Source organism: Cherax quadricarinatus, chromosome 23 (assembly GCF_038502225.1).
Source record: "Cherax quadricarinatus isolate ZL_2023a chromosome 23, ASM3850222v1, whole genome shotgun sequence".
Classification (NCBI taxonomy): domain Eukaryota; kingdom Metazoa; phylum Arthropoda; class Malacostraca; order Decapoda; family Parastacidae; genus Cherax; species Cherax quadricarinatus.
In genome coordinates, this window is record NC_091314.1 from 41,887,730 (window position 1) to 41,959,818 (window position 72,089).

At 42.7% G+C, this 72,089-nt stretch overlaps 1 long non-coding RNA gene across 1 annotated transcript; it reads left to right on the forward strand.

Moving 5' to 3' along the window:
* Positions 1 to 21,262: 21,262 nt before the first annotated feature.
* LOC128685677 (uncharacterized) lies at positions 21,263 to 31,651 on the forward strand. Its single transcript, XR_008406538.2, has 3 exons — positions 21,263 to 21,396; positions 23,989 to 24,032; positions 31,101 to 31,651. It is a non-coding gene; the product is annotated as an uncharacterized lncRNA (long non-coding RNA).
* The last annotated feature ends 40,438 nt before the right edge of the window (positions 31,652 to 72,089 follow it).

Consider the following 72,089-nt stretch of genomic DNA (forward strand, 5'->3'; position numbering starts at 1 on the left):
AATATAATTAGGTATGTAAAATTACTTATATCATAGAGGACTTTGAATGCATTTTTTTATATTTTCCATGTTACTTTCGTTTAGGCTATCACAATACCAGTGCTTGTGGGATTTTTCTAATACTATAATATTCAGCATTTCTGGCTCTGGGTACTGGTATGCCTGGGGGCACTTCCTGTTCCTCTCTCTCTCTCTCTCTCTCTCTCTCTCTCTCTCTCTCTCTCACTCCAGTGAAGACGTCTTTTGGGATCATATTTGCTAGCACATGCTCCTCTTTTCTGCAACTTTGCAAGCTCCTGATGTGCTGATTGCAACACAAAAGGCCTATAGGTATCATTCTACTCCCCTGTGGTTGTTTTGCATCCTGGATATTATATATGTAAATGTATGAGTGTGTGTGCATGTGTGCTCACCTAGTTGTGGTTGTGGGGGTCGATTCACAGCTCCTGGCCCCGTCTCTTCAACTGGCCACTACCTGGTGTGTGTGTGTGTGTGTGTGTGTGTACTCACCTATTTGTACTCACCTATTTGTGGTTGCAGGGGTCGAGTCCTAGCTCCTGGCCCCGCCTCTTCACCGGTTGCTACTAGGCCCTCTCTCTCCCCGCTCCATGAGCTTTATCAAACCTCGTCTTAAAACTGTGTATGGTTCCTGCCTCCACTACGTCATTTTCTAGGCTATTCCACTGCCTTACAACTCTATGACTGAAGAAATACTTCCTACTATCTCTCTGACTCATTTGTGTCTTCAACTTCCAATTGTGGCCTCTTGTTTCTGTGTCCCCTCGTGTGTGTGTGTGTGTGTACTCGCCTGTTTGTGCTCACCTATTTGTGGTTGCAGGGGTCGAGTCATAGCTCCTGGCCTTTTCTCTTCACTGATTGCTACTGGGTCCTCTCTCTCGCTGCTCCATGAGCTTTATCAAACCTCGTCTTAAAACTATGTATGGTTCCCGCCTCCACTACGTCACTTTCTAGGCTATTCCACTGCCTGACAACTCTATGACTGAAGAAATACTTTCTAACAACCTTTTGACTCATCTGAGTCTTCAACTTCCAATTGTGACCCCTTGCTTCTGTGTCCCATCTCTGGAACATCCCGTCTTTGTCCACCTTATCTATTCCGCTCAGTATTTTATATGTCGCTATCATGTCTCCCCTGACCCTCCTGTCCTCCAGTGTCGTCAGGCCAATTTCCCTTAACCTGTCTTCGTAGGCAAATCCCCTTAGCTCTGGGACTAGTCTTGTTGCAAACACCTTTGCACTTTCTCTAATTTCTTGACGTGCTTGACTAGGTGTGGATTCCAAACTGGTGCTGCATATTCCAGTATGGGCCTGACGTAAATGGTGCACAGAGTCTTGAACGATTCATTACCAAGGTATCGGAATGCTATCCTTTGGTTAGCCAGACGCCCGTACGCTGCAGCAGTTATCTGATTGATGTGCGTCTCAGGAGATGTGCTCGGTATTATGCTCACACCAAGATCTTTGTTCTTGAGTGAAGTTCGCAGTCTTTGGCCTCTTTGACTATACTGTGACTGCGGTCTTCTTTGTCCTTTCCCGATCTTCATGACTTTGCATTTGGCAGGGTTAAATTCAAGGAGCCAATTGCTGGACCAGGCTTGCAGCCTGTCCAGGTCTCTCTGTAGTCCTGCCTGATCCTCGACCGATTTGATTCTCATTAACTTCACATCATCTGCAAACAAGGACACTTCTTAGTCTATCCCTTCCTTTATGTCATTCACATATACCAGAAACAGCATAGGTCCTAGGACTGACCCCTGTGGAACTCCGCTTGTCACAGGCGCCCAATCTGACACCTCGTCACATACCATGACTCGTTGTTGCCTCCCTGTCAGGTATTCTCTGATCCATTGTAGTGACTTTCCTGTTATGTTTGCCTGATCTAGCTTTTGCAGTAACCTCTTGTGAGGAACTGTGTCGAAGGCCTTCTTGCAGTCCAAGACAATGCACTCTATCCACCACTCTCTCTCTGTCTTACTTCTGTCACCTTGTCATAAAACTCCAGTAGTTTTGTGACACAGGATTTTCCTTACTTGAAACCGTGCTGGTTGTCGATTGTACACTTATTTCTTTCCAGGTGCTCCACCACTCTCCTCCTGATGTTCTCCATGACTTTGCACACTATACACGTTAGTGACACAGGTTTGTAGTTTAACGCCTCATGTCTGTCTCCTTTTTTAAAAAATGGGGCTACATTTGCTGTCTTCCATACCTCAGGGAGTTGCCCAGTTTCAGTGGATGTGTTGAAGATCTTTGTTAGTGGCACACACAGCATCTCTGCTCCCTCTCTAAGAACCCACGGATAGATGCTGTCTGGTCCCACCGTCTCTGAGGTATCAAGTTCACAAAGCAGCTTCTTCATCTCCTCCTCGGTTATGTGTACCTCATCCAGCACTTGTTGGTGTACCTCCCTGTTCTGATTTCCTGGAGTCCTACCGGATTCCACTGTAAATACTTCTTTAAACCTCATGTTTAGCTCCTCACATACCTCTTGTTCATTTATTGTGAACTCCCCATCATCCTTCCTCAGTCTGATTACCTAGTCCTTGACTGTTGTTTTCCCCTTGATGTGGCTATACAACAGCTTTGGGTCAGACTTGACTTTCGATGCTATGTCATTTTCATATTGTCGCTGAGCCTCCCTTCTTATCTGTGCATATTCGTTTCTGGATCTTCGGCTGATCTCTATTTTCCTGGGTCCTTTGTCTTCTGTACCTTTTCCATTCTCTATTACACTTAGTTTTTGCCTCCCTACACCTTTGGGTGAACCAAGGACTCATTCTGGTCTTCCCATTTCTGTTTCCCTTGGGAACCTCTCCTCTGCCTCCTTGCATTTTGTCACATAGTCCATTTCTTTTACTGGCTTTCCTGCCAGTTCTCTCTTCCACTGAACGTCTTACATGAAGTTCCTCATGCCTGTGTAGTCTTCCCTTTTGTAGGTTAGTTTTTCCCATTCTATTCCTGCTACTCTCTCCACTTGTAGCTCAACTATATAGTCAAAGCACAGAACCACATGATCACCCAAAACAAGTAACTTTGCTCCCCCCATATGAGCTCTTCTGACCACCTCGGCTAGTGTGTCGACCATTGCTCTGTCGCTCTCATCATATTCTTCTCTTGGCCTCCTGCAGTTCTATGGTGGGTTGTACATTACTGCAATTACCACCTTATGGCCCACAGAATGGATTGTTCCTGCTAAGTAGTCTCTTTCACCAATGCTATCCATTCCTTCGATTTTCTCAAATCCCCACCTGTTTTTAATGAGCAGTGCAACTCCTCCTCCCCCTCTCCTCCCTCTATCTTTCCTGAGGATTTGATAACCGAGTGGAAAGATTGCATCTGTTATCCTGTGAGTTTTGTTTCTGTGAGTGCTATTATGTCTGGGGATGTCTCCTTGATTCTTTCATGCCACTCCTCACACTTATTTGTTATTCTCTCTGCATTTGTATACTACACCTTCAACTTTTCTAAAACTGTGGTCTAGGGGGTACAGGGTTGGGGAAGTGGGAGACCTGATAAGGAACTACGGGTGGTTGCTGTGGGGGTGGAGTTTGTAATGAAGTGGGTGGGGGCATTTGATATGGCATGCGTGTTTTGAGTTATAATGGTTGGTTGTACTGGGGTTGTCCTGGTTGGTCGGCTTCTGTAGGTGGTTGTGAGGGAGGCTGTATTTGATCCTCCTCCTGAGTCTGGGTTCTATCTCCATCTTCACCTCTCTTTCCCCCTTTCATCTTTGTACCATCTCTCTCAGTTTCTGCCTTCTTGTGTCCTGTCACGGTCGAGATACACCTTCTGGTATGCCGGTATGTCCCTTAGTCTTGCTTTCTCCTGCAGAATCCTGTTCCAAGTCGATTCTGCCTTGAAAGTCACTTTCACTGGCCAGGTTCTTCTTCTTGCAACCCTCCCTCCCTATTGTCCGAAAATTTGCCAGCTGGGTCATGTCATCTTCTATTGCTTTTATGATGCTTATGATCACATTTTTCTCCCCTGGTCTTCTTGCTTTGTAAGTTTCCCCTTCAACTTCCTGGAACCCATAAACAAAGACTGACCTCTCCCTTTCATTCTCCCACTGCATATCCCTATGTATCCACTGATTCAATTTAGTTTCCTCCATTGCAGCTTTCCTTTCTTCAGTTTCTTCACTATCTGTTGTTCTTGGGCTCAGTGGCCTGTCATTTTCCCTTCTCAGCTTCTCTGGGCTCTGCTGTGGTCTGTTAGGGCCTCCACATATAGCTTAGCTCTTTCATTTTCTACAGTCCCCTTGATAGCTCTTGATGTGATTCTCTCTCTCTCGGGCTCCACAATGGTCTGATAGGACTTCTGCATGCAGTTTCACTCTTATGAATGAAAGTGAGTGTGTGTGTGTTCGTGCACTCTAGTAAATAACCACGCGGGGAGTAGAATGATAGCTCTAGGTCTTTCGTATTGCAATCAACACAAGGGGAGCAACCCGACGAGCATAACATTAGGGGCAGGACAGTCATCAACAATAGTCAACTTCAATATGATGTAAAAGGTTTAACATTCTAAATATTGATATCTGGCAATTATCTAGGCATTTTTCCATGCATTAAAAAACGGGTCCTCCTCCGACTTATTTAAAGGAAACTCATTTAAAGTGGGAGACATATGTAGTTTATCTACAGCGTCGACGGCCATAGATTATCCAGTAAGTACTATAATTTAACCAAAAGGCCATAGTTTATGACCATAGTATAATTTTACCTAATTTATCCGAATTGCTCTTTATAACAACGGACCTTTGTGTAGTAGTAAGCCACTGATGTCAGGTAGGCTTGTATACCTTGTACATGTATGTGAGGGAAAAGTTCAATAGATAGGAGTAGCGATATAGTAACAATAGTTTCATTGCCGGCTACTAGTTAAGGTAGGGTAAGTCAAGCTCCCGTTTTTCCCGCCTTTTTTCCCCCTCACTGAAAGTGATAGTTTGACTGCCGGCTGCTTGTTAAGGTCGGGTCAGTCTAGCTCCCGCTATCCCTTCCCCTCCCTCTTCCCCCCCCCCCCGAAAGGTGACGTGTGGGGCTCTGGTCAAACAGTAAATCACTAGACTCACAGCTCCCAGCTCTACTGTAAGTACATGCCTGCCTTGTATTCTAGTGGATTTATTGGTTGAAAGCTTCACTTTTGATCAATAATAAAATTAGTCTTTTCAGCCTTGCTCTAAGCTAACTGTTGTAATAATCACATCTTTTAGGTATTGTACTTGCCATGGAGAGTGATTTTTAAGCACTGGGTAACCTGTCTATCTTTTCAGCTTGGATGACAGTGAGGGTCACCTGTCAATCAACGAGAAGAACAGGAGACGGACTAACGTCCTGGAGACGTCCCATTTTGGATTTAATTACCTGTGCACCTGTATGAAATTGCAGGACGTAACCCCTCATCATTGCAGCGGTAAAGAACCTGCTTTCCTGTCATCGGGAGAATACTCAAGGCCCTATCTACTGTGAAGAACTAGCCAGTGGGTCGTAACCAACACCTGCGACCTCCCCCCCATCTTCAGCAACGGCTACGATTTCAACAACACAGTGTCACCAACACCAGACACTCCTATATATATTAGCGTTGAATTAAGTTATTTATATTTTTCATTTTCTTTAATGTAGGATTAATATTTCATATTTAAGTGTTTTATATATGTTTTCTATATAATAAAGTGTTTATGTTTGTCTGTTATTATTTCTTTTTCTATTCACTAATTTTCCTGAGGAGGAGCCAGCCTGAGTAATACTGACTGAAGTTGTTACAGGGCTGAGTAAGCCTTCACAAGTGGCGACCTTGCCAGGATGCAACTCTACTGAATCAAGATTCAACTCCATCTCGAATCTACCACTGGAACTTCAACGCTGCATACCACAGACGGTTACCACCGGCCATGAGTAATCATTCTCTATGGTAGGACTACGGTACAGGTATTTAAAAGATTTGGTGATTGTTATGGTCTCAATTTATTATAAGTCAAGTCAGGCAGGATAATATTTAATTCTGCCACCATTCTTGTGAGCTTGAAACATTTTGGAGGATTAGATTCTAGGGACCCGAGATTTTCTAGTGACAATTTGTTTCACTGAGCTCTTTATTATATCAAGGGAACTGTCATAGGTCACTCTTGATTTGTTGGTGAGAAGATTGGATGGTCAAATGACCCCATTCTACTTACTGTTTGCTCGGAGCCGGCATAGAACCCTTCGTTTTCATTAATAAATATTGTTTAATTGAAGTAGGGATCGAGCCCTCTGATTTATTTACAGTTTGAGCGGAGCAGGAATTGAACCCTCCGTTTTCTTTAATACCCATTTCATTTCCCCTGATAGTTTAAGTTATTCTTGCAAGCATGGAGGAATACCAGTTTTGGATGAACGCTGGAAGCAAGTTAGGAATAACAGGGAAAAATTTAGAATCTTTCATTAGTGCTAAGATCCAGGAAAGACTTGAAAGAGAGAGAATTGAGAGAGAAGAAAGACAGCTAGAAAGGGAAAGAGAAGAGAATAAGGAGAGAGAATCGAAAGAAGAGAAAAAGGAGAAAGAGAACCTTGAAAGACAGGAGAAAAAAGAGAGAGAGAGAGAATTGAGAGAGAAATCCGAGAAAGACAGTTAGAAAGAGAGCGAGAAGACCAAAAAGAGTGTGACAGACTTGATCGTGAGGAAAGAGCTAGAGAACGTGAGGAACAAGCTAAGATACATGAAGAACAAGTTAAATTAAGAGAACTTGAGGAAAGAGAAAAGGATCGCGAGCTCGAAAAATCTCGCCTTGAATTAGAGAATAAAAAGTTAACTTTTACACAACAACAACTAGAGGAAGGAGTAATGGAACAACGTGCAGCTAGTACACATATTCCAACACCTAATTTACCTCCCTTCACAGAGGGGGAAGACATAACTTCTTACATTATCAGGTTTGAAAATACCGCTACCCTCTGTGAATGGCCTGCTGACATATGGGCTACCAGGTTAGGAATGTTATTTTCTGGTACAGCCTTGAATATCTATGCAACTTCGTCGCAGGATATCATATGTAATTATAACCTACTGAAGAAGGCAATCCTTAAAGCATACCAAAAAACCACTAATTCTTACAGGAAAGATTTCAGGTATGCCACCTTATAGCCTGGCCAGAACTTTCAACAGTTACAGGTAACACTCTTTCGTTTGTTCGACTTTTGGATAGAGAGTTCAGGAATTGATCACAGTTATGAAACTCTTCGAGACTTAATGGTTGCTGACCAGTTCCTGGCAGCTCTTCCCCATCAGATACGAACATTCATCAGAGAACGTAACCTGATTAAAGCTGAGGAAGTTGCTGAGGCTGCTGACCTGTATGCTGAGGTTCACAATTCCTATAAAGACCTAAAGGGATCGAACCCTAAGGGCAAGGGTTCATCAGACCTTAAGAAACCAAAGCCTCTAGTGGAAAGTAAAATGACTTCTTTTATTCCTGTTTGTCATTTGTGTGGTGTTAAGGGACACAAACGTCCAGATTGTCCTAAGAAGGTCCAAAAAGTTGGAAGATGTTTTAAAGACTGTAATGACCAAGCACCCTTCTGTTCAGGACTTAATGTATCTACCATTTTACGAGACACTGGATGCACATGTATAGTAATTTCTGATAAGCTGTTCCCTAATCTTAAAGAAACTCATTCCTCTGCTATTCTTTCAGACTACTTGGGCCGTACAGACACTTTTCCTACCATCCGTTGTTACATTAGGTCTAAATGGTTCACAGGTTGGTCTGAAGCCGTACTAGCTCCCATCACTTCTTGCTCCGTACTAATAGGTAATGTAAAAGGTGCCATTCTTCCTTCTGAGGTTGACCTTTCATCACCAAAGATGGACATAGGTGTTTCAGATCCTCTTCCTGTAGAGTCGGAGAAGCCCCTCGAAAGTTCAGATGAGACAATGTCTCGTGAGATTCATGTGGGATTAAAAACCAGTGATGCTACTCTCGAAAGCGAGGTAGTAGGATCACCGGTTCACTTGTTAGATGAAAGTGAAGATATCACCTCCGATACCATAAATGTCTTGACTAGGGCTCAGACCAAAGCCCATGCTTCCCCTACTGTCCATCCTTTGATTTTCCCTGACTTTAAGCCTTTAGACATATCGAAGGACTCCTTTGTCAATTTACAACGTAATTGCCCTTCTCTTCAGAATTGCCATAATGCTGCTAAACAAAATCAAGTTATCCAAAGGAAAAACTTTTCATATAAATTTGAATATATAAAAGGTATCTTGTACAAGTCAGTATTCAAATTAAATTCAGATGAGACAGACTATTCCATCTTAGTTGTTCCAAGTCAATGCAGAGAGACTGTTCTTAAAATGGCTCATGACCTGCCAGTGGCCGGACATTTCTCGAATCGTAAAACCTTAAATAAAATTAGGGAAACCTATTTTTGGCCAAAAATGTCCTCAGATGTAACTACCTATTGTAGATCGTGTAAAGTTTGCCAACTGTCATACTCCCGAGGTACCAGGCGAGTACCTATGGTCAAAATGCCTATCTTTACGGTACCGTTTGAAAGAGTAGCTATTGACATCATTGGTCCTTTATCTCCACTTTCATCTGGGGGACATATATATTAACATTAGTTGATTATGCTTCGAGTTTCCCTGAAGCCGTTCCCTTAAAGACCATAACAACTACAGAGGTGGCTGAAGTCCTTTTGTCCATCTTCTCCAGAGTGGGCATCCCTAGAGAAATTTTGTCTGACCGTGGGACACAATTCACATCTGACTTAATGCAACATCTCTACCAACTTCTGGGAGTGAAGCCTCTCTTCACCACACCCTATCATCCCAGCTGTAATGGGAGGATTGAGCGCCAGCATTCGATTCTCAAGTCCATTTTAAGGAAACTTTGCTTCCTTAAACCTAAGGAGTGGCATCGTTACCTACCCTGTGCTTTGTTTGCCATGAGGGAAGTTCCCAGTGACTCTTTGGGGTTTTCGCCTTTTGAACTTCTCTATGGTAGACAGGCCAGAGGTCCACTGTCCATCCTTCATGACTTATGGCCTAATGAGGTAAATGCTGAGGTTCAGTTTTCTTACCAGTTTTTCCTTGACCTTAGATCCAAACTTGAGGAGACCTCTGACATAGTTTCGAAAAACTTAAGTTTGTCAATGGACCAGTACAAAACCTATTTTGATTCCAAAAGTCAGAGAAGTTTTAAAGTAGGAGATGAAGTTCTGGTACTTTTGCCTATAAAGTCAAATAAATTATTAGTAGCATGGAAAGGTCCATATAAAGTATTAAAAATTTGTGGGAAAGTTGACTACCTCATAGAAGTCAAGGGGAAACCTAAACTTTATCATATCAACATCCTTAAGAAATATTACCGAAGAAATTCGGTTAACTGCCTTAATAACTTTGACTTAGTTTTTCCACACGAACTTGATAAAACAACTGAAGAATGTAAAGTGTGCGTAATTGACACCTCTAACTTAGACTATGATAAACTACATGTCTTGGTGACTCTGGACCACTCGGGCGCAACCAACATTAATATTAATGAATCTTTGGATGACCATAAAAGACATGAACTACTTCAATGTGTGAGTAACTTTTCAGACGTCTTTACTGATATTCCAGAAAGAGGATAATTCATATAGCCTTGCTATTGACTTCAGAGGCCTTAATGCTATAACTCGGTGGGATGCTGAGCCTATGCCCTTAATAGATAGCGATCTACACAAATTTTATGACTCTTCCTTCTTTTCAGAGATTGATATTGCACAGGCATATCATCAGGTAATGTTAGATCCTTCTTCTAAGCAGTACACCGCTTTTCCTACACACCAAGGACTGATGCAGTATAGAACTATGCCCTTCGGTTTGGTAACTGCCTGTGCTACCTACGTGAGACTGATGAGAAAGGTCTTGGGTAATATGCCAAATGTTTCAGTTTATTTTGATAACATTTACGTAATGACATCTACGTGGGGCGAACATATCCAAACATTAACATCAGTTTTGCGTAGGTTACGCTCACATGGCCTCACTGCCAAGCCGAGGAAATGCTTCCTTTGGTATAACAAGATTAGATATCTTGGACTGATACTTTCTAATAACACTCTGCAGCCTCTCCCCAGTAAGATCAAAGCTTTATTAGAATTTAAATTCCCCAAAACCAAGAAGCTCATGCGTAGCTTTCTTGGTTCTGTAAATTTTTATGCACGGTTTATCCCGAACCTTACTGATCTTACAGGCATCTTATCTGACTTCCTTAAAAAGTCTGTGAAGGAACCTCTTGAACTTTCCGACGTAGCTCGGGAAAAGTTTAATGAGATTAAAAGTATCTTTTCGAAAGACCCTATACTTAAGATTCCAGATATTAATAAAACATTTTGTTTGAGAACTGATGCCTCCAATACTGGCTTAGGTGTGGTGTTACTACAATACCCTGATGGTACTCCCTTCCCTGTATGCTTCCTAAGCAGGAAACTCATTCCCGCAGAAACGAGATACTCTACCATAGAAAAGGAATGTTTGGCCCTTGTGTGGGGTATCTCCAAACTTAAATTTTATTTGCTGGGAAAAGAATTCATTTTAGAAACGGACCACAAACCTTTGATATACCTAGAAACTTTTAAGGGAACCAACAGTCGCCTCTTGAGGTGGACATTGGCACTCCAGGCTTTTAAGTTCCATATTGTGTATATCAATGGTTTATCCAATTATTTCTCTGACTGGTTAAGTCGTGACAGTCAGTAGAAGATTTGTTGCCTTACGCGACTTCCACATGTTAGAACTTTTTCCTCGCCTATTCTTCTTACACTCCTTGACTATAAGTCTTGGTATGGGGGAGTGTGAGGGAAAAGTTCAATAGATAGGAGTAGTGATATAGTAACAATAGTTTCATTGCCGGCTACTAGTTAAGGTAGGGTAAGTCAAGCTCCCGTTTTTCCCACCTTTTTTCCCCCTCCCTGAAAGTGATAGTTTGACTGCCGGCTGGTTGTTAAGGTCGGGTCAGTCTAGCTCCCCCTATCCCTTCCCCTCCCTCTTCCCCCCCCCCGAAAGGTGACGTGTGGGGCTCTGGTCAAACAGTAAATCACTAGACTCACAGCTCCCAGCTCTACTGTAAGTACATGCCTGCCTTGTATTCTAGTGGATTTATTGGTTGAAAGCTTCACTTTTGATCAATAATAAAATTAGTCTTTTCAGCCTTGCTCTAAGCTAACTGTTGTAATAATCACCACATCTTTTAGGTATTGTACTTGCCATGGAGAGTGATTTTTAAGCAGTGGGTAACCTGTCTATCTTTTCAGCTTGGATGGCAGTGAGGGTCACCTGTCAATCAACGAGAAGAACAGGAGACGGACTAACGTCCTGGAGACGTCCCATTTTGGATTTAATTACCTGTGCCCCTGTATGAAATTGCAGGACGTAACCCCTCATCATTACAGCGGTAAAGAACCTGCTTTCCTGTCATCGGGAGAATACTCAAGGCCCTATCTACTGTGAAGAACTAGCCAGTGGGTCGTAACCAACACCTGCGACCCCCCCCCATCTTCAGCAACGGCTACGATTTCAACAACACAGTGTCACCAACACCAGACACTCCTATATATATTAGCATTGAATTAAGTTATTTATATTTTTCATTTTCTTTAATGTAGGATTAATATTTCATATTTAAGTGTTTTATATATGTTTTCTATATAATAAAGTGTTTATGTTTGTCTGTTATTATTTCTTTTTCTATTCACTAATTTTCCTGAGGAGGAGCCAGCCTTGGTAATACTGTCTGAAGTTGTTACAGGGCTGAGTAAGTCTTCACAATGTACTTGTAGAAATGATTATTATTAATATAGATGACACTTCGGTTCCTACAGAACCATTTGCAAGTCACAGCTGAATCAGCTGTGACTTGAAGATGTAACAAAGTTTGTTACTGTGAAACTGGAAGAAACCTTGAACTGACAATACAACATGTGTATTGCATTAAGACCATAAGAAAGAAGGAACACTGCAGCAGGCCTACTGACCCATGCGAAGCAGGTACATGTCCCCCCCGGATCAGCCCAATGACCCACCTAGTCAGGTCACTCCACTTAAGGAAGGAGCACGACATCAAACCTAGTAGCACAAGCTAGTCAGGTCCAACTCACACCCACCCACACCCACTCATGTATTTATCTAACCTATTTTTAAAACTACACAACGTTTTAGTCTCTATAACTGTACTCGGGAGCTTGTTCCACTCATCCACAACTCTATTACCAAACCAGTGCTTTCCTATATCCTTCCTGAATCTGAATTTTTCCAACTTGAAACCATTGCTGCGAGTCCTGTCTTGGCTGGAAATTTTCAGCACGTTATTTACATCCCCTTTATTTATTCCTGTTTTCCATTTATACACCTCGATCATATCCACCCTAATTCTGTGTCTTTCGAGAGAGTGCAGATTCAGGGCCCTCAGTCTATCCTCATAGGGAAGATTTCTGATACATGGGATCATCTTTGTCATCCTTCTCTGTACGTTTTCCAGTGCATTTATATCCATTCTGTAATACGGTGACAAGAACTGAGCAGCATAGTCTAAATGAGGCCTAACCAAGGATATATAGAGTTGAAGAACAACCTGAGGACTTCTATTATTTATACATCTAGATTGTTAGTTTTATTGCGAACACTTATGCACTGTTGTCTTAGTTTTAGATTACTACTAACCAGAACTCCTAAATCCTTTTCGCAATCCGTAATATTAAGATCTACATTACTTAGTTTATATGTCGCATGGTTATTTACCTGTCCAACATTTAGAACTTTGCATTTGTCTACATTAGAAATGTACAAGAATCTAATGGTCTTGTTTATTCATGTTAGATATTTTTAACCACATGATTAATTTACAGAAGGCCGAGGAAACTTTCTCCAGCTGGTAGATGGTTGACACAAATATAATCGAATCAACTTTCATGAAAATAGTATTTATTTTAATATAAATAATAGTTTAGGGTTAAATAAATTAGATTCATGTATAATTAATAGGATTTATTAACTATTATAGCGATGCTTATCATGTCAGTCATAAATTTCACTTGGCATGTGACCTGACTAAATCTTCACTTTACTCCTTCGCCCAGTATACTGAAGCAAGTGTAAAGTCGTAAAGGGATAAAGAAGCATAATAAACACGCTGAAAATCATTGGGCAAATTATCTAATACTAAACATGTCTATACCAACCTGGAAGTAGGTGTTGAAGTAATGGAATAGAGTCTAACAATTTTTTAGGTGATGTCTACCATATCCCTGGTGGTTATCAGTCTTCTTAAGCCCTTCCAACAGAAATAGCATTTGTTTCAGTTCCTCCTCATACACGCAATTCAATTTTATTATTAAATTGCTAATATTATTTTCAAAATTTAAACCTGCTTTTAACTTATACTTTTTTTTTTACACATGGTTTGACGAGGTTAGGGTAAGGGTTCCTAACTTTATTTACAAGCTAAGAGCTGTTACCTACATCAGCTCATTCGAAAGCATTTTTCTTGCTATGAAACATACAAGTAGGGAACAGGATGAAGTTGGAGCCATCTAAGGACCAGCAATTTCATTTGATCAACTGACTATTTCGTTGATATTATGCTGTATGAACATGTTCCAAACTCGAGTCATCCTGATAATAAATAATTTCAAATGTAGCGATGTCCTGGAGAAAGGTTCAGCCAGAGTGAAGTTGCTACTTTCTGCCCATCTTGTTGTGTAGAAGCTCACTTCTCGCTGTCCTCGGAGTGGAGCCAGGTGTGGTACTTTGACAATATTGGCCTTGTACATAACAGTAAGGCCACCCACATCCCTCTGGCGATGAAGGCTCTGCTGAAATGATAGATCTATCCAGGATGGGTCCAGGCGAGAGATAAGTCGTCTTGCTCTGCTCTCTACTCTGTCAAGCAGTCGCAAATGAGACAGACAATCCAAAAAAGTGGAGCATACTCAAGGTGTGATCATACTTGTGCCCGGCACATAATCTTGCAGCCCTTAGTAACTGTCGCGAAGATGTGAGATAAGTCGAAGTGCTGTAAGCTTCTTGGCCACTTTGTTTGCAAGATTTACAACGTGATTCTTCATGGACAGTTTGGAGGCTTGTTTCACCCCCAAGGATATCCAATATCCCCGGGTACCAACACTCTCCCATTCATACTACTGCTCCGGCATTACCATCATAGTGCCTAGAGACCATTATTTGTTTTCTCAGGAGCAAATGTTACCTGCCATAGGTTTCCCCAAGCTGATATAGCTCTTAGCTGGTTATTGACGTAGCTTAGAGTAGCTGGTATTTCCTCTCTTGGATAAGTATTATTATAATCATGGGGAGCGCTAAGCCCGTAGGATTGTACAGTGCATGGGGTGGGGATAGAAGGTATTCAGATTCAATTCAAGGAACTGGAGCACAGATCTAATTCCCTAGATCAAGAGCCCCTCACCAGCGCCAAGGAACCTCCCTTGAGGAGCTTGGATAAGTAAATGTCAGAGTGCAGTCATCTGCATATGCATGGAATTCTGGGAACAGATGAAGGTCATTGAAATAGACATTCCACAACAAGCCCAAGCACACTTCCCTGTGGAACACTTGCCCCAGTAGGATGTCTTGTTGACTCTGTCCCATTGAAAACTACACTTAGAGATCTACTTTGAAGGTAATCGGCGAGGAGACATAATGTAGAGCCTACAATTCCCAGTGCTTGCAGTTCTACCAAGAGGCCTGGTGCCATACTCAGTCGAAAGCACCAACAATGTCCAATGCTACCACACAACTGACTTTGGATTCATCCAGTGACTGGTGCCACTTAGTGGAGAGGTTTAACATTAGATCAGCAGAAGAGTAACCTTTCCTGAAATCAAATTGACGTTCACAAAGTAGTGAGTGGTAGTCAAGGATCTTGCCAGTAATTAACAGGAGTGAGACTAGTCTGCAGTTGCTTATTTCTACTCTGCCTTTCTTTCTGTGAACAGGGACTACATTTGCCTCTTTCCACATTTACACTGTACTAGGCAATGCTGAAAGATGCGAGTTAGAGGTGCTGCTAGCTGCTCTGCACATCTACTCAGCAATCATGGGCTCAGCTTCTCTGGGCCCAGTCTTTTCTTGGTCAAGCGATGTTTAAGAAGATGCACCTCTTTCTGCCTTATTGTCACCTGGACAATACCACTGACAGCTTTGACACAGTTCTTGCAACTAGTCAAGGAGGGTCCCTCGCTGGATCTGGAACTAGCATTTTGGCACCAAAGTGTTCAGCAATGAGGTCGGCGTTTTCCTGACTACTTGTAGAGGTGGTCCCATCCTGTCAGTTTAGAGGTGGAATAAGTTCATCAGGCAGATAACCGTGTTTGTCCTTGGCCATGGACCACCAGGTTTTGGAGCCCACTCTACCTGATGCTAGCTTTCTTTTTGTGTCCGCCTTCCATTTAGAGACGGCCCACTTTTAAACTTCACTCATATGCCTACAGGCTTGCTTGTCAAGTTCCTGTTATAGGTAGAAGGATGTCTCTTATATCTTCGCCAAGCCTTGTACTTAGTAGCAGCAACCTCTCTACAATGAACGCCAAACCAAGGTTGATCTGTAGGCTTCGTCACATACCGCCGGTGAGGAATGTGTTCTTGTTGTAGATTAAGGATGTGTCCAGTGAAGGCATTCACTTCGTTGTCATCACCACCTTGGAGAAGAGCATTCCAATCAGAGGTGGTGAGCTCAGAGCAAAGGGCTGGTGGCCAATTACCTTTTTCCCACAGCCAGGCTGTATGTATGGATTCCTCACCTCGTTCTGTTGGGATCCTCACTATCATAAAAATAGCCTTGTGATCAGACGATCCAACATAGCCGAGGGGTTGACAAGCGCCTATACCTTCTGCCAGATCACTCACTACTTGGTCAAAGGGGAAGGAGCCAGAGATGTGAGTAGTGAAATTAACAAACGTTCTCATGTCATAAACTGCAAGGTCATCAGAGTTCCTCTGTATAAGACGTTGTTTGAGGTCACCAACGATTATTATATGTTGACATTTGTGTTGGAGCAGAAGGAAGTCCTCTTTTGCTGATATTTCAATAATATTTCTGAACCGCATAGAAATTTCAAATTTTTGTTGCATAATTAATTTTCAAATGATATATTACATAATCTAATAGAAATTTGTACATTTAATATAACAAGCCGCGATTATTAACTCGTATGTTTTTCAAATTCACGGATAAAGTCTATTGTAGTTCACAAATTATTCCTAGGTCCTAAAACTTTCGTAGGTTTAGGCAGTGTGTTTATTGTGCCTAATGGATAATACGACCCTGTCATATGTTAATCCCAAAATATTCTATATATTACTTTTTTTTTCAAAGCATTTTTTTTTTAAATTTGTTTCCATCAATTCTAAAAATACTTATTATATTTGTGGTTGATGTCCTTGTATGCCAGTCAACAGATTATTTCCTTATGTTTTTTCCTTATTATCTGAGAGTGATGACCTTGTGACTGGCACCAGCAACTCTACACTCACAAGGAACAGAAGGAGACCAGAAAATAATTAAGAGAGTTTACAAGAAATATCGAGGACAAGAACTCAATATCAAGTTACGAAACCTTCAAGTTGAACTATAAACAGATTTATCATAGCTACCAACTGGTAAATAATGCCACACAACACACACACTGGCACACACACACTGGCACACACTACACACACTGGCGCACACACACACACACACACACACACACTACACACATTGGCACTTACATACATGCACACTACACACACACACACACACACACACACACACACACACACACACACACACACACACACACACACACACACACACACACACACACTCAGATAGAAGGAGTAGAGGGGGAGGAGGGGTTGCACTGCTCATAAAACACCGATGGGGATTTGAGGAAATGGAAGGCATGGACATGATTGGAGAAAGAGACTACATTGTAGGTACACTTCAGTCTGGGGAACACAAAGTGGTCATTGCAGTGATGTATAATCCACCACAGAACTGCAGGAGGCCAAGAGAGGAATATGAAGAGAGCAACAGAGCAATGGTGGACACACTTGCTGAGGTGGCAAGAAGAGCTCACTCCAGCAGAGCAAAGTTGCTGGTTATGGGGGATTTCAACCACAGGGAGATTGACTGGGAAAACCTGGAGCCACATGGGGGTCCCGAAACATGGAGAGCCAGGATGTTGGACGTGGTGCTGGAAAACCTCATGCACCAACATGTTAAGGACACTACCAGAGTGAGAGGGGAGGATGAACCAGCAAGATTGGACCTTGTGTTCACCCTGGGCAGCTCAGACATTGAGGATATCAAGTATGAGAGTCCCCTAGGAGCTAGCGACCACGTGGTTCTGTGCTTTGAATACATAGTAGAGCTGCAAGTGGAGAGAATAACAGGAGTAGAATGGGAAAAGCCTGACTATAAAAGAGGGGACTACATAGGGTTGAAGAACTTCATGCGGGAGGTCCAGTGGGACAGAGAACTGGCAGGAAAGCCAGTAAATGAAATGATGGAATATGTAGCAACAAAATGCAAGGAGGCAGTGGAAAGGTTCATTCCCAAGGGCAACAGTAACAACGGGAAGACCAGAACAAGCCCCTGGTTTACCCGACGGTGTAAGGAGGCAAAAACAAAGTGCAATAGAGAATGGAAAAAGTACAGAAGGCAGAGAACACACGAAAATAGGGAGATCAGTCGCAGAGCCAGGAATGAGTACGCACAGGTAAGGAGGGAGGCCCAGCGACAGTATGAAAATGACATAGCATCGAGAATCAAGACTGACCCGAAACTGTTGTATAGCCACATCAGGAGGAAGACAACAGTCAAAGACCAGGTGATCAGATTAAGGACAGAAGGTGGAGAACTCACAAGAAATGATCAGGAGGTATGTGAGGAGCTGAACAGGAGATTTAAGGAAGTTTTTACAGTAGAGACAGGAAGGGCTGTGGGAAGACAGCACAGAAGGGAACATCAAGAGGGAATATACCAACAAGTGTTGGATGACATACGAACAACTGAGGAGGAGGTGAAGAAGCTCTTAAGTGACCTTGACACCTCAAAGGCGATGGGACCGGACAACATCTCCCCATGGGTCCTTAGAGAAGGAGCAGAGATGCTGTGTGTGCCTCTAACCACAATCTTCAACACATCCCTTGAAACTGGGCAACTACCTGAGAAATGGAAGACAGCTAATGTAGTCCCCATATTTAAGAAAGGAAACAGAAACGAGGCACTAAACTACAGACCTGTGTCTCTGACATGTATTGTGTGCAAAGTCATGGAGAAGATTATCAGGAGGAGAGTGGTCGAACACCTGGAAAGGAACAAGATTATAAATGAAAACCAGCATGGGTTCATGGAAGGCAAATCTTGTATCACAAACCTCCTGGAGTTTTATGACAAGGTAACAGAAGTAAGACACGAGAGAGAGGGTTGGGTAGATTGCGTTTTCCTAGACTGCAGGAAGGCCTTTGACACAGTTCCCCACAAGAGATTAGTGCAGAAGCTGGAGGATCAGGCACACATAAAAGGAAGGGCACTGCAATGGATAAGGGAATACCTGACAGGGAGGCAGCAACGAGTCATGGTACGTGAAGAGGTATCACAGTGGGCGCCTGTTACGAGCGGGGTCCCACAGGGGTCAGTTCTAGGACCAGTGCTATTTTTGATATATGTGAACGACATGATGGAAGGAATAGACTCTGAAGTGTCCCTGTTCGCAGATGACGTGAAGTTGATGAGAAGAATTAAATCGGACGAGGATGAGGCAGGACTGCAAAGAGACCTGGAGAGGCTGGACATGTGGTCCAGTAACTGGCTCCTCGAATTCAATCCAGCCAAATGCAAAGTCATGAAGATTGGGGAGGGGCAAAGAAGACCGCAGACAGAATATAGGCTAGGTGGACAAAGACTACAGACCTCACTCAGGGAGAAAGACCTTGGGGTGACCATAACACCGAGTACATCACCGGAGGCACACATCAACCAAATAACCGCTGCAGCATACGGGCGCCTGGCAAACCTGAGAATAGCGTTCCGATACCTCAATAAGGAATCGTTCAAGACACTGTACACTGTGTATGTTAGGCCCATACTGGAGTATGCAGCACCAGTCTGGAACCCACACCTGGTCAAGCACGTCAAGAAGTTAGAGAAAGTACAAAGGTTTGCAACAAGGCTAGTCCCAGAGCTCAAGGGAATGTCGTACGAGGAAAGGTTAAGGGAAATCGGACTGACGACACTGGAGGACAGAAGGGTCAGGGGAGACATGATAACGACATACAAGATACTGCGGGGAATAGACAAGGTGGACAGAGATAGGATGTTCCAGAGAGGGGACACAGGGACAAGGGGTCACAACTGGAAGCTGAAGACTCAGACGAGTCACAGGGACGTTAGGAAGTATTTCTTCAGTCATAGAGTTGTCAGCAAGTGGAATAGCCTAGCAAGTGAAGTAGTGGAGGCAGGAACCATACATAGTTTTAAGAAGAGGTATGACAAAGCTCAGGAAGCAGAGAGAGAGAGGATCCAGTAGCGATCAGTGAAGAGGCGGGGCCAGGAGCTGAGTCTCGACCCCTGCAACCACAATTAGGTGAGTACAATTAGGTGAGTACACACACACACACACACACAGGCACACACACACACCACACACACACACGCACACTACACACACACCCACTGGCACGCACGCACGCGCGCGCGCACACACACACACACACACACACACACACACACACACACACAGGCACAGGCACACACACTGGCACACACACAGGTGGCACTGAGTCAGATGTATCTCTGCTAATGGATCAGGACAAATTGCAGTGTTGATCAACTAACCGCCTGCTGGAATTCAATTGCAACACATGCAGGGTTATATAGACTGGGTAAGGGGCCAGAAGACCGGACACGGATTATAGATTCAAGGGACAGCGGCTACAGACCTCATACTGAAATAATTTGTGAGCAAACAGTGTCTACCACATCGCCGGAAGCTCACGTCAACTGAATAACTTTTGGAGCCAAAGTTCGCCTTGCAAATTTGAAAGTGACCTTCCTGAATCTCCGAGTCATTCTGGGTGCTTAATACAAGTTATGTCAGGCCGGTCTATGAGTAGGCAGCACCAATATGAAACCCTAAGGAACTGTGTTAATTTGAGAAAATGCTGAAGTATGCAACTAGAATACCTCCAGAGCTAAGAAGTACGAGCCACGAAGAGAAGCTAAAATAATTTGAATCTGACGAACCTGGAGGACAGCAGTACCAGGGAAGACATGATAATACCTTGATCGCTAACGCACTCACCTCACACACTGAGGTCCGGGCTTCGAATCTCCTCCGGTACGGCTGAAAAACATTAGGGACGTGTTTCCATAAGACACCTACTGTCCTTGTCCCTGTTTACCCATCAGTTTAAAATGGGTACCTGGGTGTTAGTCGACTGGTGTGGGTCGCATCCTGGGACAAAACTAACCTAATTTGCCCGAAATGCTCTGCATAACAAGCGGCTTTCTATATAGTAGTATGTTATTAATGTCAGCTAGGACTGTATACCTTGTACATGTACTTGTAGTAAATCAAGATATTATTATTATTAAAACACTCAGAGTAACTGATAGGGTAGACAGGGTCAATCTGTTTAAGAGGCGAGAGAAATGAACTCGGGGGAACAGCTGGAAATTAAAGACACAGCTGAGGTAAAGTGATGTCAGGAAGTGTTTCATCAGCCTGAGTGATGCTAGGAAGTGGAATGCGGCAAGGAAGTGGTGGAAGCAGGCTTCATGCTTGGTTTCAAGAACAGGTATGATTAAGCCCACGAGGTAAAGAGGGAGTGAACCTGGAAAACGGCAAGTTGAGAGACAGGGACCGGAAGCTAGAACTGCACCCTGCAACTACATATATGAGAGCATATATATACACAGTGTGTACGAGAACTCAGTCTTGAAGGTTCAAGAATTAGATATATATCAACTAGGATTGCAAGAGACATTATACGATAAAATTAGATGTTCAAATATACAACAAAAATGGTGCAGAATTCTATTCTACCTCCATAACCCCCCACCCCACTCTTCGCACTAAAAGAAACCAGGTCTCTACCTCACACTAGAGTGGTTTCACTTGGTTGGTCTTGTTAGTTATTTGTCGGGGTTGACCTCGGTTACAAATGTTCCAGGAGAATCTGGCAATTCGAAGTTGTCTTAAAAGGCCACGTGAGACTCCTCGCTCAGCAGACGACCAGATCACCGGCTCCAAGTGCACACATCTCCAGCAACAACAGTCACAAGCGTTCAACACCTTAACTGTAGAAGCCAAGATGAAGTTCCTGCTCCTTTCTGTTATTCTTTGCTGTGTGAGTCACTCTGTTCACACTTTTGTTTGGTTTCTCAATGAAAAAAAAATCAATTTGATCTCACACTGATATAGTTTCTATTTCTTATAAATACTAAGTACCGTTTTCCATGTAGAATTAATAAAACGAACTGCTGCTCTGTTAGTGTATTTTTTCTTAGTTTGGCTTCTAATGTCAGGAGTGAATCTCCAAGTCGTTACACTTCCTGACTACTCTACGACTGAAGAAATAGTTCCCAACATCCTTGTGACTAAAGTCTTTTCATCTTCCAGCTGAGCCCTCGTGTTCCTGTTTCCCGACTCTTAAATTTCCTATCTCTCTTCTCGCTATCAACTCTGCTCAGTATTTTGTACGTTATCATATCACCCTCAGTCTACCTTTCGCCTATCGATAGCATGTTAATGGTTCCTTAACAGCTCCCTTAAGCTCCAGGACTAGTCTCGTTGCGAACCTCTGCACTTTATCTAATTTCTTGGCATGCTTGACCAGGTCTGGGTTCCACACTGGTGTTGCATACTCTAATAAGAGCCTGATGTACACCGTGTACAGTGTCTCGAATATATCCTTAATTAGATTTCCGATAGCTAATCTTAGATTTGCCAGACGCACAATTGTTTTTTACAGTTATGTTGTTGTTCTCCTTAGAGGAATATGCCTGGTATTATACTCACCGTTATATTATTTTCCAGGAGTTAAGTTTTGCAGTCATTCTGTCCCCTTCCTCTGCCATCCTGAGCATGTACTTCATCTGAGGTTTTGTTTACCCTTCCCCAAATTTCATAACTTTGAACTTGCTCAGGTTAAATCCCACTAGCCACTTGTTAGACCAGACCGGCAGCCACTTGTCAGACCAGACCTGCAGCCACTTGTCAGACTAGACCTGCAGCCACTTGTTAGACCAGACCTGCAGCCACTTGTCAGACCAGACCTGCAGCCACTTGTCAGACCAGACCTGCAGCCACTCGTCAGACCAGACCTGCAGCCACTTGTCAGACTAGACCTGCAGTCACTTGTTAGACCAGACCTGCAGCCACTTGTCAGACCAGACCTGCAGCCACTTGTCAGACCAGACCTGCAGCCACTTGTCAGACCAGACCTGCAGCCACTCGTCAGACTAGACCTGCAGCCACTTGTCAGACCAGACCTGCAGCCACTTGTTAGACCAGACCTGCAGCCACTTGTTAGACCAGACCTGCAGCCACTTGTCAGACCAGACCTGCAGCCACTTGTCAGACCAGACCTGCAGCCACTTGTCAGACTAGACCTGCAGCCACTTGTCAGACCAGACCTGCAGCCAATCGTCAGACTAGACCTGCAGCCACTTGTCAGACCAGACCTGCAGCCACTTGTCAGACCAGACCTGCAGCCACTCGTCAGACTAGACCTGCAGCCACTTGTCAGACCAGACCTGCAGCCACTTGTCAGACCAGACCTGCAGCCACTTGTTAGACCAGACCTGCAGCCACTTGTCAGACCAGACCTGCAGCCACTTGTCAGACCAGACCTGCAGCCACTTGTCAGACCAGACCTGCAGCCACTTGTCAGACCAGACCTGCAGCCACTTGTCAGACCAGACCTGCAGCCACTCGTCAGACTAGACCTGCAGCCACTTGTCAGACCAGACCTGCAGCCACTTGTCAGACCAGACCTGCAGCCACTTGTCAGACCAGACCTGCAGCCACTTGTCAGACCAGACCTGCAGCCACTTGTCAGACTAGACCTGCAGCCACTTGTCAGACCAGACCTGCAGCCACTTGTCAGACCAGACCTGCAGCCACTCGTCAGACCAGACCTGCAGCCACTCGTCAGACCAGACCTGCAGCCACTCGTCAGACCAGACCTGCAGCCACTTGTCAGACCAGACCTGCAGCCACTCGTCAGACCAGACCTGCAGCCACTCGTCAGACCAGACCTGCAGCCACTCGTCAGACCAGACCTGCAGCCACTCGTCAGACCAGACCTGCAGCCACTTGTCAGACCAGACCTGCAGCCACTTGTCAGACCAGACCTGCAGCCACTTGTTAGACCAGACCTGCAGCCACTTGTTAGACCAGACCTGCAGCCACTTGTCAGACCAGACCTGCAGCCACTCGTCAGACCAGACCTGCAGCCACTTGTTAGACCAGACCTGCAGCCACTCGTCAGACCAGACCTGCAGCCACTCGTCAGACCAGACCTGCAGCCACTTGTTAGACCAGACCTGCAGCCAGTCCAAGCCCATTAGTGTCTGCCTTTGCGTCTGTTAGTTTCTTTGAAGTACTTCATTAAAGAGTGAATTTATGTTTGAATAATTTATTGCTGTAAGTGAGCAAAATTAATGTTCTCTCTCAAATACATTAATTTAACAAATCTTTAAAATTACATTTTTTAAAATATAACAAATTACGTTAACGTCTTAATCGTTTAGGTAATATTTTCTTCTGTTCTCACAAGTTCTCTTGTAAGTTCCCGCGTGTCCCCTTGTTATCTTCATAACTAACTTAAGATAAATCAAACTCGTCAAATTTATTAAAACATTATTTGTTACAATATAATTACTATTATTCAACCTTTTATTTTAAAGTTATATATATTTACTCTTTCACTTGACAGGTTGTGATGGGTCTGGTGGGAGCACAACAAGAACGCCATCCTCAGTGAGTACTGCTCTGTGATGCTCTATATTACACACTTCCTACACTCAACAACGAGTACATGTTGGTGATTTTTAACTCTCCACCCCTATATATAATACACTTGCTCGACCTTAATACATTCATTATTGAATTGCATTCGAGTAATTATACTTTAACACACTGAATCATACATACCCTTCCCTCCAGTAGTTCTAGTATCCCATTATATTCCCACTCACATTCGCCCAACACTCTGATGGTTGAGTTTGAACGATCTGTTTACTGTGTAGGGAACTTGCTCTTTGTGAAGAGGCTTCACACTTCAACCAGTTGCTTGCCTAGTTTAGGTGATATCAATCCAGTTTGAATAAAGAAACTTCAGTATTTGATCTTTCGTCTTAAATTTGACTCCAAAGAATTGTTAGGTGCAAAAATGTGTATATTCATCCTGCTATCACTATTGCAATCTGAAGGGAATCATACCTATATTTTTGTTAGAAATACTGTTTGAAATCTCCAGTTGATCCAGGAATTATAGTAATATATTTTTTTTCGTTTTAGTTAACGGTTTCTAAACATTATCTGAATAACATTAGCACACACTGCTCTCGTTTTAAATTAGTGGGTTTTCTATGTCCTTTGCTAATTCCGTGGGAGCCAACCTGATGGTTATTTACTGAACTGGGAGGTTTGTGGTCTCCGGGAAAGGAAATTGTAGCCACGTTGCTTACAGTGACAGGCAAATTTTTATTTTTTTCATTCCTTATTAATAAGTATACCAAACGAAGTGCATTCCCCTTTTTTCTGTTCCTCTTTTGTTGTGCGTCTCCGTGACGTCTCTTGCACAAATTTTAGTTGGTGGATTGAAACTGGTTACTAATGGACACCCATTACAATTGGCAAGGTGATGAACCATACCTGGAGTATACCTGGAGAGGGTTTCGGGGGTTAACGCCCCCCACGGCCCAGTCTGAGACCAGCCCTCATGGTGTATCAAGGTTTGATCAACCAGGCTGTTACTGGTGGCCCACGCAAACTGACGTATGAACCACAGCCCGGCTGGTCAGGTACTGACTTTAGGTGCCTGTCCAGTGCCTTCTTGAAGACAGCCAGGGGTCTATTGGTAATCCCCCTTATGTATGCTGGGAGTTAACTGAACAATCTTGGGCCCCGGACACTTGTGTTGCTTCTCAGTGTACTCGTGACACCCCTGCTTTTCGTTGGGGAAATGTTGCATCTCATGCCGAGTTTTTCGATTTCACAGGGAGTGATTTTCTTGTGCAAGTTTGGTATCAATCCCTCTAGGATTTTCCAAGTATATGTTATCATATCTTTGTCGCCTGCATTACAAGGAATACAAATCAAGGAACTTCAGCCGTTCTCAGTAGGTGCTTAATCGTACTTGTGTGTGCCGTGAAGGTTCTATGTACACTCTCCAGGTCAGCAATTTCGCCTGCCTTGAAGGTGGCAGTTAGTGTACAGCAGTACTCCAGCCTAGAGAGAACAAGCGATCTGAAGAGAATCATCATGGGCTTGGCGTCCCTAGTTTCGAGGGTTCTCATTATCCATCCTATCATTTTTTATAGCAGATGTGGTAGATACATTGTTGTCTTTGAAGGTGAGATCCTATGACATTATCACTCCCAGGTCCTTCACATTACTTTCTTGCTCTATTGTATGATTAGAATTTGTTGTATACCCTTATACAGTTTTAATTTCCTCAAGTTTTCCATGTCTGAGTAGCTGAAAATTCTCTTCATTAAACTTCATATTGTTTTGAGTGGCCCATTTGAAGATTTGGTTGATGTCCGCTTGGAGTCTTGCAGTGTCTTCGATGGAGGTCACTGCCATGGTAATTCAGGTGTCATCCGCAAAGGAAGACACGGAGCTATGGCTTACATCTCTGTCTATGTTAGACAGGAGGTTGAGGAATAGGATGGGAGCGAGTACTGTGCCTAGTGGAACAGAACTTTTCATCGTAGCTGCCTCAGACTTTATTTACTATTACTCTTTGTGTTCTATTTGTTAGGAAGTTATAGATCCAGCCAGTGTTTCTGTGACTCTTCTGAAGGGTCTTGATGGAACAGATCATAGAGTTGGAATGAGGCATCTAGCAATGACAAAATGTTTTGGAATCGATTTTCTCAGATGCTTCAAAAAAGCAGAAATATTTAGAGCTAATTGATAAATCAGTGATGGGAAGATTATTATTTGATAGATGCTATAGAAAGGGAACTTAATGACGAAATTATTTCTGCTTATCTGGTGATGTAATACATTGACCACCTCTGTCTCAGGATCGTGACCCATTGACCACCTCTGTCTCAGGATCATAACACATTGACCACCTCTGTCTCAGGATCGTGACCCATTGACCACCTCTGTCTCAGGATCGTGACACACTGACCACCTCTGTCTCAGGATCGTGACACACTGAACACCTCTGTCTCAGGATCGTGACACATTGACCACCTCTGTCTCAGGATCGTGACACACTGACTACCTCTGTCTCAGGATCGTGACACACTGAACACCTCTGTCTCAGGATCGTGACACATTGACCACCTCTGTCTCAGGATCGTGACACACTGACCACCTCTGTCTCAGGATCGTGACACACTGACCACCTCTGTCTCAGGATCGTGACACACTGACCACCTCTGTCTCAGGATCGTGACACATTGACCACCTCTGTCTCAGGATCGTGACACACTGACTACCTCTGTCTCAGGATCGTGACACACCGACTGCCTCTGTCTCAGGATCGTGACACACTGACCACCTCTGTCTCAGGATCGTGACACACTGACCACCTCTGTCTCAGGATCGTGACACACTAACCACCTCTGTCTCAGGATCGTGACACATTGACCACCTCTGTCTCAGGATCGTGACACACTGACCACCTCTGTCTCAGGATCGTGACACACTGACCACCTCTGTCTCAGGATCGTGACACACTGACTACTTCTGTCTCAGGATCGTGACACACTGACCACCTCTGTCTCAGGATCGTGACACACTGACCACCTCTGTCTCGGGATCGTGACACACTGACCACCTCTGTCTCAGGATCGTGACACACTGACCACCTCTGTCTCAGGATCGTGACACACTGACCACCTCTGTCTCAGGATCGTGACACACTGACCACCACTGTCTCAGGATCGTGACACACTGACCACCTCTGTCTCAGGATCGTGACACACTGACCACCTCTGTCTCAGGATCGTGACACACTGACTACCTCTGTCTCAGGATCGTGACACACTGACCACCTATGTCTCAGGATCGTGACACACTGACCACCTCTGTCTCGGGATCGTGACACACTGACCACCTCTGTCTCAGGATCGTGACACACTGACCACCTCTGTCTCAGGATCGTGACACATTGACCACCTCTGTCTCGGGATCGTGACACACTGACCACCTCTGTCTCAGGATCGTGACACACTGACTACCTCTGTCTCAGGATCGTGACACACTGACCACCTCTGTCTCAGGATCGTGACACATTGACCACCTCTGTCTCAGGATCGTGACACACTGACTACCTCTGTCTCAGGATCGTGACACACTGACCACCTCTGTCTCAGGATCGTGACACACTGACCACCTCTGTCTCAGGATCGTGACACACTGACCACCTCTGTCTCAGGATCGTGACACACTGAACACCTCTGTCTCAGGATCGTGACACACTGACCACCTCTGTCTCAGGATCGTGACACATTCGCTACCTTCCGGGTAATGAAAATATTAAACTTCTCAACAAGGATGTTTTTTCTACGAAAAAATATGAACTCAAATGTAGTTCTAATGAACATCAATTATTTTTATGATCACCTGCATCACTCACTGACAATAAACATTTTTATGATCACCTGCATCATTCACTGACAATAAACATTTAGTAAAGGGACCTGGATGAGAAGTCTTAAATCCTGTTTCATATTCATTAATTCTGGGGACAGAAAATAATCATAAGTAGATCAAGAATAGAGGTGATGCGCTGTTGAGGAACGACATTGTCGTACTTGACGATGTCTACCAGGGCAAAACGGTATCTGCTTAGTCTAACTGGTAAACATTCTACTTTCATCTATTACTGCAAGCATCTGCTACATTGTGGTCATTCCGATTTATTCTCTGTTATGGCCTTGTTACTTTCCAAGAGGCTTCAGATGTCTCTTCCATGGGCTCCATGCCATTAAATGTTCCCATTCCCAAGGCAGCTACTGGCTGTCCCCAATCAACAGCTTGGAGTCATTTAAGGTGTAATCCAGACGCACCACAAGAAGTGTGTGTCGCTGGACCTCTCTGTTTTATGTATATAAACACGTGTATAATTAGACAGCGCGTCTTTGCTTGGTCTGCTACTAAGATCAATGTTCGTGTTCTTACGTAATACGAACATGCCAGTTCAAATTTCAAGCCAAAATTAACCCAGCAAGTCAGGATTTAAGTTAATATAAAGCATAATTTTTCGAGAAATGCTTATTTGTAAAACATATTTTATCAAAAAATACAGCATAATAAAATGTTATTAAAAATTTATTCTGTGGAATAAAGTAACTGCTAAAGAATTCTTCAAGGCCATATTTAAAAATATTTTGAGTATTTAGCTTTTCGATTATGACTAACATTTGTGTGTCTGAAGAAATCAACGGAAGTTCTACATCATGTTGGGATTAAAACTTCACTGACAACGTACCTCCATTGTACTGATATAATGATGAAACCTTCCACTATGTTCACCACTAACAACACCAACACTGTATTGAAAGAAGTACAGGTATAAATGAAGAAAGTGCATTTTCAGGGGTATATGGCAATCAGTGTTCTATATGCTTCTATCATGTTTACGCACTACCTCGACCTTCCTAAGTAGTTCTGTACGACCTGTTAGGAAGCTTCCCATGAGGCCAGCTCCAGTGGGGTCAGGTCTGATAGGGAGACTGGATTGTTTAACAGTTCACGTATTTGTTGCTCAACAAATACTCCGTCCTCCGTCAGTTAAAACAAATCCAATTTTTTTTCAAGTAAAGAAATCCTGCACCGTAACCAACCACAGCCTTCACAAAGTGTTTGCTCGGGCCCAACTTTATAAGCAGTGGTATAAAATTCTTTTGAGGATGCCACATTGGTATATGGTTTATGTTAAATTTTCCTAGAATAGGGACTTATCTTGCCTTCCATCATTTGATGTTGTCACGATATTGGTCATGACTATATTTCCTTGAATCCCACAGCATGAACTACTGGCACAGTTGGCTTTTCATTGCCTGTGTCCAGGAGCACTGGTTTCAGACTGACGTTGCTGGAATCGATGAACAATCTCCATTCATAAGAACGGTGATCAAAGTCCAGTTCCTTCGCTGCACAAACATACCATAATTCTTTTGATGGAATGCCACTATTACGAACACAGGTATAGTCTTGTGGCCTGTGCACTTGTCCATAAGTGAATCAGCAGGATACTCAGCTCTCAAAGTAGAGACAAAGAAGTAGAGAATAACTTCACCAATTACATATGCAGGTAATGTCCAGTATATGCAGACAATATTTACAGTAAGGCAGTTTGCCAGCAAGAGACACGGTTAAACTGTCTACGACCAGAGTGGACGTAATCTTACCTAGCATAGCGTAAAAAAAGGTTTAAGTCTTGTAAACAATTCTGCCTTCAGCTTTGATAAGTAAAGGTCTCTAACAAGGTTATTTAACTCCTTTGGAGTGATTAAGTCAGGTTTCAAAGTTTCAGATTCTAGTACTTCGTAAATATCAGGTTAATATTTTCACTACAATCACGATCAGTATCATAAACAACAGATAAACAGGTACAGGAGTGTCCTCACTGAGTGGTACAGGAGTGTCCTCACTGACTGGTACAGGAGTGTCCTCACTGAGTGGTACAGGAGTGTCCTCACTGACTGGTACAGGAGTGTCCTCACTGACTGGTACAGGAGTGTCCTCACTGACTGGTACAGGAGTGTCCTCACTGAGTGGTACAGGAGTGTCCTCACTGACTGGTACAGGAGTGTCCTCACTGACTGGTACAGCTTTTAATACTGAATCACAATCTGGATATTCCATATTCTTGTTTTTTTTTCGAGAAACCAGTTACATTAACTATGCAGAAGTAACAGTCATTCAGGTGATTCTTCGCTTCTCGCCACACCGTAGGTACTGCAGTTGGCAGTGATGCAAGTTTCCCATTCAAGTATTGTATCAGTCCACAAGTGCTAACAATACAGCATGTGTGTGTGGGGGGGGGGGGGAAGAAATGTTCCGTCTTTATCACCTATCTTGCAAGGAAGCTCTTTTTTGCGATTTTGACACTGCTATGCTTCCTCGTTGATCACAGAGTATATACTTGCCACATACATGACAAAAGTTATCTGCACATTCCAGACATTCATGCCCGACGATTTTAATGTGAAATAGAGATTTCACATCAAAGAACAAAAGAAATCGAATAAAAATATGGATATGTATATTTGGCAGAGAAATATAATTTAAGCAAAAAAAACACAAATGTACACAATGAAAAGTAAACTTTTGCAAATATGTCTGAACACTGGGATGACCAGAGCACAAGTGATACTCCCTGACTTTTCTGACAAGCAGACATGATTATTAACATCCATGTTTCTTTATGCCAGTAGAGAACTGCAAGGCTTTGCTCAGAAATATCATTGTTTACAGATATAACAGTCACATGTGTTGTCAGTATCTTACGTCACAGGTTAATTTTTACTTCAGAATCAGTTTCAACATCCTTAAAATAAATTAAAAAACTTTCATTAATGGAAGTAGCAAATTTATTGTTATCCACTGTAATAATAATTAAATAAATTTACCTACTACTTTAGGGATTTATGCATCTACCCCCCCCTCCCCCATCCCTTATTGAGTACCTAAATGTAGCACAACTGTGATAACCGACCTTTTCATTACGGAAAGCGAGTGTGAATGTCTTAATTTAGAGAGATCAATTAGCAATGAGGAAGCAACCAGATCTGTAGTGTCCCTGTTTATAAATTTTTGAATCTCGATATCTTTTCTAATCAATAATGTCTTCCACAGTCCATGTCACTGCCCTCGACCCTGCCATTCAAACAGAGAGTGTCGCATTACTGGACAAGGTCGCCACTGCCGTGTTGTTCACGTTTTTAATTTCTGTCACTGCAGGGTGTGTGTACCCTTTTGATTAAATGTTTGATACGACACAGCAGCAACAAGTGTGTGATAATGTATGCACTTACTGATGCATGCAAGATCTCTTGCACTACTGAAGCTAACACTTAGGACCAACTTGAGCAACACAGAAACTGCTACGGATTACTGGGAACTTCTACAAGTCTCCACATTGTTAGAAGTTCATATCTAGATACTGAGGACCTCTTTACCACATATATAACTTTAGATCTATATTGGATATCTTTCTGCTATCTGCAATTTAAAAATAAATGATTTACAAAATATATTTTAATTCCCAATTATTTAAATTAACTTCTGTATAATGCTTGCTTCACTTGCACATTCTGTAATAATCATATTACAAAATTATAAACAAATCAGAAATTATTATAGGCTAAAAAATTGTTGTACTTACTGAATTAACAAATAAAAAATTAAAACAATTATATTTTTTTACTTTCTTTGATGGTGAAAACAAAATTTTTTATCATGTATAACTATTCTAAATTTTTTATCATGTATAACTATTCTAAATTTTTATAACTGGAGTTCAGCATCGACTCTTCAGTAAAATATATGAAAAAATATTTAGAGTCCCTCAGCTTTGTTACGTATATAATTGTATTCTGCATAACGTTATTATTTAGATTCAGTCTATTATTTACAATCCTATAATATGTATGTCGTGCCGAATAGGTAAAACTTGCTATTTTGGCTTAAATAGCAACGCTCTTCTTGCCGAATAAGGCAAGCGAAAATTTGTGTATGCAATAATTTCGCAAAAATCATTCTGAACCTAACGGAAAAAAATATATTTCATTGTGTTTGTTTATTGCTAAATTGTTTTAAACTTATGTAAAATATATTTAGTTGGATTAGGCTAAATTAAATTGGGCTTGTTATAATAAGGTCAGGTAAGTTTCCTAAGGTCCTTTTGGTATAAAGCCACTGGATGGCGAAACGTCTACAATAAAGATATCCAGATGTTGCATATGTGTCTCAACTTTCATATTGTCGGTATTTTATACCTTTCTTGCACAAGAAGAACCTTGCTCTTTAAGCCAAAATCGCAAGTCTTACCTGTTCGGCACGACATATATATATATATATATATAATCCAAACATAGTCAGGCGATCTTATTGCAAGACAAGCTACGGGGGATGGGGGGTGGGGGGTGGAAATCTTGAACTCAAGTACTTTTACACTTCTCAGTGCGTCATCAGGAGGTATGCAGTGTTGTAAGAATAGCCACAGAAGAAACGAAGGGACGTTTTCTCTGGGTAGGGTAGCGTGGGTGGCACCAGCCACAGCTTCTCTCAAGAGTATGAGAGGTACCAATCTGTTCTCCTCTCACCCACCCACCCTCAACGCCCCTTTCCATATGGGGCAGGCTGGACGAGGGCCTTCAAGTTTACAGAAAGCGAAAAAAAAACTAGATGTAATAGCTATCCCTAAGCTGCTTCTAATCGCTGCCAACAAGTCAACTGACATAAAAGATTACATTGCAATAGTGGATAATACACACACAGCATGCTATTATGAGTATACCTTCTAATTAACGAAAGAAACGAATGCGTTCATTTACCATACATCATGGGAGGTTCTAGAATGTTCCAGGAAATACTCGGAAGAATCTTATCATATATTCCTAAATACTACCTACCAATATCCTACCAAAATACTTTGTAAGACATAATAACTACACGATATACCCTGTGGTTGTTTTGCAAGGTTCCCAAATGACGCTCTTTCCCTGCGGTTGTTTTGCAAGGTTCCCAATTGGCGTTCTTCCCATGCGGTTGATTTGCAAGGTTCCCAAGTGGCGTTCTTCCCCTGCGGTTGTTTTGCAAGGTTCCCAAGTGACGTTCTTCCCCTGCGGTTGTTTTGCAAGGTTCCCAAGTGACGTTCTTCCCCTGCGGTTGTTTTGCAAGGTTCCCAAGTGACGTTCTTCCCCTGCGGTTGTTTTGCAAGGTTTTGCAAGGTTCCCAAGTGCCGTTCTTCCCCTGCGGTTGTTTTGCAAGGTTCCCAAGTGTCGTTCTTCCCCTGCGGTTGTTTTGCAAGGTTCCCAAGTGACGTTTTGCAAGGTTCCCAAGTCTTCAAGTGGCGTTCTTCCCCTGCGGTTGTTTTGCAAGGTTCCCAAGTGACGTTCTTCCCCTGCGGTTGTTTTGCAAGGTTCCCAAGTGACGTTCTTCCCTGCGGTTGTTTTGCAAGGTTCCCAAGTGACGTTCTTCCCCTGCGGTTGTTTTGCAAGGTTCCCAAGTGACGTTCTTCCCCTGCGGTTGTTTTGCAAGGTTCCCAAGTGGCGTTCTTCCCCTGCGGTTGTTTTGCAAGGTTCCCAAGTGACGTTCTTCCCCTGCGGTTGTTTTGCAAGGTTCCCAAGTGACGCTCTTTCCCTGCGGTTGTTTTGCAAGGTTCCCAAGTGACGTTCTTCCCCTGCGGTTGTTTTACAAGGTTCCCAAGTGGCGTTCTTCCCCTGCGGTTGTTTTGCAAGGTTCCCAAGTGACGTTCTTCCCCTGCGGTTGCTTTGCAAGGTTCCCAAGTGGCGTTCTTCCCCTGCGGTTGTTTTGCAAGGTTCCCAAGTGACGTTCTTCCCCTGCGGTTGCTTTGCAAGGTTCCCAAGTGGCGTTCTTCCCCTGCGGTTGTTTTGCAAGGTTCCCAAGTGACGCTCTTTCCCTGCGGTTGTTTTGCAAGGTTCCCAAGTGGCGTTCTTCCCCTGCGGTTGATTTGCAAGGTTCCCAAGTGACGTTCTTCCCCTGCGGTTGTTTTGCAAGGTTTCCAAGTGACGTTCTTCCCCTGCGTTTGTTTTGCAAGGTTCCCAAGTGACGTTCTTCCCCTGCGGTTGTTTTGCAAGGTTCCCAAGTGACGTTCTTCCCCTGCGGTTGTTTTGCAAGGTTCCCAAGTGACGTACTTCCCCTGCGGTTGTTTTGCAAGGTTCCCAAGTGACGTTCTTCCCCTGCGGTTGTTTTGCAAGGTTCCCAAGTGACATTCTTCCCCTGCAGTTGTTTTGCAAGGTTCCCAAGTGACGTTCTTCCCCTGCGGTTGTTTTGCAAGGTTCCCAAGTGACGTACTTCCCCTGCGGTTGTTTTGCAAGGTTCCCAAGTGACGTTCTTCCCCTGCGGTTGTTTTGCAAGGTTCCCAAGTGACGTTCTTCCCCTGCGGTTGTTTTGCAAGGTTCCCAAGTGACGCTCGTTGTTTTGCAAGGTTCCCAAGTGACGCTCGTTGTTTTGGAAGGTTCCCAAGTGACGCTCTTCCCTTACGGTTGTTTTGCAAGGTTCCCAAGTGACGCTCGTTGTTTTGCAAGGTTCCCAAGTGACGCTCTTCCCTTACGGTTGTTTTGCAAGGTTCCCAAGTGACGCTCGTTGTTCTGCAAGGTTCCCAAGTGACGCTCTTCCCCTGCAGTTGTTTTGGAAGGTTCCCATGTGACGCACGTTGTTCTCCTCCACTCAGCTACAACTGCCTCAAGAGCTGCGCAGCCTGGCTACATCAGTGGGCCTCAGGCATGGTTTCAAGCTATTTTATTCCCCTCCTGTACGTTCTGACCTCACAAGCGATTTTTATATAAATGCACCACGCAGAAAAAAGCGAGTAAATAGAAAAAAAATCGCAGTCAGCAGGATTCGAACCCACTACAGGAAGATCGGTAAGGTTCCCATATGATGTTCTTCCCCACTCAGCCACAAATATTGGGTATCCTATGAAAATATGGTATATTCTATGAATATTTTAATATAGATTTTGGATAATCTATGAAAATCTAGAGTAAGTTATGAAGAATTTAATGAAAATATGAGATATTGATTATTTTTAAATGAAAATGTTGATTAATCTATTTAGAATTTAATGAAAAATATAGGATTTTATGGGTAATTCTATAGAAATTTATTGAAAAAATACAGAATTTTATATCTCTTCTATTGAAAATATAGGATTTTAATGTGGGATTTTATGTATCTATGGAGATTTTTATAAAAATAAGTGGAGTGAAATGAATATTTTAATGAAAATGTGGGATAATCTTTGAATATTTAATGAAAATAATGGGTAATCTATGGATACCTTTCTGCTTTGTATTGGACTGATGAAGACACTGTGGCGAAACGTTTCCTTAATAAATATTCCCATAGGTCGCATAAATATCTCAATCTTCAACTTGTCGGGTTTCAGACCATTTATCACATGGTGTTATGTGGATCTTGTAAGTGTATGAATGCGTAAAAGTGTGTAAGTGTATACAAGTGTTTAGAAATGTGTGCATAAATGTGAGTGTATATGAGTGAAAATGTGTGTACAAGTGTATACAAGCGCACAAGTGTGTGTATAGGAGTGTATGTGTGGGTGTGTATAAATGTATTTAAAGAGTAACTAAGAGGAACTGTCTTAGTTGTGTCTTGTAGAGGAGGAAGAGGGAGGGGGGGGGGGGATGTTGGGTGTTGAGTGGGATTTTAGACGTCGAGGAGGTGGGGGGAGGGAGTGTGTGTTGGGTGTTGAGTGGGACCAGGCTCACTGAAACAAGTGCAACCATAATAGACCACATATAGACCAATATACTAGCCCCCCTTAAATCAGCCACTACCCAACCTTCCTCTTGACAAACATTAGTAAACCACCACTTGAATACAACAAAGTTTCATTTAGACTCCATGACGAGGCCTCAACAAGGAAGTTCACAGCTGACCTAGAGACTGTTGACTGGCCTACAGAATTCTCCAAGGCCAATGGTATTGATGACTGGACAGACATTTTTCTTAACAAATTACTTAGACTATACAACAAACATTGTCCTATAAAAACGAAACAGATCACAAACAAACAGCTTGGTTGCCCATGGCTAACCAGCACCATTCTGAAATCCATTGATAAGAAACACCAATATGAAAAGCAATATAGACAGGGCTTAATACACAAAGATATTCTTAAACAATATTCATCAGTTCTCACCAAATTAATAAAAAAAGCCAAACAACTATACTACTCCAGTAGATTCACTGACACAAGAGGAGATATAAAAAAGACCTGGAAAACACTTTCCCAGATTCTAGGGACCCACAAACTGAAAAAAACAAGAATATTGTTCTAACTAAACCTCATGAAACACCACTGCATCCCAATGACACAGCTAACAAGATAAACGACTTCTCAACCATAGGATCTAATCTCGCCAATAAAATCCCACGTACCAATGCCCATGCCGGGGACTACCTAGATGGGAATTTCCCAAATTCCTTCTATCTTCCACCAACTGAGCCCACAGAAGTCATCGAGATTATAAAGTCACTTAAAAATAACTCGGGGAATCTGTCTCATGTCCCACCATTATTGTACAAGCGAGCGGCCCATGTCCTCTCACATGCTATCTCATTACTTTTTATCAAGTCACTAGAAACTAGCACCTTCCCGAAACTACTCAAGACGGCAAGGGTTACACCAATACATAAAGGTGGTGACCTACAGATTTAAACAACTATAGGCCAATATCAAACTTACCATTGCTATCCAAAATCTTTGAGAAACTCGTGCACAGGAGACTATATTCATTTATAACGGCACAAAACTTACTCAACCCCTGCCAATTCGAATTCAGGAAAAATAAAAGCACTAACGATGCAATCATAAAAATGCTAGATCTGCTTTACACAGCATTGGAAAATAAGGAATATCCACTAGGAATTTTTATTGACCTAAGAAAAGCTTTTGACAAGTAGACCACGGCATCCTACTCCACAAACTTGACCATTATGGTATAAGAGGCCATGCGCTTGCATATTTCAAATCTTACCTTACTAATAGGTATCAGTATGTCACCATTAAAGACACAGCATCAACAACACGGCCACTTGATACTGGAGTTCCACAGGGAAGTGTCCTTGGTCCCCTGCTCTTCCTCATATACATCAATGATCTTCCAAACGTATCTCAACACCTGAACCCCATTCTCTTTACTGACGACACGACTTATGTCATCTCTCACCCTAATCTTGCCACCCTCAACACCATTGTTAACGAGGAGCTGATCAAAATATCGACTTGGATGACAGCCAATAAACTTACGCTTAACACTGACAAAACCTACTACATTATGTTTGGTAGCAGAGCAGGAGATGCGCAAATTAACATTAAGATCGACAACACTCTAATTGCCAGACATAATGAGGGCAAATTCCTAGGCCTATACCTCGACAACAACCTGAATTTCAGCACCCATATCCAACACATAACCAAAAAAGTATCCAAAACGGTTGGGATCCTCTCCAAGATACGATACTACGTGCCGCAAACTGCCCTTCTCACACTATACCATTCACTTATATATATCCATACCTCACCTATGTTATCTGTGCTTGGGGTTCAACTGCAGCAACACACCTAAAGCCAATAATAACCCAACAAAAAGCCGCAGTAAGAATAATCACTAAATCCCATCCCTGGCAACACACCCCCCCCCACTCTTCATAGATCTAAACTTACTCCCTGTTCAGTACATCCACACTTACTACTGTGCAATCTACATCTACAGGACCTTAAATTCCAATATTAACCTTGACCTAAAACGCTTTCTTGATAGTTGTGACAGAACCCACAGGCACAACACCAGACACAAACATCTCTATGACATTCCCCGTGTCCGACTAAACCTTTACAAAAATTCAATGTATGTCAAAGGCCCTAAAATCTGGAACACCTTACCTGAAAACTCTAGAACTGCAGACACATTCATCACCTTCAAAACTACCATCAGAAAACATCTTATCTCCCTGATGCACCCTGTCAACTAATTACACGAATACCACCTGGTGGTTCACACTTACACTCACTCACCCATTTGACCATAAACAGAAATATCAATCTCAATCTTAAAATAATGAATCTTAACTAGTCATAAATTGGCCTGTGATACTCCAATACTGAAACTATGTATAGTGCCAAAACAAAAGCATTCACATTGCTAAACTCACAAACTAGTATTTAGTCACTTAGCCATAATACCAACTTAGCTCATAATTTTGTAATATTTTAAACTTAAGATTTAATCTAAGTCTGCCCGAAATGCCTAGCCATGCTAGGCGTTCTAGTGGTGCACTCTGTAATTATTATTTTACTACATGTAAACCACACAATAACCAAATTCTGTAAACTCAGCATTGTAATACTTATAGAGAATAAAGTTTGAATTTGAATTTGAATTTGAGGAGGAAGGGGGGGGTGTGTGTGTTGGGTGTTGAGTGGGACCTTAGACGTCGAGGAGGGAGGGGGGGAGTGTGTGTTGGGTGTTGAGTGGGACCTTAGACGTCGAGGAGGAAGGGGGGGGGAGTGTGTGTTGGGTGTTGAGTGGGACCTTAGACGTCGAGGAGGAAGGGGGGGGGGGAGTGTGTGTTGGGTGTTGAGTGAGACCTTAGACGTCGAGGAGGAAGGGGGGGGGAGTGTGTGTTGGGTGTTGAGTGGGACCTTAGACGTCGAGGAGGAAGGGGGGGGGGGAGTGTGTGTTGGGTGTTGAGTGGGACCTTAGACGTCGAGGAGGAAGGGGGGGAGTGTGTGTTGGGTGTTGAGTGGGACCTTAGACGTCGAGGAGGAAGGGGGGGGAGTGTGTGTTGGGTGTTGAGTGGGACCTTAGACGTCGAGGAGGAAGGGGGGGAGTGTGTGTTGGGTGTTGAGTGAGACCTTAGACGTCGAGGAGGAAGGGGGGGGGGGAGTGTGTGTTGGGTGTTGAGTGGGACCTTAGACGTCGAGGAGGAAGGGGGGGGAGTGTGTGTTGGGTGTTGAGTGGGACCTTAGACGTCGAGGAGGAAGGGGGGGGAGTGTGTGTTGGGTGTTGAGTGAGACCTTAGACGTCGAGGAGGAAGGGGGGGGGGGAGTGTGTGTTGGGTGTTGAGTGGGACCTTAGACGTCGAGGAGGAAGGGGGGGGGAGTGTGTGTTGGGTGTTGAGTGGGACCTTAGACGTCGAGGAGGAAGGGGGGGGGAGTGTGTGTTGGGTGTTGAGTGGGACCTTAGACGTCGAGGAGGAAGGGGGGGAGTGTGTGTTGGGTGTTGAGTGAGACCTTAGACGTCGAGGAGGAAGGGGGGGGGGGAGTGTGTGTTGGGTGTTGAGTGAGACCTTAGACGTCGAGGAGGAAGGGGGGGGGGAGTGTGTGTTGGGTGTTGAGTGGGACCTTAGACGTCGAGGAGGAAGGGGGGGGGGAGTGTGTGTTGGGTGTTGAGTGAGACCTTAGACGTCGAGGAGGAAGGGGGGGGGGGGAGTGTGTGTTGGGTGTTGAGTGGGACCTTAGACGTCGAGGAGGAAGGGGGGGGGAGTGTGTGTTGGGTGTTGAGTGGGACCTTAGACGTCGAGGAGGAAGGGGGGGGGAGTGTGTGTTGGGTGTTGAGTGGGACCTTAGACGTCGAGGAGGAAGGGGGGGGAGTGTGTGTTGGGTGTTGAGTGAGACCTTAGACGTCGAGGAGGAAGGGGGGGAGTGTGTGTTGGGTGTTGAGTGAGACCTTAGACGTCGAGGAGGAAGGGGGGGAGTGTGTGTTGGGTGTTGAGTGAGACCTTAGACGTCGAGGAGGAAGGGGGGGGGGGGAGTGTGTGTTGGGTGTTGAGTGGGACCTTAGACGTCGAGGAGGAAGGGGGGGGGGGAGTGTGTGTTGGGTGTTGAGTGGGACCTTAGACGTCGAGGAGGAAGGGGGGGGGGGGAGTGTGTGTTGGGTGTTGAGTGGGACCTTAGACGTCAAGGAGGAAGGGGGGGGGGGAGTGTGTGTTGGGTGTTGAGTGGGACCTTAGACGTCGAGGAGGAAGGGGGGGGGGGGAGTGTGTGTTGGGTGTTGAGTGGGACCTTAGACGTCGAGGAGGAAGGGGGGGGGGGAGTGTGTGTTGGGTGTTGAGTGGGACCTTAGACGTCGAGGAGGAAGGGGGGGGGGGAGTGTGTGTTGGGTGTTGAGTGGGACCTTAGACGTCGAGGAGGAAGGGGGGGAGTGTGTGTTGGGTGTTGAGTGGGACCTTAGACGTCGAGGAGGAAGGGGGGGGGGAGTGTGTGTTGGGTGTTGAGTGGGACCTTAGACGTCGAGGAGGAAGGGGGGGGGGAGTGTGTGTTGGGTGTTGAGTGGGACCTTAGACGTCAAGGAGGAAGGGGGGGGAGTGTGTGTTGGGTGTTTAGTGGGACCTTAGACGTCGAGGAGGAAGGGGGGGGGGGAGTGTGTGTTGGGTGTTGAGTGGGACCTTAGACGTCAAGGAGGAAGGGGGGGGAGTGTGTGTTGGGTGTTGAGTGGGACCTTAGACGTCTTATGTAATAACTAGTAAGGTCTAAAATAATCTTGTTCTAAAGAAAATGTGATGGATAATATGTCTTATGAGAGTTGTTTCTCACTAAATATTCTCATGAATGTTTAGTGTCGTGAGTGATAATGAGAAGGTCTCTAACATGGCCATGCTGTCATGAGTGATAATGAGAGGGTCTCTAACATGGCCATGCTGTCATGAGTGATAATAAGAGGGTCTCTAACATGGCCATGCTGTCATGAGTGATAATGAGAGGGTCTCTAACATGGCCATGCTGTCATGAGTGATAATAAGAGGGTCTCTAACATGGCCATGCTGTCATGAGTGATAATGAGAGGGTCTCTAACATGGCCATGCTGTCATGAGTGATAATGAGAGGGTCTCTAACATGGCCATGATGTCATGAGTGATACTGAGACGATCTCTAACATGGCCATGATGTCATGAGTGATAATGAGAGGGTCTCTAACATGGCCATGTCATGAGTGATAATGAGAGGGGTCTCTAACATGGCCATGTCATGAGTGGTAATGAGAGGGTCTCTTACATGGCCATGCTGTCATGAGTGATAATGAGAGGGTCTCTAACATGGCCATGTCATGAGTGGTAATGAGAGGGTCTCTAACATGGCCATGATGTCATGAGTGATAATGAGAGGGTCTCTAACATGGCCATGCTGTCATGAGTGATAATGAGAAGGTCTCTAACATGGCCATGCTGTCATGAGTGATAATGAGAGGGTCTCTAACATGGCCATGCCATGAGTGGTAATGAGAGGGTCTCTTACATGGCCATGCTGTCATGAGTGATACTGAGACTGTCTCTATGAAGAAAGGTTAAGAGAAATCAGTCTGACGACACTGGAGGACAGGAGGGTCAGGGGTGACATGATAACTACATACAAAATACTGCGTGGAATAGATGAGGTGGACAGAGACACGATGTTCCAGAGATGGGACAGAAACAAGGGGTCACAATTGGAAGTCGAAGACTCAGATGAGCCGAAGGGATGTTAGGAAGTAATTCTTCAGCCACAGAATTGTTAGGAAGTGGAATAGTCTGGCAAGTGATGTAGTGGAGGCAGGAACCATACATAGTTTTAAGACGAGGCATGGTAAAGCTCATGGAGCAGGGAGAGGGAGGACCCAGTAGCGGCCAGTGAAGAGGCGGGGCTAGAAGCTGAGTCTCGACCCCTGCAACCACAATTAGGTGAGTACAATTAGGCGAGTACAATTAGGTGAGTGCCCTGTTATGGAAACAGCAGGTATTGTGCTACACCATAGTGGGGGTGAGGGAGTGAAGCAAGATCATGGGGAGGTGATCTGGAGTTTACCTGGAGAGAGTTCCGGGGGTCAACGCCCCCGCGGCCCGGTCTGTGACCAGGCCTCCTGGTGGATCAGAGCCTGATCAACCAGGCTGTTGCTGCTGGCTGCACGCAAACCAACGTACGAGCCACAGCCCGGCTGATCCGGAACTGACTTTAGGTGCTTGTCCAGTGCCAGCTTGAAGACTGCCAGGGGTCTGTTGGTAATCCCCCTTATGTGTGCTGGGAGGCAGTTGAACAGTCTCGGGCCCCTGACACTTATTGTATGGTCTCTTAACGTGCTAGTGACACCCTGCTTTTCATTGGGGGGATGTTGCATCGTAGACAATAAGAGAAACTTGATATGAGGAATGGAGGTTAGGTTGGCTGGATGCTTTATTTAATAAATTTAGAGAAAAATGAACAGAATAAATAGAAGAGAAGATGGAATAAATTTAGCTGTGGAAATTTAAAATCTTACTGAACTTCGTTCAAAAATTTTAGTTAATTTATACTGATATTCTGTAACTTGGATGCATAATTTATATTTTTAATATTAAGGAATAAAACTTAGGTGAGAAACTTTGAAAGGTTATTGAACTAAAGTTTAGTGATGAATAAATTAGTAAATTTTATTGAGAAATCGAAATGTGTACCAACTTGATTAGTAATATTAACGAATAAATTAACTTTAAAAAGATAATGGAGTTATTCAAAAATTTTAGTGAATTTATACCGAGACTAGATGATATTATGAGAATATTTAGAAGATAGGAATGAATATGGATTTTAGTACGAGAATTAGAATACAGAAATAAGAAGACAGTCATGAGGGTTTTTTAGTGAATTTAATGTAAAAAATGTATAAAATAGAAGAGTGAAGGATTGAAGGGAAGTGAAGGAGAGGCTGTGGGGTGATGACGGTGGGGTAGGGGAAGGGAGGTTAAGGGGGAGATTGGGATGAGAGGGAATGGGACATGGGAAGTGAGATTGGTACATATGAAAGCACTGGAGTGTTTCGGGTGGTGGAGGTTATTGGGATGAGAGGGTAGGGGAGAATGTTGGTGGTGGTTGGGGGAGGGGCTCTGGGAGGGGGAGTCGTCTAAGATCGTGGGGAGACGGTAATAATAGTCAATAAAAGAATTTTGTTTAAAATTAATAATAATTTCATGGGGAAACCGAAATTTTATCCGCCAAAAATATAAGTCGAGAAAAAAAACTGTAGTCAACGGAGATTGTTGTGTCGAGGAGACCGATCAGGAAAAAAATCTATTTGGTATAACGTGAAAATCCTTGTTCACCATAGCGAGTCATTCCTTACTACTTACATTTATTATATTTGTGGCTGTTGTTTATGTACTGTAGACAACAAATTACTTCCTTATGCTTCTTCCTTATTATCTGAGAGTGATGACCTTGTGACTCACACCAGCAACTATAGTCACAGTAATACCAACACCACACTAGAAAATAAAGAAGATGCTTTACAAGAAATGTTGAGAAAGAGAACTCTCAGTTTAAAGCTTTGACATATTCATGTACTATGAACAAATATTTATTTTAACTGCAAATAGGTAAATAATCACACACACACACACACACACACACACACACACACACACACACACACACACACAAGACCAAGGACCCAGGAGAATAAGGAGAGCAGTTGTGGAGCCAGAAATAAATATTCACATGTTAAGAAGGGAGGCCCAAAGACAAGAGAATGACATAGCAGCGAAAACCAAATCTGACCCAAGGCTGTTGTACAGCCACATCAGGAGGAAAACAACAGTCAAGGAAAGGTAATCAGGCAAAGGAATGAAGGAAGGGAGGTCACAAAAAATGACCGCGAAGTATGTGAGGATCTCAACATGAGATTCAAAGAAGTATTCACAGAGGAGACAGAAGGGACTCCAGAAAGACGGAGAGGTTGGGTACACCATCAAGTGTTAGACACAACACATACAACCGAGGAAGAAGTGAAGAGGCTGCTAAACGAGCTAGATACCTCAAAGGCAATGGGGCCAGATAACATCTCTCCATGGGTCCTGAGAGAGGGAACAGAGGTGCTTTGTGTACCAACAACAATCTTCAACACATCTATCGAAACAGAGCGACTACCGGAAATATGTTAGACATCAAATGTAGTCCCAGTTTTTTTTTTTTTTTTAAAGGAGACAGACACGAAACATTAAATTACAGACCAGTGTCACTGACGTGTACAGTATGCAAGGTTTTGGAGAAAATTATCAGGTAAAGAGTGGTGGAGCACCTAGAAAGAAATGAGCTTATCAACGACAGCCAGCACAGTTTCAGGGATGGGAAATCCTGTGTCACAAACCTACTGGAGATCTATGACATGGTGACGGCAGTAAGACAAGAGACAGAGGGGTGGGTAGATTGCATTTTCTTGGACTGTAAGAAGGCGTTTGACACAGTTCCACATAAGAGATTAGTGCAAAAGTAGGACGACCAGGCAGGGATAACAGGGAAGGCGCTACAGTTGATCAGGGAATACCTGTCAGGAAGACAGTGAGTCATGGTACGTGGCGAAGTGTCAGAGTGGGCGCCTGTAACGAGCGGGGTGACAGGGATCAATCCTCGGACCGGTGCTGTTTCTGGTATTTGTGAACGACATGACGGAAGGAATAGACTCTGAAGTGTCCCTGTTTGCGGATGATGTGAAGTTGATGAGAAAACGTCAATCGGACGAGGACCAGGCAGAACTACAGAGAGATCTAAACAGGCTACATGCCTGGTCCAGTAACTGGCTCCTGGAGTTCAACCCAACCAAGTGGAAAATCATGAAGATTAGGGAAGAGCAAAGAAGACCACAGACAGAGTACAATCCAGGGGGTCAGAGCCTACAAACCTCACACAAGGAAAAGGATCTGTGTACGTTAGGCCCATATTGGAATATGCAGCACCAGCTTGGAACCCTCACCTGGCCAAGCATGTGAGGAAACTAGAGAAACTGCAGAGGTTTGCAATAAAACTAGTCCTGGAGCTAAGGGATATGTCCTACGAGGAGAGGTTAAAAGAAATCGACTTGACGACACTGGAAGACAGGAGAGATAAGGGGGATATGATAACGACCTATAAAATACTGAGAGGAATCGACAAGGTGGACAGAGACAGGATGTTCCAGAGATGGGACACAGCAACAAGGGGTCACAGTTGAAGTTGAAGATTCGGATGAACCACAGGGATGTTGGGAAGTATTTCTTCAGTCACAGAGATGTCAGGAAGTGGAATAGTCTGGGTAGTGATGTAGTGGAGGCAGGATCCATACATAGCTTTAAGAAGAGGTATTTTAAAGCTCACGGAGCGGGAAGAGTGACCGAGCAGCCACTAGCGAAGAGGCTGGGCCAGAAGCTGTGAATGGATCCCTGCAACCACAACTAGGTGAGTACAACTAGGTGAGTACACACACACGTGTACACACACACACACACACACACACACACACACACACACACACACACACACACACACACACACACACACATGCACACACAGCTAGGACTCGACCACTGCAACCTCAACTAGGTGAGTTCACACACACACATACACACAATTAGAGGAAGTGCAAAGGTTTGTAACAAAGTTAGTTCCAGAGCTAAGAGAAATGTCCTACAAAGAAAGGTTACGGGAAATTGGCCTGACGACACTGGAGGACAGGAGGGTCAGGGGAGACATGATAACATACAAAATACTGCGTGGAATAGACAAGGTGGACGGAGACAGGATGTTCCAGAGAGGAGAGACAGAAATAAGGGGTCACAGTTGGAAGTTGAAGACCCAGATGAGTCAAAGGGATGTTAGGAAGTATTTCTTCAGTCATAGAGTAGTCAGGAAGTGGAATAGCCTAGCAAGTTAGGTAGTGGAGGCAGGAACCATACATAGCTTTAAGATGAGGTAAGATAAAGCTCATGGAGCAGGGAGAGAGAGGACCTAGTAGCACTCAGTGAAAAGGCGGGGCCAGGAGCTGAGTCTCGACCCCTTCAACCACAATTAGGTGAGTATATACGCACACACACACGCACACACACACGCACACACACACGCATGCACACGCACATGCACACACACATGCACACACATGCACACACATGCACACACACATGCACACATGCACACACGCACACACACACGCACACACGCACTCACACATGCACTCACACACGCACTCACACACTCACACACATGCACACACACATGCACACACACACGCACACACACACACACACACACACACACACACACACACACACACACACACACACACACACACACACACACACACACGCACACGCGCACACACACACACACACACACACACATGCATGCACATACAACAGGCCAAGTGTCTAATCGACATGTGCCTAGGACCAAATGGTAACTAACACACACATACACACACAGTTGTAGCGATCAGGAAAGAGGCGGGGCCAGGAGCTATGCATCGACCCCTGCAATCACAAATAGGCGAGTACACACACACATACATCAGATGGTGTTGAGTCAGATGCATCTACGTTAACTGATTTCAAACTAATGAGAATACAATCAAATAAGGACAGGGAAATGCTACAAATGCATCTGGAGAAAATGCAGCCTTGGTCACCTTACTAGTTGCTTGAATTTGAACACAGCAAATGTAGGGTAATGAAGACTGGGTTAGGGGGCATACAAGAAGGACTTGTGAGGAAACATTGCCTAGTATATCGCTGGAAACTAACATCAACTGAATAATCTGTGCAGCCAATGTTCGCCTGGAAAATTTGAAAGAGGCCTTACTGACTCATAGTCACAAATAGTTATAAACTTTCCTTCTCATACCGGGTATAAGTAGTGAGCAGCAGCAAAGTGACGAACAATGAGGAGAGTCTTAGGTTATGCTAACTCTCGAAGTTCCAAGTTATTTTCAGGATGGAGATTCAAAATTAAATGTAGAAACTGATTTGTTGGTTGAAGTTAATGACAACAATGATATTTGTACTTTCAGTGTCATTTTTATTAGCAATAAGTACTTGTACTGTTCAATTTATCAAGTGTTTGAGGAAATTTCTGTGTGTAATGCAGACGTTGTTAAGGTTTTCTGTTGTCAGGAATACTGAAGCTCTGAAATGTTCTTCTAGGGGTGTTGGAGAGGGGGGGGGATGCATGTATTCACAGATTTGTTCCACTTACATGTGAATGCAGGGGTTTCTCTCTCCTGCTGGCCCAACCTCTTTGGTGGTCTCTATTAGGTTCACTCCTGGCTTCGAGAGACATATAATACCTTCTTAAAGCTATGTATGGATCCCACTTCTACTTCTCTGATCTCCAGATCGTTCTACTTCCTGACTACGTTAAGAATGAATAAATACTTGCTAACATCCCTGTGACTTTATTGTGTTCTCAGTTTTCAGCTGAACCTTCAGCTGAAAACAAGATTAATAAATGCCATGACTCAGATCCAGTATTTTTGAGATGCTTCGCAGGAGATGGATGCTTCAGTAATTCTTGGTGGAACAGACCAGAGGGATATGAAGCATCCAACAATGGTAAAGTGCATTTTTATGGAATCAATTTTTGCTGCTCAAAAAAAAGGCAAAAAATGTTTACAGCTAATTTATAATTCTATAACGGGAGGAATATTACTGGAAAATTGCTTTAACAGTTGATTCTATGTTGAAAGCATTCCGGCTTACACGGTGATGTGGCGATTAAAATCAGCAGATTACGTGATTCTCTTGCTGTATCGGGAATGGTGGCTTCTGTTTTTCTTGCTCACAGCCTCTACCTCAGGATCGTCACACTTACTGCATACACCAAAAATTCATGTTAGACGTATTCTAACAGTTGGAATTGTCGGAAGTGCCACTTGTAGTTCCAGTTTTTGAAATCTTGCTGCCATATGTCAAAATCAGTAAATATTTTTTTCTCTCTGTTGTTTGTTGGCCAATATTATTGAAACTTTGTCATATTCATTTACATATGCACTTCTAAACGTATACCAAAAATAAAAGAAATCGGTTGAAAAATAAAGATTTTGACTGAAAATCCCCACTGCTCCCTCAACCTTTACAACAAGAATTTTTCTGTACGAAAAATTATAAATACGAATGTAGTCCTGATGACCACCAGTTATTTGAATTTTACATTTGATCACCTGCATCATCCTTTGACCATAGACATTTGCTGAAGAGATCTTGTTAAGAAACCTTAAATCCTCTTACATATTCATTACTTCTGGTGCCTAAAATTTTATCTGTTTAAGAGGTGATGCGCTGCTTAAGTGCCTGTAAAAAAAATACCATAATTCGTATTTTAAGTAAGGAGATTGTCGTACTTCAACATCTGGGAGTCTTGGAAACAGTTGTCCAGACGCACTCTCAGAAGAGTATCTGGGCTTCTATTATATATGTAAATTAGATTAGTGTAATTAGACAGAACATCCCGTTGTTAGCAGATTGGAGAATCGAGCTTCCATCTTTCATTGTGTTGTGTTACCTGTACGGCTTCATGGCTTTACATAACACTGATCTTTTAAGAACATAGAACATAAGAACGAAGGAACACTGCAGCAGGCCTAGTGATCCATGCGAGGCAGGTCCAAGTCTCCTACCGGCTTAAGCCAATGCACCCAACCTAGTCAGGTCAGGTGACATTGACTTAAGGGAGGAACACAGCAACCGACCTGGTAGCACAAGCTATCAGGTCCAACTCACACCCACCCACATCCACTCATGTATTTATCCAACCTATTTTTAAAGATACACAACGTTCTGGCCTCTATGGAACACCGCTCGTGACGCTTCCCCACTCTGATTTCTCCCCATTTATGCAAATTCTCTGCTGCCTATTTGTCAACCATGCCTCTATCCAGGAAAAAATATCTCCTATTCCATGTGCCTTAATTTTCCTCAATAGTCTCTGATGTGGGACCCTGTCAAAAGCCTTACTGAAGTCCATATACACTATCATATTCATTATCATGATCTACCTCCTCAAATACCTTAGTGAAAAAAGTTAATAAATTCGTAAGGCAGGAACGCCCCTTTGTAAAACGATGCCGTGATTCGTTGATTAATTTATGCTTTTCAAGGTGGCTACGAACTGCCTCGGCAATTATTGATTCCATAAATTTTCCCACTATGGAGGTTAGGCTTATTGGTCTATAGTTCGAAGCTAAGGACCTGTCACCTGCTTTAAAAATAGGTATCACATTTGCCATTTTCCACTTATCTGGCACCATGCCAGTTTGTAGTGATATGTTGAAAAGATTAGCCAAAGGTTTGCTAAGCTCCTCTTTACATCCCTTTAGAACCCTTGCACACAGTTCATCAGGGCCTGGGGATTTGTTAGGTTTTAATTTATCCATTTGTCTAAGAACCATGTCACTTGTGACCCTAATCGTGCACAGTTTATTATCGTCCTGTTCTACATAATTTATCATTTCTGGAATATCGTTGGATCCTCCTGTGTAAAAACTGAGAGGAAGTATGTGTTAAAAATTCTACACATTTTCTCATCACTGTCAGTGAGCTGACCCGAGGAACTTTTGAGTGGGCCTATCTTGTCCCTGATCTTACTTCTGTATACCTGAAAGAATCCTTTTGGGTTAGTCTTCGATTCTCTTGCAACTTTAACCTCATAATCTCTTTTTGCTTTTCTAATTCCCTTTTTAATTTCTCTCTTTAACTGAATATATCGATTTCTTAATTGCCCCTCTCCTCTTTTGATTTGCCTATATATGCCTCTCTTTTGACCAACCAGATATTTTAATCTATTGTTCATCCATTTAGGATTATTTTTGTTTGATCTGATTTCCCTATTTGGAACATAATTTGACTGAGCAGCTAGAACTATGCCCTGGAAAGCGTCATATCGGCAACCATCACCACCTACCCGACCCTTAGTCAGGTCATTCCAGTTCAGCCCACCTAAGTAATTTTTCAGTCCTATGAAATCAGCCAAGCGATAGTCAGGGACAGAGACTTGATTGCCATTATTAGGGGAATTCCATGATATATTAAAACTGAGTGATTTGTGATCACTTTCCCCAAGCTCATCATTAACCTCAAGATTATTAATTAGTGTTTCCCTACTGGCAAGAACCAAGTCAAGGAGGTTATTTCCCCTAGTTGGCTCTGTCACAAACTGTTTTAAAAAACAATCCTGGATCGTATCAAGAAAGTCACCTGACTCGAAATTTCCTGTCAAATTGCTCCAGTCAATCTGTCTATAGTTGAAATCTCCCATTAGCACAACATTTTCGTATGTAGATGCCTTACAAATTTCGTCCCATAGAAGTTTACTGCACTCCCTATCAAGATTTGGGGCCCTGTAAATCACACCCAAAATTAGTTTTTCTCGGCCCTCGAGAAGCTGTAACCAAACAGATTCAGTGGCTGACGCTTCTAATTTTATATCTTGTCTAACACAACAATTTAAATTGTCTCTGACATACATCGCTACTCCACCACCCTTCCTGTTGACCCTGTCAGTGTCGAATAATTTATAGCCTTGTATGTGACATTCAGAGGGCATCTCTATCTTTCAGATTGAGCCAGGTCTCTGTTATAGCAATAATATCTATGTTTCCTGCACTTGCAATTAATCTTAGCTCATCTATCTTATTTCTTACACTACTGCTATTAGTATAGTAAACATTAAGGGAGCTAATCCCTTGCTGCCCTCTGCTGTCCCCCTTTGTTTGCTGACCTGATCTATTGTCTTTATTTATAACTTCATGCTGAATGCCTTTTATACATTTACTGTTTCCAACCCTAGTGTTGCAACCTGCTTGTTTCCCACACACACCCATACCTCTATCTTCTATCAGTTTAAAATCATAGGCATTTCACCAATGGCCTTCTCAATTGAGTTTGCAAGTGCTACCACCCCAGCCCCAGAGAGATGTACCCCATCCCTTGCATACATATCATGTTTGCCATTAAAGTTGTTCCAGTTGTCCATCAATGGGATTGCAAGTTCCTTGCAGTATTTGTCTAGCCAGCAATTTATACCTATTGCCCTAGACAGCCATTCATTTCCTACTCCCCTTCTAGGCAAGATGCTACATATGATTGGGACCCCTCCCTTAGACTTAATGAAATCTATAGCTGACCTGTACTTATCTAGCAGCTCTTCTCTCCTACCCTTCCCAATATCATTTCCACCAGCACTGAGACAGATAATGGGCTTGTTCCCATTACCTGACATGATATTATCCAGCCTGTTAACTATGTCCCCAACACCAGCTCCAGGGAAGCACACTATCTCTCATCTTCTTATTCCTATTACAAAAAGCACAGTCAATATATCTTACCTGAGAGTCACCAACCACAAGAATGCGCTTACCTCTGTTAGCAGGGGCAGTAGTACCCTTACCTTCACTGGCCACTGAAGTACATTCATCCTGAAGAACAGAGAAGCGATTTCCTACCTTCAGATCTTCACTCTTAACTTTCCTTATTCTGATTCTCCTCCCATTACTGGGAACCACTCGCCACTTGTAGCAGGTGCTGGACTGCACCTCACTGCTGGTAGCCGTTGCTACCTCCCCACCTACAGCCTCCTCACAGCGAGAGACAGACTGCACCTCACTGCTAGAAGCCTCATTCCCCACAACTCCAGCCACCTCACACTCTATCCCAGACACACTGAGGTGGACCTTCAGCCTCCTAATCTCCTCCTGGAGAAGCAAGACCTCCTTCTTCAACTCTCCAACCTCAATTTTTAAAACACTGCAGAAGCAAGCCATGCTTTGTAACCGTCCACGCTAATCCCCAAAGCAGCTCAGGGTCTGTGACCTCACGTGACGACTGACCACTGACCACAGTAACTCGACCTTCCTGAGAAGTTCTACACAACCTACTTGAAAGTTTCCCGTGAAGTCAGCCTCAGTTGGTCAGGTTTGATAGATAGACTCTATGGGATAACAGTTCATAAGAATATAAGAACATGAGAAAGAAGGAACACTGCAACAGGCCTACTGACCCATGTGGAGCAGGTCCATTTCCCCTCCCCGGATTAGACCAATGACCCACCCCCCGGATTATCCCAATGACCCACCCAGTCTGGTCATCCCCACTCAAGGATGGAGCACTGTGCCAGACCCAGCAGCACAAGCTAGTCAGGTCCAACTCACACCCATCCACACCCACTCATGTATTTATCTAACCTATTTTTAAAACTACACAACGTTTTAGCCTCAATAACTGTACTCGGGAGCTTGTTCCACTCATCCACAACTCTATTACCAAACCAGTGCTTTCCTATATCCTTCCTGAATCTGAATTTTTCCAACTTGAAACCATTGCTGCGAGTCCTGTCTTGGCTGGAAATTTTCAGCACACTATTTACATCCCCTTTATTTATTCCTGTTTTCCATTTATACACCTCGATCATATCCCCCCTAATTCTACGCCTTTCGAGAGAGTGCAGATTCAGGGCCTTCAGTCTATCCTCATAGGGAAGATTTCTGATACATGGGATCATCTTTGTCATCCTCCTTTGTACGTTTTCCAGAGCATTTATATCCATTCTGTAATACGGTGACCAGAACTGAGCAGCATAGTCTAAATGAGGCCTAACCAAGGATATATAGAGTTGAAGAACAACCTGAGGACTTCTATTATTTATGCTTCTAGATATGAAGCCAAGAATTCTGTTAGCTTTATTGCGAACACATATGTACTGTTGTCTTGGTTTTAGGTTACTGCTAACCAGAACTCCTAAATTCTTTTCGCAATCGGTAGTATTAAGATCTACATTATTTAGTTTATATGTGGCATGGTTATTTAACTGTCCAACATTTAGAACTTTGCATTTGTCAATATTAAACTGCATCTGCCACTTCTCCGACCACTGCATCAGTCTATTCAAATCATCCTGGAGTGCTCTAATGTCCTCATTAGAATGAATTGGACGGCCTATTTTGGTGTCATCAGCAAATTTGCTTATGTCGCTATTTATTCCCTCATCTATGTCGTTTATGTAAATTAGTGGTTCAAGAAATACTCAGGCTTCAATTTTACTTCAGTTAAAACTGATCCAAATTTTCTTTTACGTAAAGAAATTCTGTACCTTCACCATTCAAAGTTATCATTAGGCGCAACTTTATAACAAATGGTTTGAGAAAAATCTTTGAGGATGCACCAAAGGCTTATGGTTTATGCTGAATTTTCTTGGAGAAGTGTCTTGGCCGCCGTTCTTCTATCTTAAGAGTAGTTTGCATCGACAGGACTATTCCACAAAGAAAACAAATGCATTTTGTGCAACCAAATTAGAGACCAGGTATCAACCTCATCACTTTTAGGTCCTCACATATATTCCATCTGTAGTCGTTATAGTTTGTTAGTCTGACTAGAATTTTCATGAACTCGTATATCTCCTTGACTACTACAGCATGAGCCACTGGCACGGATGGCTTCTCATTGCCGATGTACAGGAGCACTGTTGTCAAACTGACCTTCCTGGAATCGATGAACACTCCCCGTTCATCATAATGGTGCTCAAGGCCCAGTTCCTTCTGTGTAGAAACATACTATTCTTCTTTTGATAGAACGCCGCTATTACGAGCACGTGTAGTTTTATGGCCATTGCACCTCTTCGTGAGTGAGTCAGCAAAATACTCAATTCGCAAAGCAGGAACAGAACAAAAGATAGCAGAGATTAACTTCTTCGTATGTATTTTCCTTCACAAGTTATATGTGCAGGAAATGCACATATATAGAGAGTATGTATAATAAGGTCTACTTAGACTCTGGTCCACGATCAGATCATTATTTTAATCATGGGGGACCGCCAAACCCGTAGGGATTATACAGCGCCTGTGGGTGGGGGGGAGTAAGGGATGGAAGGTATTCAGGCTCAATTCCCTAGATCAAGAGCCCCCTCACCAGCGTCAAAGAATCTCCCTTGAGAGGTCTACGATCAGAGTGGAAGCCTGTCTACTATGACGTGCTAAAATACTCCACTTTTATAAAAATTTCTCCCTTCTGTTTTGACAGGTGAAAGTTCCTGACAACGTAATTAACTCCTGTGGAATGATTAAGTGAAATTTTGAACTTTTAGATTCTGATGGTTCATAAAATCAATGTTATCAGTTTCTCCACTACTATCACGTTTAGGTAAGATATATGGACCGTGCATTTTGTAACAGAGACAGAAAGGTCAGACAGAGTGTGCCTTCCTGGAGCTGGTGTTGGTGACAGTCAGCAGGTTAGATAATATTATGGCAGGTAATGGGAACAAGCCCATTATCTGTCTTAGTGCTGGGGGTAATGACACTGGGAAGGGCAGGAGAGAGGAGCTGCTGGATAAGTACAGTTTAGCCATAGAAGTAGTTAGGTCTAAGGAAGGGATCCCATTCATATGTAGCATCTTGCCTAGAAAGGGAGTGGGCAATGAATGGATGTCTAGGGCAATTGGTATAAATTGCTGGCTAGACAGGTACTGCAAGGAACTTGCAATCCCATTCATTGATAACTGGGACCTATTCCTTGGCAAACGTGATGTGTATGCAAGGGATGGGGTTCATCTCTCTGGGGATGAAGTGGTTGCATTAGCCAATTCAATTGAGTAGGTAATTGATGACCTGTATGGGTGTTTGTGGGAAACAATCAGGCTGCAGCATTAGGATTAAAAACAGAAGTTATTACCGGGATACCTCGGGGATATGTTTAAAAGACAATATTCAAAATAAAGTTGCTAGTAATGGCAAATCAATTCATCAACAAACAGAGAGAGATAGTAGAGGGCAACGAGTGACTAGCTCCCTTAAGGTTTACTATACAAACAGTAGGAGTCTAAGAAATAAGATAGATGAGCTAAGATTATTTGCAAGTGTAGGTAATATAGATATTATTGGTATAACAGAGACCTGGTTCAACCTGAAAGACAGAGAAATGCCTTCTGAATGCAACATACAGAGTTATAAACTATTCCACACTGATAGGGTCAACAAAAAGGGTGGTGGAGTGGCGATGTGTCAGAGAAAATTTAAATTGTCTTTGACATGATATAAGATTAGAAACATTGAACACAGAATCTGTTTGGCTACAGTTTCTCGAGGGACGTGACAAATTAATTTTGGGTGTGATTTATAGGCCCCCAAACCTTGATAGGAAGTGCAGTAAGCTGTTATGGGACGAAATTCATAAGGCATCTAGATATGAAAATGTTATGTTAATGGGAGATTTTAACTTTAGACAAATTGATTGGAACAATATGACAGGAAATCTTGAGTCTAGTGACTTTCTTGATACGGTTCAGGATTGCTTTTTAGAACAGGTTGTGACAGAACCAACTAGAGGAAACAATCTGCTTGACTTGGTTCTTGCCAACAAAGAGTCACTAATTAACAATCTTGAGGTTAATGATGAGCTTGGGGAAAGTGATCACAAATCACTTAGTTTCAATATATCATGGAATTACCCAGATAACTGCAATCAAATCTCTGTCCCAGATTTTCGCTTGGCCGACTTCATGGGACTGAAAAATTACCTGGGTGGGCTAAATTGGGATGTCCTGACTATGGGTCAGGTAGGTGATCTTGGTTGCCAATATGACGTTTTTCAGAGCATAGTTCTAGATGCCCAGACAACTATTGTTCCGAGTAGGAAAATTAGATCTAATAAAAATGATCCCAAATGAACAAGAGATTAAAACATCTCACAGGCGTATCAAAAGAGGGGATGGGCAGTTAAAAAATCAATATATTCAATTAAAGAGAGAAATAAAGAAATGAATAAGAAAAGAAAAAAAGGGATTATGAGGCTAAGGTCGCAAGGGATTCAAAGACTAACCTAAAAGGGTTCTTTCAGGTATATAGAAGTAAGATTAGGGACACGATTGGCCCACTTAAGAGTAACTCTGGTCAGATCACTGACAGTGATAAGGATGTGTGTGAAATTCTCAATACCTACTTCCTCTCAGTTTTCACCCAGGAAAATACTAGCGACATTCCTGAAATAATAGATGATGTAGAACAGGATAATAAACTATGTACGATTGCGGTAACTAGTGACATGGTCCTCGGACAAATAGAGAAACTAAAACCTAACAAATCCCCAGGCCCTGATGAACTGTTTGCAAGGGTGTTAAAGGAATGTAAAGAGGAACTTAGCATACCTTTGGCTAATCTTTTTAACATATCACTACAAACTGGAATAGTGCCTGATAAGTGGAAAATGGCAAATGTAATACCTATTTACAAGGCAGGTGACAGGTCCTTGGCTTCGAACTATAGACCAATAAGCCTTACCTCCATAGTGGGAAAATTTATGGAATCAATAATTGCCGAAGCAATTCGTAGCTATCTTGATAGGCACAGATTGATTAATGAATCTCAACACGGTTTTACAAAGGGGTGTTCCTCTCTTATGAATTTACTAACTTTTTTCACTAAGGTGTTTGAGGGGGTAGATCATGATAATGAATATGATATTGTGTATATGGACTTCAGTAAGGCTTTCGATAGAGTTCCACACCAGAGGCTATTGAGGAAACTTAAGGCACACGGAATAGGAGGAGAAAATTTTTCCTGGGTAGAGGCATGGCAGACAAATAGACAGCAGAGAATTTGCATAAATAGGCAGAAATCAGAATGGGGGCACGTCACAAGCAGTGTTCCTCAGGGGTCAGTGTTGGGCCCATTGTTGTTCACAATTTACATAAACATAGATGAGGGAATAAATAGCGACATAAGCAAATTTGCTGATGACACCAAAATAGGCCGTCCAATTCATTCTAATGAGGACACTAGAGCGCTCCAGGAAGATTTGAATAGACTGATGAAATGGTCGGAGAAATGGCAGATGCAGTTTAATATTGAACATAAGAACATAAGAAAGGAGGAACACTGCAGGAGGCCTGTTGGCCCATACTAGGCAGGTCCTTTACAATTCATCCCACTAACAAAATATTTGCCCAACCCAATTTTCAATGCCACCCAAGAAATAAGCTGTGATGTGAAAGTCCCACTCAAATCCAACCCCTCCCACTCATGTACTTATCCAACCTAAATTTGAAACTACCCAAAGTCCCAGCCTCAATAACCCAACTAGGTAGACTGTTCCACTCATCAATACCCTATTTCCAAACCAATACTTTCCTATGTACTTTCTAAATCTAAACTTACCTAATTTAGATCCATTACTGCGGGTTCTCTCTTGGAGAGACATCCTCAAGACCTTATTAATATCCCCTTTATTAATACCTATCTTCCACTTATACACTTCGATCAGGTCTCCCCTCATTCTTCGTCTAACAAGTGAATGTAACTTAAGAGTCTTCAATCTTTCTTCATAAGGAAGATTTCTAATGCTATGTATTAATTTAGCCATCCTACGCTGAATGTTTTCTAACGAATTTATGTCCATTCTGTAATATGGAGACCAGAACTGAGCTGCATAATCTAGGCGAGGCCTTACTAATGATGTATAAAGCTGCAGTATGACCTCTGGACTTCTGTTGCTTACACTTCTTGATATAAATCCCAGTAATCTATTTGCCTTATTACGTACGCTTAGGCATTGCTGTCTTGGTTTAAGGTTGCTGCTCACCATAACCCCCAAGTCCTTTTCGCAATCTGTATGGCTAAGTTCTACATCATTTAACTTATAAGTACTAGGGTTACGGGCACTCCCAAGCTTCAGAACCTTGCATTTATCTACATTGAACTTCATCTGCCACTTTTCTGACAAAGAATAGAGTTTGTTTAAATCCTCCTGAAGTTCCATAACATCTACGTTTGAATCAATTATCCTACCTATCTTTGTGTCATCGGCGAATTTGCTCATATCACTAGTAATTCCCTCATCAAGATCATTGATATATATATTATAAACAACAACGGGCCCAAGACTGATCCCTGTGGAACGCCACTTGTTACAGATCCCCACTCGGATTTAACCCCATTTATGGACACTCTCTGCTTCCTGTCAGTGAGCCATGACTCGATCCACGAGAGCACTTTTCCCCAATGCAATGAGCTGCCACTTTCTTTAACAGTCTATGGTGCGGAACTCTATCAAAAGCCTTACTAAAATCTAAGTAAATAATATCAAATTCTTTATCGTGGTCAACAGCCTCAAAAGCTTTACTGAAGAAAGTTAATAAATTAGTTAGACAAGACAGGCCTATTGTGAATCCATGCTGAGTATCATTAATCAAGCTATGCTTATCGAGATGGCTTCTTATAATCTCAGCTATAATTGACTCTAGTAATTTGCCTACAATTGATTTCAGGCTTATTGGGCGGTTATTTGACGGTAACGACTTGTCCCCTGTTTTAAAAATAGGAATTACATTAGCCATCTTCCACATATCAGACACTACACCTGTTTGAAGAGATAAATTAAAAATATTAGTTAATGGTTCACAGAGTTCCATTTTGCATTCCTTAAGAACCCTTGAAAAAACCTCATGAGGACCCGGCGACTTATTTAGCTTCAGTCTGTCTATCAGTTTCACAACCATTTCACTAGTGACTGTGATGTTACATAATTTATCTTCTTCTGGCCCACTATAAAAATTATTTACTGGAATATTGTTAGTGTCTTCCTGTGTAAAAACTGAGAGAAAATAATTATTAAAAATCGAGCACATTTCATTCTCTTTGTCAGTAAGGTGCCCATAGTTATTTTTAAGGGGTCCTATCTTATCTCTAACTTTTGTTCTATAGACCTGGAAAAAACTTTTTGGGTTAGTTTTAGAATCCCTAGCAACTTTAATTTCATAGTCCCTTTTAGCTTTTCTTATCCCCTTTTTAATGTCCCTCTTAATGTCAATATACTGATTCATAAGATGACCCTCACCTCTTTTGATACGCCTATAAATTCCTTTATGCCCTAGTAGATATTTGAGCCTATTATTCATCCATTTTGGGTCATTTCTATTTGATCTAATTTCTTTATATGGGATAAACGTTCTTTGAGCAGCATGTATAGTGTTCAGAAAACTGTCATATTGACAGTCAACAGATGATAAGTGTTCTCTAAGCCCATTGTAATCTGCTAAGCGAAAATCTGGGACTGTTACTGAGTTATCGCTACTATCGTACTTCCATTCAATGCTAAATGTAATTGATTTGTGGTCGCTAGCACCCAGTTCCTCTGAAATTTCTAAGTTATTAACAAGGGATTCATAGTTTGCCATAACTAAGTCAAGCAGGTTATTTCCCCTTGTAGGTTCTGTCACAAACTGCTTCAAAAAACAATCCTGAACTACTTCTAAGAAGTCGTATGATTCTAAATTCCCAGTCAAGAAATTCCAATCAATATGACTAAAGTTAAAGTCTCCTAGAATTACTACATTATCGTGCCTAGTGGCCTTAACAATTTCCTCCCATAGTAGTCTCCCTTGGTCCCTATCTAAATTTGGGGGACGGTATATCACTCCTAAAATCCGTTTTTCATGCCCCTCTGAAAATTCTATCCAAACAGACTCTGTATGTGTTACTTCAGACTTAATACTCGTTTTTATGCAACAGTTCAAGCGATCTCGGACATACAATGCCACCCCACCCCCCTTCCCGATACTTCTATCTACTTGGAACAATTTAAAACCCTGAATATGACATTCCGCAGGCATGTCCCGACTTTTTTAATTAAACCACGTCTCAGTTAAGGCAAATACATCAATGTTACCTGCACTAGCAACTAATCTCAACTCGTCCATCTTATTCCTAGCACTACGGCAATTAGCATAATAAACATTGAAAGACTCTCCTTTCTCTTTACCCTTCCTGCTCATTTCTGTTTTTCTACTAAACCTGTTACTGTCCTTATCACCCAAAGTCCCTGGCTTTTCAATATCTACCTCGTTCTGCTTATTACTAGCTCCCCTAGAACTCGTAATATTACTACACTGGGACTTCACTGTTTTCCTGCCAAAACCCATACCACTAACTATTCCTAGTTTAAAGTCCTAACTGCTCCCTCCACTGCAGTTGCCAGTGCTACCACCCCAGACCTAGATAAGTGAACCCCAGACCTAGATAAGTGACAAATGCAAAGTTCTAAATGTTGGACAGTTAAATAACCATGCCACATATAAACTAAATAAACTAAAAAATAAAAGGATTTAGGAGTTCTGGTTAGCAGTAATCTAAAACCAAGACAACAGTGCATTAGTGTTCGCAATAAAGCTAACAGAGTTCTTGGCTTCATATCTAGATGTATAAATAATAGAAGTCCTCAGGTTGTTCTTCAACTCTATGTATCCTTGGTTAGGCCTCATTTAGACTATGCTGCTCAGTTCTGGTCACCGTATTACAGAATGGATATAAATGCTCTGGAAAACGTACAGAGGAGGATGACAAAGATGATCCCATGTATCAGAAATCTTCCCTATGAGGATAGACTGAGGGCCCTGAATCTGCACTCTCTCGAAAGGCGAAGAATTAGGGGGGATATGATCGAGGTGTATAGATGGAAAACAAGAATAAATAAAGGGGATGTAAACAGCGTGCTGAAAATTTCCAGCCAAGACAGGACTCGCAGCAATGGTTTCAAGTTGGAAAAATTCAGATTCAGGAAGGATATAGGAAAGCACTGGTTTGGTAATAGAGTTATGGATGAGTGGAAGAAACTCCCGAGTACAGTTATTCAGGCTAAAACGTTGTGTAGTTTTAAAAATAAGTTAGATAAATACATGAGTGGGTGTGGGTGGGTGTGAGTTGGACCTGACTAGCTTGTGCTGCTGGGTCTGGTGCCGTGCTCCATCCTTGAGTAGAGGTGACCGGACTGGGTGGGTCATTGGGCTAATCCGGGGGGGGTCATTGGGCTAATCCGGGGGGGGGTCATTGGGCTAATCCGGGGGGGACATCGGCCTGCTCCGCATGGGTCAGTAGGTATGTTGCAGTGTTCCTTCTTTATGTTCTTATAAGCAACAGATTATTATAATAAAAAAGAAGTACTAAACCCATTAGGGTCATACAGCACTGCTGGGCCGGGAGGGGGGATGATGTAGGAACAAGGTATAAACAAGGGTAGTGACCATAATAGAGGTAGAGTTAGGAAGGGCTGTGAGGAGTGCTAAAAGAAGTACATAAGTGTCTTTTTCCACACATATATTATCAAAGTTTGTGTAATAAATCGGTTGCTGTCAAAAAGTCAAAGAGGGAGTCTGTGTCAAAGTGGAGCCGTCAGTAAGGAGGGAAGATAAAGTAAGAGTGTTAGAGTGGTGACGACATCGAAGATAAAATGACTCAAGAAATCGTAATGACACGATTGCTGGAGTTTTGAGACTCTATGACCGCGGGTTCAATCCCGGCCGGGGGTATGGTTTCGAAGATAAATTCTGCCTGCTCGTTGCCCTGAACATAAACATGACCTGGGACCCAACATAAAACGATTTCTTTGTTTTTGCTAGTAATGCGGCTCAACCAAAGTTGTATACGAAGAACTATGGGACGAGGCGAAGCTATTTTTTTAATTGCTTGTAAAGCAGTAAAGGAGTATGAGACGATAACAAACGTTGAGGTAGGCAATACGGATAACTACAATGAATAATGCATACAATTCCGCTGTAAAAAATGTTAGCCTAGTCTAATAAATGACCCCGCCCTACGCTGTCCGGGAGCGCTTCTGCAAAACCCAATATCATCCGAGGATTTAGCGCCATCAATGTACACTGCGACGGCATGAGAATGAGACGGAAATGATTAAGAAAAAGAGAACGAGAAGCAACTGTAGGTATTTGGACTTTAGCGCAAGGCAGTGGGGAAGAACAGACACGATCTGTCGGAACATTCCGAGGGATAAGTGCAGGGTTAGATGCTAGATGAACATATAAAGGGGGGCAACTGAAGAGAAGACAAGGGTGACCAAAGACGAGGAGAAAAGGGACGGAGTAAACAGGGGCAGTGAACAAATGATGGACCTCTCCTAACGACTGTTATTATCTTGTATATAACAGGATCATGAAGGTCATGAGAGCGGATGAAATAGCGGAGGCAATGAGCATCACGGCGATCATTCAAGGATGAAACATTCGCCTCTGCATATAGGCTCTCGACTGGTAAGGAAGGAAAAGCACCCAAACACAACGTAATCACTGATGATGGATGGGATCAAGTTTAGAGAGTTGCAGGAGAGGCCGCTGAACATATCTGGTCACCATACTTCAGTTTCAGTGTATTTTAAGACAACCGGCGATCAAAAAGAAGCCAGAGAAAACTGACAGTATCACGTTCAGAGATACGTGAACCATAGAGGTACAATGGGGTATCAGGGACGAATGAACGTCTGGTGAAAGTAATTTGGTGCTTTTTTTTTTTTTTGCAACAGAAATTTAAACCCATGAGTAGTGGCCCAATGGGAAACACGGTTGATAGCATTCTGGAGTGAGATACTTGGCGACAGTCAACGCCAGCAAAGTAATCAACATAAAGTGATTACCAAATATTGGATGGAAGAACAGATGCCAGATCGTTTATAACAAGGTGCTAAGGACACATCCCTGAGGGACACCTTCTACTTGGACAAAGTCCTGGGAAAGCAAATTATTAACACGAACACGGAAATGTCTCTCGGATAAAAATTAAAAAAAAAAAAAAAAAAAAAAATGGCAGATTGCCTCAGAGCCCTAAGGAGTTAGTTCAGGCCAAAATATTATAACTCCAAGTACAAAAAGACTGAAAACGGAGTGGTTGCTAACAAAGGCATTACGAACATACGTATTTAAGCGAAGTAAGCGGTAAATAGTAGAGCAGTCATTACGAAAGCCATACTGACAAGGGAAGGGACTATTCTATGTCTCTAAATACCACATCAAGCATGTGTTTACTAAACGTTCCATTCCCCTGCATACTGCACTGGTAAAAACAATGGAACGATAGTGTGAGGTATGTCTCTCAGTACCTGGTTTACGAAAAAAATAGAACATTGGCAGATTTCTACAGCTGGGGAGGAACCTTTTGCGACCAAATAAGATTGAGAAGACGTAAAAGGACTGCAAGGGTTGACGGATGTAAATGCTGAAGCATACGAATATGAATGTCATCAGGCCCAGCTTTCGATGACAGACAAGCGGAAAATGTTAACTCCAGTTCTAGAAGTGTTAAAGGTACATTATAAGACTTTTCCCTGTTAGAAGAAAAATCTAAGGGCAATAACTCTCTGGGAAACTTGGAGGAAAGAAAGGAGGGGCATAGATGGAGCCCTTTAGTGATACGGACAAGATGGTTTCCAATCTCTGTGGCAACTTCAACAGGGTTTGCAACACTGACACCAGTAACCCGAAGAATGAGAGCCGGGTCTGGAAAGTACTTGCCACTTAATTTCAGTACTTTTTTTTCCAAAACTGCACTCATAGAGGAAGCAGCAGTGATGCTAGAAACAATCCCACCAACAAGCGCGTTTAGCTTCATGGATGACTCGTCGGGTGACCGCTTCGGCCAGCTTAAAATCAAGGAGTCGTTCTATGGTTCTATTGTAACGATATCGGCCCCATGCATCACGTTTCAAAGGTACTGCACAGCACAAGCAGGAGACCACCAAGGCACGCATTTCTGAGAATGCCTGCTTCAGGTCTGAGGGATAGAATGTGAAGCTGCGGTTAAAACTGAGATAAAAATAGGTGTAGCAGCTCATCAGTAAAGGATGAAGGTTTCTCACAAAAAGGTAGTATGACGTGAGTATAGGCCCCAATTTGCCCGCTCAAATTGCCAACGTGGGCTTCGAGGAGGACGAGAATATGAATGGGAAGTAAGGAAGATAGGAAAATGATCGTTTGTCATGTTAATCTGGGAGCACAGATTAGGTAAAGTCAAGTGCAGTTTGATAAGGAGCAAACTGAGAGATCAATGCAGGACAGAGGGACTGAGTGCGAGGATCAAAATGAGTGGGAGTACCAGTACTTAAAACATGGAGGCGAAAAGAAGTGAGAAAAGCCTCTAACTGATAGCCACGAGTCACATTGAGACCCCTCTCCCTCCCAAGGAAATGATAAGCATTAAAATCACTAAATAAGAGAAGTGACGGTAAGGAAGAAGCCAGAAATGCATCTGGAATAGATAAATGCTGAGATAGAGAAAGATACAGAGAGAGAAGACTGTATACCACTTGTTCAAGTATATGCGAGCTGCAGTATAATACAGTGAAGTATGAACATAGATCTAATGGAATGGTATACCTGTTCGTATGAGGAGTGCACTTTCATTAAAAGTTCCATTCCATTGGAATGGATAACAGTGGAGCGCAACTTAGGTTCTTGTCAACAGGCACTAACAGGGGAAAACTGGGAGAGTAACACCTGAAGCTCACTTCGATTACCCCTGAGGCCTCGAATATTCCACCATAAATAAGTCATGATTTACGAAGAAAAGTATACCGGTATCCTGAAGCAGTTCGTACGAGGCTTGTAGATGGTTTAGGAAAGTGAAGAAGAGGAGTGATGGGAGGAGAATCAGTGTCCAACACTGGTTTTGTCTCCTCAGTATATTCGGAGAAAACTTCAAGCGTTTCAGAGGACAAGGAAGCTGCAGATAGTTCGACATCAGAGATAGGATGAGGAGGGTGAGTAAGAGTGGGAGAGACGAGGGGAAGGATATGATGTCAGAGGTTAGAGTTAACTTGGGAAGAAACCTGGGAGCGAACAGGACAGGAAGAAACTGTATGAGAGGAAGGATGAACCTCCACACCCGTAACAGAGACAGTAAGAGGTAAAATACCAGACACAGAGACTGGAAAGGAGACATATTTGGGAAGGATAAGTGAAGGAGGGTTTACAGGAGATTTGATCTTTGGAGATGTTTAGACTTTGGAGAAATACAGAGGAGAAGGGAAGGTGTAGTTGTGGAAGGTCTTGTAGACATAGATACATTTGAATGAGATGACGACTCATGGACACTTTGAGGCGACGAGGCCAGGGCTGCAATAGAGTTAGAAACAGATGACTGTGGCTAGCTGGTCTAGTGGCTAACGCGACGGGCTGGAGTTTTGAGACTCTATGACCGCGGGTTCAATCCCGACCGGGGTATGGTTTGACTGTAGAAGTTGTGATCACAGAAGAAATTGTGGAAGAAGGTACCATCAAGGCGGGAGGTCTCTTTATTAACTCGAGAATAAGAAAGACGTGGAAGTCGCCCTTGGAGGAGATGAGAGACCGCAATGGCGTAAGTGAAGTCGCCTTTCTCTATGAGAGAGCAGACTTCTCGTTCTTTCAGGTAAACTTGGCAACGACGAGAATAAGCCGGGTGAGATTCATTACAATCAAGGCACTGTTATGGTCGGCACCACAGAATGAATATTCCGCCATGGACCCACAATATTTCGCTGGATGGCCAAAACGCCAGCAATTTCTACACAGATATGGTGTAGGGATCAACCCTCAGACTCATAAATGGTGTCCCGCAATATAAACCGAGACGGAAGCTCATGCAGAGGATGCGTCTCCGCCTGTAGGCAGGGAGTACAGATGTGTCCACTTTGAAAATCGGGAGGTCTTGGACCTCGAGTTGCTCCAGAATGTCAGTATCATATGAGTGGAAAACACGCTGAACAGTGGTATGAGGCAGAACTACAGTATCACTACAAGAATTGAGAGAAATGTGTTTTCGAATAGTCACCTGAATATCGGCTATGGAGTTACAAAGAGAAAGATTATGAGCCTAGCCAGCGTTTCGTATTGTGCCGATGCGTACACCACTCTCAAGAGCATGAAATGAAATGTTTTGACCAGTATGACATAGGAGTGCCTTGCTGATACAATGGTCAGAAAAATAGTCAGTGGGGGTTGTCGATTGTAGGGTGAAAAAACTGAAGTCCATTGTGTATTTTAAAATGTAGTTTGTAAGGGGAGCGACTGTTGTGCTGTTTTTTTCTGGGAAGTGTGAGAGGTAATCGTAACAGTTTCGCCTGTTAATACTCATAGTCGTTTTGGTGTGTGACTGAGGTGGTCCGCCCTGAGAAGGGCGGCCGATCTGATAATCCTCGTATTGTAGAGAGAGAAGCCGGAAGCATGGTCAAAGATGTGTGAGGTCGGATGTATTAAATGCGTCAAGCAGAGCATCGGTACCAGCAGGGCCGGATTAAGAAGTCTCCGGGCCCTAGGCTATTCAGATTGGCGGGGCCCCTTTGAGTTACGGGTAAGCGAAGCGACCGCTTCCAGCTTGGGGGTGGGGGAAGGGGGTCGGTGTGAGCCTGTTTAAGGTCTAATTAAATACATTCTGGCTATTTAGATTAAATTTAATAGGGAAAGTACATCAAGACAACCAAAACCATTTACCAACAGCCATTATAACTATCTTGTTAAATCATGCATTTTAAAGAGAATAAACTCAAGACAGCATAGTATTACTAGATTAGGCTATTAAAGTAGTGACATCATGTACCTATTATATTCAGCATAACCACTACAGCACTATTATTCCCTTTATAAATCACTGACCATTATTGTTATCATTGCATCATGCATAAGACTATCAAATCATATAAACTCAAGAAAGTAAAGAATTGTTTATATTCACAGGCACTTCTTAAATAAACTTTTTTTTGGATTTCATATTGGCAAAATCATCAACTATATTCTTAAAATCAATATTTCTTGTTAGATCAGACTCAATGGTCAACAAGGCTAGGTTACACAATTTGTCTTGGCTCATTGTTGAACGGAGCTGGTTTTTCACTCTTTTCAAAACAGAAAATGAACGTTCTCCTTCACAGTTAGTAGCTGGAAGTGTTAGGTAAAGGCGATACACTATGTCAACATTAGGGAAGGTTTCTGAGATACCTGCATTTCTTAAATGTTTCAAAGCAGCTGAGGGCGCACATTTTTCAGGTGGAGCTTTAATCTGATTCATATACCCAGAAAAATGAACTATTTCTTCAACAAATGTGTCCTGAACATCTGCTGAAAGGTGTTGTTGCAACTTTAATGCAGCTTCTCTCAATTCTGCATCTGGCATAGTAGTAATTTTGAACAGAAATCCAAACTTGTCATTGAGATTCTGGTAGATTTCTTTTCTTTTCACCAATTCTGTAATCAGTGAATCCAGAATGACGAAGTATGTAGCTGTCTTACATTTCTGCCTTGGCAGCAACACAATTTCATTGTCTGGCTCTTCAAAATTGCGTTTCCTCTTCCTTGTTGAGTGTTGCCATCTATGGTTAGGTTTATTTATTTTTATTTTATTTTATTTCATTATTTATTTTTGTTTTGATTAATTTTTAAAAATCAATTTTACTCTCCAAACACTTGAACTTTTTAGGTAGGGACCCCTTTGCACTTGCACCATGTATGCAGTCTTGGATGAGCCCTTGAACCGCGGGGCCCCCAAATGCGCGGGGCCCTAGGCAAATGCCTAGTTTGCCTATGCGGTAATCCGGCCCTGGGTACCAGGAGCGTGAGACAATGTCACCCGCAAAGGTACCAGAGCGTTAGAAAGGTCCGAAGAATAGTCCAATAATGGAGGTTTAAAAGAAGGTGTTGCAGTAGAAAGGGGCCCGAGAGGAGCGGTTTAATGGCTCTCGGACTCCATGGTTAGGCCACTTTTTTTCTTTTTCCGAAACAAAGGAAAAAGGAAAAAAAAGAAAAAAAGGGGGGGGGGGGAGTGGAGGGATAGCTCCTAGGAAGAATAAAAGGGCCGTAAATACCCTTCCGCTCCCAAGAGGACCTCAGAGCAGCCAGTAGTGCAAATGCAGCACTGAACACATGCCAGACCCTACCCTTCATGCCAATAAACCAGTAATCCAGGATAGCAATCTCACTTCTACCGAGGTGGACAAAAGAGAGGGCGGTTGGATACCCGCCACAAAGCATACCTCCTTCAGCCACCACCTCCTGGAATCTAACAGGCAGCCTTGAAGTCTGCCTGTTGGATTTCTCGAATCCTGGCTAGATCTAGCCGCAATTCTGTTAATGATTCAAAATCACTTGTTTCATAATTTCATTAATATACAGACTGCTCGTGAATGCTGGTACCCACACAGGATGAGGTTGAAATTAGTCTCTAAGGTTCTACAACCCCATATGTTCTCGCATCAGGAAAAAAAAAATCACTCAGTTCTGCTAAGCATCTGGTATTTGTTCTGTTCTCACAGGGCTGGGCATAGTAATGCAGAATCGGATCCTAGCTAGCCGCAGTTCTGTTAAAATATGTATGTCGTGCTGAATTGGTATAACTGGTCAATTAGCAAATACTCATTTAAAATTAGGTCCTTTCTAAAAAAAATTCTTATCCATTTAAAGACATTTTTTTTATTTATGTTAATGTAAAAGTTAATCATTTTATACCAAAAGAACCTTAGAAAACTTACCTAACCTTATTATAACAAGCACAATTTAATTTAGCCTAATTTTACTAAATATATTTTAGATAAGTTCACAATAATTTAATAATAAACACAATGAAATATATGTTTTTCGTTAGGTTCAGAATGATTTTTGCAAAATTATTGTGTACACAAATTTTCGTTTGCCTTATTCGGTAAGAAGATCGTTGCTATTTAAGATAAAATCGCAAGTTTTTCCTATTCGGCACGATATATATATATATATATATATATATATTATATATATATATAACACTGATCTCTGGCTGAAGGAGACTCGAACCTACGAACCTTGGAACAAGGTACGCAGTGCTTTACCAATCTACCCACAATCTACGCAAGCTGGACTCCAAGGTATTGTCCAGTGCGGGTAGATTGGTAAAGCACTGTGTACCTTGTTCCAAGGTTCGTAGGTTCGAGTCTCCTTCAGCCAGAGATCAGTGTTTGTGTATATTTCGCCTGCTCCTGCAAATTCATTCCATTGTTAATATCTCTAGTAAGGCTGATGCATGCAGGGCATGAGATGAAAAGCTGTAAGCCTTCTCCCTGAAAGCTGGCTGCCTTGGATCAAAGTCTAGCGCAAGCTGGACTCCAAGGTATTGTCCAGTGCGGGTAGATTGGTAAAGCACTGCGTACCTTGTTCCAAGGTTCGTAGGTTCGAGTCTCCTTCAGCCAGAGATCAGTGTTTGTGTATATTTCGCCTGCTCTTGCAAATTCCTTCCATTGTTAATATCTCTAGTAAGGCTGATGCATGCAGGGCATGAGATGAAAAGCTGTAAGCCTTCTCCCTGAAAGCTGGCTGCCTTGGATCAAAGTCTAGCGCAAGTTGGACTCCAAGGTATAGTCCAGTGTGGATAGATTGGTAAAGCACTGCGTACCTTGTTCCAAGGTTCGTAGGTTCGAGTCTCCTTCAACCAGAGATCAGTGTTTGTGTATATTTCGCCTGCTCTTGCGAATTCCTAGCATTATATATATATATATATATATATATATATATATATATATATATATATATATATATATATATATATATATATATACACACAGTGGAACCTCAAATTTTGAATGTATTGCTTATCGAACTCTTCGAAAATATAACTTTTTTTCGAAGCAACTTTGTCCATATTATCGAACTCGCCCCTATTTTCGAACCGCTGGGTACTGGACCTGTCCGGCAGCCCGCTCTGTCCGCGTCCCCATGCAGGCACCGTGAGCCAGTCTGGTTTTGTTGATGCTTGAGTGAACACTAACCTGTGCTCTCATTCAAACATTTTACGATTATTTCATTGTGTTTAGTGCTTGAGAGACTGTGAAATAAGCTACAATGGGCCCAAAGAAACTTGCTAGTGATACCCCTTTGGTAAAAAAAGTGAGAAACACCATAGATGTGAAGAAGGAAATAATACAGAAGTCGAATGATGTCCCAATGTTTGTGGAGAAGTACGACCCTGAGCAAGCTGAAACAAGCCATCTTTGCAACAATTTCAGTGACAGAACCATGTCCCATTTTAGGGAAATCTTAAAGAGGCACCAGAAACAGAGGACTGTAGGCAGTTATTTTGTGAGACAGGGGCCCAATGACTCTCAAGCTGGTCCTAGTGGCATTAAAAGACAGAGAAGGGAAGTAACCCCAGAGAGGGCTTTGATACCTGAAGTCCTCATGGAGGGGAATTCTCCTTCCAAACACTAACCCCAACTCCATCTCTCCTCCTCCCTATCTTCCAGATGCCATCACCAGTCTTCAGTACAGGTAAGTAATATGTTATTTATATGTTTATTTAAATGTATTAATACATAACTGAACACTGTATTTGTTGTGTGTATGTAAAACTGTAATTAATCTCTATAAAATGTATTTTTTTTGTGAATATTTTTGGGATTCTGGAACGGATTAATTGTATTTCCATTATTTCTTATGGAAAATATTGTTTCGATTTTCAGACTTTTCAAATTTAGAACTCCTGGAACGGATTAAGTTCGATACAATATATATATATATATATATATATACATATATATATATATATATATATATATATATATATATATATATATATATATATATATATATATTATAGCCTCTATGTTTATTTCAGTTTCTTCCTCCTGTCAATAATCAAATTCTTGTATTATTTGGTCAGATGAATTCATTTTGATATTCTTTTAAAAAAAATCGAATATTAGAGTTAACTCCCAGATTGTATTAATAACAAGGTGCTTAACAGTTCCTCAGAATATTCCCTCTATCTTCCTGATACCTTCAACTCTCTATCTAAAAACCTCACCTCTTCTCTTTTTAACTGTCAAATCCATTCTTTTCCTGGGCTAAGCCTACTAATCTCACTCCAGAACTTCTTATTTTCAGCAAAATTTGTTGACAGAACCTCGCCATTTATTTGTTTTCCTTTTTACATTGCCTCATCACTCTCTCTAACCTCTCTTTTACTCTCAACGTACTCCTCCTCCTCCTTGATATCACATGTGCTTTGTAAATGCCTCCTACCTGGAGTTTACCTGGAGAGAGTTTCGGGGGTCAACGCCCCCGCGGCCCGGTCTGTGACCAGGCCTCCTGGTGGATCAGCGCCTGATCAACCAGGCTGTTGCTGCTGGCTGCACGCAAACCAACGTACGAGCCACAGCCCGGCTGATCAGGAACTGACTTTAGGTGCTTGTCCAGTGCCAGCTTGAAGACTGCCAGGGGTCTGTTGGTAATCCCCCTTATGTGTGCTGGGAGGCAGTTGAACAGTCTCGGGCCCCTGACACTTATTGTATGGTCTCTTAACGTGCTAGTGACACCCCTGCTTTTCATTGGGGGGATGGTGCATCGTCTGCCAAGTCTTTTGCTTTCGTAGTGAGTGATTTTCGTGTGCAAGTTCGGTACTAGTCCCTCTAGGATTTTCCAGGTGTATATAATCATGTATCTCTCCCTCCTGCGTTCCAGGGAATACAGGTTTAGAAACCTCAAGCGCTCCAAGTAATTGAGGTGTTTTATCTCCGTTATGCGCGCCGTGAAAGTTCTCTGTACATTTTCTAGGTCGGCAATTTCACCTGCCTTGAAAGGTGCTGTTAGAGTGCAGCAATATTCCAGCCTAGATAGAACAAGTGACCTGAAGAGTGTCATCATGGGCTTGGCCTCCCTAGTTTTGAAGGTTCTCATTATCCATCCTGTCATTTTTCTAGCAGATGCGATTGATACGATGTTATGGTCCTTGAAGGTGAGATCCTCCGACATAATCACTCCCAGGTCTTTGACGTTGGTGTTTCGCTCTATTTTGTGGCCAGAATTTGTTTTGTACTCTGATGAAGATTTAATTTCCTCATGTTTACCATATCTGAGTAATTGAAATTTCTCATCGTTGAACTTCATATTGTTTTCTGCAGCCCACTGAAAGATTTGGTTGATGTCCGCCTGAAGCCTTGCAGTGTCTGCAATGGAAGACACTGTCATGCAGATTCGGGTGTCATCCGCAAAGGAAGACACGGTGCTGTGGCTGACATCCTTGTCTATGTCGGATATGAGGATGAGGAACAAAATGGGAGCTAGTACTGTGCCTTGTGGAACAGAGCTTTTCACCGTAGCTGCCTCGGACTTTACTCTGTTGACGACTACTCTCTGTGTTCTGTTAGTGAGGAAATTATAGATCCATCGACCGACTTTTCCTGTTATTCCTTTAGCGCGCATTTTGTGCGCTATTACGCCATGGTCACACTTGTCGAAGGCTTTTGCAAAGTCTGTATATATTACATCTGCATTCTTTTTGTCTTCTAGTGCATTTAGGACCTTGTCGTAGTGATCAAGTAGTTGAGACAGACAGGAGCGACCTGTTCTAAACCCATGTTGCCCTGGGTTGTGTAACTGATGGGTTTCTAGATGGGTGGTGATCTTGCTTCTTAGGACCCTTTCAAAGATTTTTATGATATGGGATGTTAGTGCTATTGGTCTGTAGTTCTTTGCTGTTGCTTTACTGCCCCCTTTGTGGAGTGGGGCTATGTCTGTTGTTTTTAGTAACTGAGGGACGACCCCCGTGTCCATGCTCCCTCTCCATA